A 72,089-nucleotide genomic window follows, 5' to 3' on the forward strand; every position below is an offset into this window, starting at 1 on the left:
TTTCTTTCTTTTTTTAGGAAACACTTTCAAAAAAAAAAATCCCCAAAAATCAGAATCATCAATAAAAAACAACATGAACCTTCTAATAATACATCAACACCAGAGCGTAATAAAAGAGCAAGCGAACAACCAAGTACCTCATGTAAGAAAGTTTTAATTTAAGAGAATCAAAATCTCAAATATTTGGTGTGCAGAAACTTGAATGACATCCAAAAGAAGAGTGGCGCTTAAAACAGTGCCAAATTCACTCCAAACATCCCAAATCCACTGCACAACACTGCCTCCAACAGTCCAAAAATGCAACAATCCAGAAGCCCCCAAGTCAAGAGATGTAATTCACAGACAACCATCTGCTTCAACTCAAGGTGCTACAACAGGGCAACCTTATTAATGTGTATCCAACAAAAGTAAACCAAACAATAATCTTTATTCAAAAAAAAGAAAACAAGGTTGAATAATGCATCTGGACTTTTCATACAAGCTATAGGTTGAATAGCTTTCTCGATGGGTAGAACAACTCAATGAAAGATTACTAAACACTAAAATAGAAAATAAACAATAATTATTGTGCTTAAGCATAGATAATCAATGATCAATCTAAGTATGAAAGAACCATCTGATATAATTCTACAACGACTTCTCTTCTAACTTGATATCAATAATTGACAGATATATTAACATGTATTTTCTTTCTCTAGTTTTGAAGAATCCTTGACGAGCATCTATTGTGAACAGAATCAAACAACTATGAACTTAGGCAAAGAATTCAAATTTTAAACAGAGTATGAGTAATCTGAAGTACCTGACTTATGAGATCTTTGGAAAGTGCTGAGATTATAGGCTTTGGAGGGAATTTAAATTCCACCTGGTTATTCCTGCAGATTAACATAGCCAAAACGTAACACTAAGGACAGGACAAATTGCACACATCATTTAAATCTTATATAAAAAACAACCTATAATGTACTTTTCAGCAAGGTTACCTTTTATAGGTATCTGAATTTTTTTTTCTCTTCGAAAGGGGGCATACCATACAAAAATTTGTAGCAAAGGACACCAAGTCAAAGGATTTGAAATTCTGATGATGGACAAAGGATTTATGAACATTGGAAGGTGAAGATGTGAGATGCGCGAGAGAGAATGAGAGAAGGGGATCAGGTTTTTTTTCCTCGAGTCTAAAATGAATGTATATCATTGCCTCCAGCCTTCTACCAATATAAAAATTGAAAATAGATCTCAGTCACAACTCACAAGCACAAGTTCGGAAAATTCTAAAAACCGAGGTGAGATCCTCGTGTTTTGTAATTGAAATACACATATGACGACTATAATTTAAGATTGTATACATATTGCATATACACGGTAACTAGCACATGGACGAATGTCACCTGCCATAAAAGATTAATACTTTATATAAAACTCATTAAATTATTTTTAGCAATTAACACACGGTTACTTCAAGAATCTAACGATCATTATTACTTTGAGATTTATGGCAGCAATAAGAGGCAAGCTTGATTAATGCAGTAAAAAAAAGCTTACAGCAGACACGAGATGAATTTAATTTTCTTATTCTTCCCTTATTTTCACCAATGGAATTCAAAAGCTAGTAGGGCCTAATAAGCATATCTCACCATTCTCGGAACTTTTTGCTGCAATCAACTCATACACGTTCAACTAACGAATATAAGTGTAAGACCTCGATTCTAATCATCTAATCAAGAATTAATCCTTTCGAAAATCATAAAAAGGTCCAAGAGATAAAGCAAAAATTTTTTTTTCGTGAATAGTGTTCCGCTCCATTGGTAAGATCTTACCGATCGATCGGGCAAGTTTTCAGAAAAATAGAAACTTGGCTAAAACTCACTCGCTCGATCGGTCACATCTTACCGATCGATCGGTGACAGTTCTCAACTAAAAATACAGCAGAAAACTTGTCCAAACTCAATCCAAATCATGCATAAACGAATACATAATTCATCCAAACATCATACAAGCTTCAATACAAGATAGTTCTAGGGTTATACAATCTCAAACTAGTAGAACATGCTTCAGTCTAGCTTATTCAATACAAAGCATAACGAGTACGAATCCAATCTAAGTTCGATTACATAGTCGACTTCTAAAACACCAAGGCCTCACTCTATCAACTCGACCATCTAGCCATGTGATCTCTGACTCGGTCCTGCCCCACCTGTTGCCAAGCACACATACAAAAACAAGACAACAGCCGGATAAATCCGGTGAGGATACAATTCCCAGTAAAAAAGACAAAACATGCATATCAATTAATATATTAAAACATGATATATATATATATATATATATATATATACAAGACAAGCAATTCCAAAAGCATGTCTAAACTCAATTCAAATGCATAAAATGCAATGCAAGTCTTTAAAATCTGGGATTATCAAGTCTGGATAATCACAAGGTAAAAGTTCTCTGCTCTTTTCCTCTATTGGGATCCCGAGGATTAAATATCACACAAATCACACCGACTCTCCCCTCGAGGTGGATAGTACATATTTCAATCCTCTAGACTCTGAAGCAACTATATAGAGTTAAGTCGGTCATTGCAGTAAATCGCCTGCCAATGCCCCCTACTATAGTTCTCAGAATGTCTAACTCAAAATGAAATAAAATCCATTGGCTCAATATGAATGCAATGCAAATCATAACTCATTCAATAAATTCAAGTAAATCAATTAACATGTAAGTATGTGATTTTTTCGGAACACTCGAATCAAGTCGGATTCGAGTCATTCGTTCCATTCCAGTCTAAGTCTTCTTATACCTCTTCTTTGATTCAACGTAGCTTCCAATCTCGATCAAGCTCTAACAATACTTCGACGATTCGAATCCTGCCAATTCTGAACTCCACGATCTTCAGTCAAATCTGTACGGAGAGATAAACGAGTACAATAACAACCAATCAATTCAAAACAAATTCGAAATCCCTATCAAAATCTTAATTCCAACTCCTAAATCCAAAATCTCAAACCGGCGGCATAACGGCTATAAATCGACTAACCGAAAATCACAGACAGTAAAAAGTCAATCCAATGCAACTCCTAACATTCATAATTTATCCAAAACAACTCAAAATCCAACAAACACTTAAACCCCATTTTCGAATTACACTCCAAAAATCATAACAATTGCGAACGACGCTCTTTTTCAATTCCGTCTGAGAATAAATGATCTATCTTAGCTCAAGAACAACATATCCAAATTTCATCCGATTCTAACAACATCCAAGAATTTAAGTATACTGGATCAAAGAAAAACTTATGGCAGAACAGAGCTCTCGCAGCCGTGATCGCGAATATGTCTTCAGAATAAAATTCTATCGGACGGATCGACCGGAAACTGAAATCACAAAGCTTGAAAAATGGTTTGGGCGCCTTCAATGGAGGAGACGGCTAAAGGGGAAGAGGATGGAGTGAAGGAGAATCCAAAAAAAGCTATAAATATCTATTAAAGTCTAAAATTGCATTTTAGTCCCTGAAATTTTTGAAAATTGCAAAGTAGTCCCTGATCAAATACAAGTCGATACTCAAATTCTATAATCTCTGATTATCTCAAATAAAGTCAATTAAGATAATTTCGGGGCGTTACAATTCTCCTCCTCAAAGAATAGATTTCGTCCTCGAAATCAAATGCTACTCAATCTCAAAAGCTAAGGGATAAAACCCAAAATTGCAAGAGAATTCATCTCTCAGAATAAGTCCCGAAAAACGGTGTCTCAACTCGGACTCTGTTTCACAAATCTCTTCTTCAAAACCATAACAGTTCAATTGCACTTACACAACTGAATCGCTTTGTTTTAGAACTGCTTCTAATTCAGGTCAAAACTCTGAATCAGTCGTCTCAAGAAATTCGTCATCTCTACAAATCCGGTCTCAACATTTAAAGAACACAAGAAACTCTGGTCTAGTCATTCCGCAACAAAGATCTGGTGATAATCCGCATCAAAAAAAGGAAAAGCACCTTGTGAACAACCAGAAGGAGACCGAACTAAACCAGTCTGTAGGCAAGATCTCCTATCATTTCCAGACTCTATTGAGAACATTCAATCTTAGAGACGGCTTCTCTCTTTCTCAAGTCTGACATGTTCTCTGAAAGTCAAAATCTTCAGAAAACACCAGTCTTACTGATCAAAATACGAAAGTCTGCATCTAAACATTCGTACTACGACGGTCTAATCCAAGTCGTTTTCATTCTCGACATAAAATCTTCATCTGTCATCCAACCTCGAAACAAAAATGATCACAAATCAGGTGACTCAGAAAATTTATCTCAATTATCTATTCAGATACTGGGCTGGCCCAGTACTACAGCTCGACCAAGCCTCTAAATCCCAAATTGTCTGTTCTAGCTGTTCGTCGTTCTGAGGATATCAACTGTACTCATATGTATTGGAATAACAAAAACCTCTTCGGAGACTAATCCAGAAGAAAAGGTATAACAAAGATCTCTGTATGAAATGACCAAATTTGGCAGTCAAAACAATCTGACAAAATTCTGACAGAATATCCATCATTTGATCATGTCTGAGAACCAATCTGTAGGGAATACAATAGCAGATTTATTAATCGTCAATAATACATGGATAGCAACTAAACTCAAACAGATCACAGAAGTCTCGCGACGTATCCCTCGAACGCAATCTCTATCTCATTTTGATTCGGCTCAAAAGCAAAATTCCTAATAGACCCCCTATCTGTTTCAAACTCTAATCAGAAGGGTAAAAATCATCGATCAAAGAAAATACCGATAGTAGATAAAATAAGAACAGATCTTTCGGCTCAGAGCATCAGCTGTTGCATTCAATTTCTTCAGATAGAATCAGGCTCCAAATCAGAAGTTCTTCAGTACTTCTAATCCTCTTCTCTTTCTCATACTCAGTCTGTACGGCGAAACTAGTACCACAACTTCCGATATCAGAGAATATTACAGAATCTCCTCATAAGAAAAGAAACAATGCCAGATCTTCCAATCAATAAGATCACTGCGAGCTCAAAGTCTAGACTCAGACATCGAGTCTCGCGCGTCTTCAGCTGTCTCGGTACTCAAGCTAAAAAAAATGATTCTTCTGAACAATAATATACCCTAACCTCAATAAGAAGAAGTGTAAAGCACTTGTAAGGTCATCAATACAGAAGAAATAAGGGATAAAGAAACGCTGATAAATCTCTTCTTCAACAATAAGAACTGGTCTCATAAGATGAAGTCCAGACAGAAGAACATAATATGCAGAGTCATCGGCTTCACAAACGATAAGAATTCCTCAAAAATTCTGCGATAGAACTCATAAATCTTCAAATTTCAGGTAAGGACGTCGATAGAATAACATATAACTGCTCGACATGCAATTCTGCAAACAACTTTCCAAGAATCTGAAAGATTCGGCTCCTAAAATTCCTAAATGCTGCAGGAGCGTCTGTCTATCAAATGGCATGAAAAAATCAACGCGGTCGTACCTCTACAAGAGTGCGGTCTAAGGAACACTTCCTCTCAATTCTCTACTGCGATGTCCTGATATCCAGTCAGAGCTCTCTCGATCTGACAATCAGAGGTAATCTGAGAATCTCATCCGAATCAACTTCGATCCACTCTATAACAACTGGTAATCAACCATTTTGGGTTACAATTCAGGACATCGACTGCAACATTGAGAATTCCTCCGCACAATTCTGTAATAAACCCTCTACAGAATAATATCAAAGAATCCTTGAATAAAAAATTCTTACCAGAGAGTTTCCACTCGTCTAACGATTCAGATCTGAATTTGGCAACCTTATGAAAATAATCCTCGGTTGTCCTGTACTTGGTTAACAGCTCCACGGATAATAAACTCAAAATCCGATAACCAATATTTAACATCTGATCAGTCGCAGTGTCACTCTATCCAGTCTAGATTCTATGCAGTTCGATTCCTGTTCAATAAACAACAAGAACATATATTCCATGCTCAAGAGAGTTAGGACACAATTTCCTCGGTCTTCAAACATTCGGTGTCCAAAAACTCTTTCTCAAATAATTCAACCATCTCGAGAAATTTCGAATTCGATCCAGGAATCCAATCAATTGATATCTCAAGTAAATCATGATTTAGAAATTTAAATCACATAATCATGTAATTCAAATAATTCTCAATTAATAAAGCATGCTCGCATGGTACTTAATACATCAATTAATTAACTCAATCACATGCGAGAGTTCAATTCATGCGGACTCGATCTACCCCGCTCACTCTAATTCAACCAAAAACTTACGCTCTGATACCACTTAATGTGAGACCTCGATTCTAATCATCTAATAAAGAATTAATCCTATCGAAAATCATAAAAAGGTCCAAGAGATAAAGCAAATTTTTTTTTTCGTGAATAGTCCTCCGCTCGATCGGTAAGATCTTACCGATCGATCGGGCAAGTTTTCAGAAAAACAAAAACTTGGCTAAAACTCACTCGCTCGATCGGTCACATCTTACCGATCGATCGGTGATAGTTCTGAACTAAAAATACAGCAGAAAAATTGTCCAAACTCAATCCAAATCATGCATAAACCAATACATAATTCATCCAAACATCATACAAGCTTCAATACAAGATAGTTCTAGGGTTATACAATCTCAAACTAGTAGAACATGCTTCAGTCTAGCTTATTCAATACAAAGCATAACGAGTATGAATCCAATCTAAGTTCGATTACATAGTCGACTTCAAAAACACCAAGGCCTCACTCTATCAACTCGACCATCTAGCCATGCGATCTCTGACTCGGTCCTGCCCCACCTGTTTCCATGCACACATACAAAGACAAGACAACAACCGGATAAATCCAGTGAGAATAAAATTTCCAGTAAAAGAGACAAAACATGCATATCAATTAATATATCAAAACATGATATATATATATATATATATATATATATATATATATATATATATATATATATATATATACAAGACAAGCAATTCCAAAAGCATGTCTAAACTCAATTCAAATGCATAAAATGCAATGCATGTCTTTAAAATCTGGGATTATCAAGTCTGGATAATCACAAGGTAAATGTTCTCTGCTCTTTTCCTCTATTGGGATCCCGAGGATGAAATATCACACAAATCACACCGACTCTCCCCTCGAGGTGGTAGTGCATATTTCAATCCTCTAGACTCTGAAGCAACTATATAGAGTTAAGTCGGTCATTGCACTAAATCGTCTGCCAATGCCCCCTACTATAGTTATCAGAACGTCTAACTCAAAATGAAATAAAATCCATTGGCTCAATATGAATGCAATGCAAATCATAAATCATTCAATAAATTCAAGTAAATCAATTAACATGCAAGTATGTGATTTTTCCGGAACACTCGAATCAATTCGGATTCGAGTCACTCGTTCCATTCCAGTCTAAGTCGTCTTATACATCTTCTTTGATTCAACGTAGCTTCCAATCTCGATCAAGCTCTAACAATACTTCGACGATTTGAATCCTGCCAATTCTGAACTCCACGATCTTCAGTCAAATTTGTAAGTAGAGATAAACGAGTACAATAACAACCAATCAATTCAAAACAAATCCGAAATCCCTATCAAAATCTTAATTCCAACTCCTAAATCCAAAATCTCAAACCAGCGGCATAACGGCTATAAATCGATTAACCGAAAACCACAGAAATCAAAAAAATAATCCAATGCAACTCCTAACATTCATAATTTATCCAAAACAACTCAAAATTCAACAAACACTGAAACCCCATTTTCGAATTACACTCCAAAAATCATAACAAATCCGAACGACGCTCTTTTTCAGTTTCGTCTGAGAATAAACGTTATATCTTAGCTCAAGAACAACATATCCAAATTTCATCCGATTCTAACAACATCCAAGAATTGAAGTATACTGGATCGAAGAAAAACTTACGGCATAACAGAGCTCTCGCAGCCGTGATCGCGAATATGTCTTCAGAATGAAATTCTATCGGACGGATCGACCGGAAACTGAAATCACAAAGCTTGGAAAATGGTTTGGGCGCCTTCAATGGAGGAGACGGCTAAAGGGGAAGAGGATGGAGTGAAGGAGAAGGCAAAACAAGCTATAAATATCTATTAAAGTCAAAAATTGTGTTTCAATCCCTGAAATTTCTTAAAATTGCAAAGTAGTCCCTGATCAAATACAAGTCGATCCTCAAATTCTATAATATCTGATTATCTCAAATAAGGTCAATTAAGATAATTTCGGGGCGTTAAAATAAGAAAAATGAAATGACGATTTTTTAAAAATAAAACTCTGATAAGATACACGATTCAAGTTACAATCTCTAACTTTCCACAAAAATCGTATAGATCAAACAAAACAAGGAAAAAAACATTTTAAAGTGCCTTTTTAAAATTAAAAATATTTTTAGACAATAATGTCGGTAAAAAGTAAGGGTTTCTTGCATTTTTGTTCTTGCTGGCTTCTGCCATGAACCGACATTTCACATTACCTTTTTGGCCTTAGTTATTTATTGCTTCCATTAAGACCCATAATCAAAGTACAATCTATTCAGACAAAGAAATAATATTATGATTTAGTTTTCACTTTCTTGAAACAAAATAAAGTCCTGTACTCCAAGTATGCAATATCAAGTTGATCCAAACGTACTCTACTCTAATTTTTCTTGTGAAAATCTTGCTTTAGGAATGAAGAGTACACACCATACTCTAAAAGAATGTTGCTTCAGGCTTCTCAATTGACCAAAGAACTGGATCACCACTCAGCGAGAAGATGATAGAGAATCACACCATGAATGCTAGTATAAACAAGACGAATGGACATGTTGAGACTAAGAGATAAAAGAAGAAATATAGGTATTGTTGCTTCCATTCCATTTCTGGGAACTAAAGAGCGAAGCAACTCCTTCCAAACCCATCATAGGAAGAGTTATACAACTGCAAAAGGGAGAAATAAGGAAAATTCATTGCTCAAATAACAGTAAGCAGATGCAAAAAGGGAAACTTATTAATACAATATTTCTATAGCTTACCGGTAAATCAGATCAACATCGTTGGGGCTTGCGTTGAGCAATTCTGTAAATCACAAGAGGAATGCCAGGAAAAGAGCAAAACAACTTCGTGCCATCATATTTCCATGTTAACAGTTAAAAAAGTTTCAAAAAATATTTCACTAGAAATCAAGCAACAAAATGAGTGTATGAGAGGACACGAGTCTGTATATTCAAAATATCACAAAATTCAAAAAAACCAGAAACAAATCACTAAAAGTGTTCACTAATATATGAACTTACTCTGTATTTGCCGCAACTATCAAAGCAATCACACCTGAAGAACGAATAACAACAACTCGCACAAGTATGGTCTAACAGGGGCGACAACTTCGAAGCTTCAGGTCACGATTTCTTGCTAGATTGGAATCAAAACGAAGCTTAGTATGAGCTCTAACCGAATTCTAGCTCCAATAAATGGTTTTCGATGCCCATGGCAGCGAATCGACGACAAGAAATGGGTGGCTAGGGTTGGGTCTTGGTGGAATCGTCATGAGAGCACGAGAGAGAATGATTTTTCTAATCTTAAGATGGGATTCTTGGAGCTCACTTGAAAATTCGTCTGATGAATCGAGCAAGACCAGACATGGGAAAGCAGATTTTGATTTGAAAGAGAGAAAAATGAGAAAGGGATCGGAGAAGGTGATCGAGAAAGGGTTTGGGAATTTTGGGTATATTTTCTCAAGTTAAGAAAAAGTGTAATAATATTTATTTTAAGTTTTATTTTATTATTTTTAAAATAATAATTCTTGTACAACACTTTTTAAAAAGTGTTGTCATACATAGGAAAAACAATGCTCATAGACAACACTTTTAAAAGCGTTGTCTTTGATCTAAAAAAAACGCTAATAGACAACGCTTTTTTAAAAAAGCGTTGTCTTTGATGGATGAAAAATATATAACGACAACGCTTTTCACTAAAAGCGTTGTCTTTTAAAAAAAGACAACACTTTTCACTAAAAGCTTTGTCTTTTAAGTGTTGTGTTTGTGCATTTTTGTTGTAGTGCTTAGTTAAGGCTTTTAAAGCTTAAATAATGACGCATGGGTATTTTCATTGCAGACGCCATAGTGTAGACTAATAGGCGTGAGATCTAGACCAGTGGTGCTAGGATTTGACCGCAATGTTAGAGGTACGTAAGTACTGATCGAGGTAACCGGCATGATATATATACTTATATGTTGCATGATTATGTGCTATATGTTTTTACCATGTTTTACCACTTTAGCACATGCATGTTTACACTGGACTGCATCTGGTATGATGCAAGTCATGACAGTTTCCATCGGTGATGAATTACTCCTTATGGATTCGTGTCTGGGGAGACTCAGCCCCTGGTTTTGCTATCACTAAGAGTGACCACGACGGTGGAGTAGACGCTATAGTGGATAGGAGAATATACGAGTACCCCGCGGAGTCTCTCTCTTAGCATGGTACTGTATATTCGTGATGCCCTGAGTAGACTATTTTGCCCATTAGTTTAAAGTCATTTGATTGCTGAATATTAGTTTATATATTATTGCTTTCGTATTGAGCATTGTCGCTCACGCCCCTGCGTTTGGTATTTTTGGGTACCTTGTGGCAGGGCAGGTTTGAGGCTGGACGGTCCAGGTGACTCGCAGCAGGGTTGAGTTCTTTAACTGTTGCAGCGAGAGTTTAGCGGTAGGACATGTAACCCTATAGACTTTTGATTTGGTTGTATAAGAGTATTTATACACTTTTGTTGTCTTCGGTTCTATTCTGCCGATTGAAATTGATGTATTTTTAATTATCCGCTCTTTACGTTTTTATTATTAGTACATGTGTTTTATTAACTCTGATTAGGTAGTGGATCCGGGTAGGGTCGCTACATCTTTAACCACATATCTCGTACCGAAAGACCCTTCATCAATGGATTCAACGTCACAATACATCTTTCCTATCAATTCTTGTTGAAATTATTTAAATTTTACAATTGTATAAGCACTTTGAAATTGCCTCTCCACATCAAATCGAGTAACGCAAGGGACCATCTGGGATTAGGATTTAAAATCGGCTTGGAACTCTTTCTCAACTTTAATCCTTAGAGCTTGCTCATATTGCTCCATAAACTGTTTTAAAGATGTTTTTGAATGCACATACCCATCAAAAAATGCATTCCTACCCTCAATCCATTGAGTTGTTGACATTCCGGCCCAAAATAAAGTTCTGAGAAAACAAGGAACCCAATGAATTCTTTCCCAAAAAAGCCCGATCAACCAATCATTATTTTTCAATTCATACATATCAAGCATAGAAAACAAACCCTGTTCGAACTCATCTGCACTTTGTGATTCATACACCAGTTCGTGTATAGACGAGAATATGGAAGCCTTTTGAGAATGATATCCAAATTTTTCAGATAATTTTTGAAGTGTATGCCATAAACACCATCTATGTTTTTTGTTAGGAAATACTACTTCTATGGCATTCTGCATTGCCCTGTCCTGATCTGTGATTATCCCCTGAGGTGTCTGAAATTTCATGCACTCTAGCCATATCTTCAACAACCATACAAATGTCTTTGTATCCTCATTAGAAAGTATACTGCACCCAAGAAGTGTCGGTTGTCCATGATGGTTTACACCGACGAAAGGAGCAAATGGCATGCCGTACTTATTAGTTAAGTACGTTGTATCAAAAGTCACTACATTCCCAAATTTCTTATATGCTTGCCTACTTCTATTATCTGCCCAAAATACATTTTTTAATCGACCCTCATCATCCAAATCCAAGCTAAAGAAAAAACCAGGACAAAGTGACTGCATTTTGGAGAAATAAGCTTGAAAAGCAGCCGCATCTCCCTCTCCAAGTCTTAATTTCCTGACCTTATCAATATAATTTCGACAATCTTTTTCAATAAAAGTAATATTCTCATATCCACCTTTTTCAACAACAACTGAGTTATAACTTTTATGAAGAGGAATACCTGCTATATCATTCACCTCTAGTTGTCGTTTCACGTGAGCATTCAACTGACGATAGCATCGAAATACTCTGGATTTGGATGGACTAATTAGCTGATTGTGCTCGAGATAGACACCGGTATTTCTCCATACTCCAGTAGCATCTGAACAAGCTGACAACCTAACTTTACAACCTATTTGACTGTTTGGTTGGGGTTTCAATGTAGTGCTTGTATTACTACCTCTACAACCTTCTCGACTACATGTGAATGCAATAAACGTAACAACCCCTTTGTTATTCTTTTGTGAAGTTCTTTTTCTAACTGAAAAACCAACATGATAGACATATCTCTTGTAGAATTCAAATACTTCATTCTCATTTTTAAATTTCATCCCAACCTTGGGCTCAATCTCACTATCTTCTACAAATAAAGGTGCATCATTCATTAAACCACCATCTACTGGCTCAATCTCACTATCTAAAGGTGCATCATTCATTAAACCACCATGTACTGAATTTAAAACACCTAAAAAAAACAAATATTTTGGGAATTTTACAATTACATTATCCCGAAATTTTTATGTTTAGTGTGTGTATATATATATATATATAAACTAATAATTTGGTATTAAATATATCCTTAGCGTAACTGGTAAACTTTCCTTTTGGAAGAAAAAGAGCAGGGTTCCGACGATACTCATTTTGTTTTTTGAATTTTTACTACTTGGGCAGTTGGGCTAAGTGGCCCATAACAATTTATTTATTTATTTTCATTTACGTTTTTGCATTTTTTTTAAAAAAAATTTGTTTGTTAGGCTAAGTAACCCTTTAATAAATGTTTTGATTATACAAATTTTAATCTCTATTATTAACGAGACTTTGTTTTTATAAGCTTAGTACATTAATAAGCTCATCTAATTTTTTATTTTTATTGGACAAATTCCATTTCTATTATTGAACTCAAATTTGTTCATCATCGAGAGTTGACTAAACTTTTTTTTATATTTATTTATGTATTATCACACTATGCATGAGCATCTCTCATAAATCCAAACTTAAATTTTATTTTTACTCATTTTTTCATATTGAAAAAGATCTATAAAATTAGTAAAAAATATTTTCTGAAATTTAAATTAAAATTTAAAAGTAAAGCGCAAAATGACACAAAAAAAATTAATGTTTTTATTAAGTTAATATTTGATTTCGCTAGTGGTAAGTGGTAACGGATCGTTGTAGCCCTCAAAATTTTTTAAAAATTTATTATTTTATAAAAATATTTATATGTATCACCCAAATAAAAATTTTAGGGAAATTAACGCACATATCACAAATTAGCTCCATCATCGCATATTATCGTCACCTAGTATCTGACCCTTCTAAAGTTAAAATCCTGGATCCGCCTCTGTACATTATATTATATCAAATCCAAACCGCTAAAAATGCAATCTCCGGTCATATCATATTTATTTTAGGATTTTTAAGAAACTATTAAATCCAAATCTCCTTTTGTTATTATCTTCAATTTAAATCTATAAAAATGTCTTAGAAATGAGATGAGTGAGATGACAGATATGAAATTACCTGGTTCAGACATGAGCGAGCTTGCCGACGACAAAGAGATGACACTCGTCCAATTATTCTTGGGTGATTAGTTGAGCAACCCAAATACCAAAATGTCTAAAAAAACAAGATTTCACAAGGCATAAACATAAATAAACAACTTAATCCTATATAATGTAATCATTAGTATTACATAATAAATGATCGTTGACGTCTGCGTAAATTTAGAGTAGTATATATTGTGCACATGCATTTAATTATTCAATCAGATATGTATAATCTTATAGACCAGAAATATATGATGGTAATTAGTGGAATCTGGATTAATGTCCAGAAATTGTAAAAACACATTAGTTGAAAAACAAATAAAACGATCCAAACCCTTTGAAAAGTTAACATTTTTCGTTGGTTCTTCTACAGTCACACAACATTAATTCTCCTAGTCCTAACTTGTACCGTATTTCGTTAAGTGGCCATCCAATTCACGGTTTTTGTCTTTCTTGAATTAATATGCAGGCGGTGACTATTTAAGCATAAAAAATTAGAGCGAAAAATCTATATCATCAACGAGAAATAGATATGCAAATCGTTGTTACGGCATTCGAACCGATGAAAAGTTAATACGCTTATAAATTCTGCAGTGTGGCCGAAAACTTCAGAGGGAAATTCCCCTTATTTGAACAGAATACAGAAGCCAAGAATCCTAAAAGCATCCATGCACAAATTATTCACAAAAATTAACTAAACTAAATAAAAACAAATCCAAATCAAGAGTATTCAACAAAAATATAGTGAATTATATTCACCAAAACTACGATAGTGATCTATCTCAATCTTCACGAAAAAAGGTGTATATGTGTGTATGTATAGATGTATGTATGTATATGTAGGTGTGTGAGTGGAGAAAATTAAAAGTGCTACTACACTTATGAAAGTGTTACTTCCCTCTTTACAACTTTAACTCTACATGTTTTGCACCTATTTTGATTTTTAAGTTTAAAAATCCCAACATTTAAATATAATAATTGAATTTTTACTAGTCCGGGTTTGAAAAGGCTGATTTTTTAGAAATATTAAAAATAAGCTCAAAAATGCACTAAAAGCGATTTTTTTGGCACCCGAAAATTTTAAAAGCAAAAATTTCATTTATTTTTCTCAACTCCCATAAATTTAACTCTAGAAATAAAATTTAAGGATTTACCGCCAAATCCACCATCACCGTGTGCCGGATCCGGAAGTCACTGAACTCAAGAATCTCAAGATTAATTAACTTAATATTGAAACAAATAAACATCTAAAGAAATTTAAACACTAACTTAGAAATTAAAACCAACACTTTAAATATTTTGATGTCACAACAATAAATAAATTTTTTTAATAATAAAAAGAGAGATTTAAATAATTTAAAAACTAGACGAACGTTTAAAAACATTTAAATAAATAAGCTAGAAATTTTAAATAATTTAAAATAACTAACCACTAAAATTATGTTATTTAAAATAATAAGTTGAACAATTAAAAGTATTTAAATAAATAAGATAAACAATTAAAATCATTTAAATAACTATCAAATAAACTTAAATCATTTTAAATAGATAAGCGAGACAGTTAAGATCATTTAAATGAATAAACTAAACAATTAAAATCATTTAATTATGCAATCTTAAACATTTAAAATCATTAAAATTATTAATTTGCACAATAAAATAATTTAAATAAATAAACATAAACAATTAAAAACATTAATTAAATAGTTAGTAGAATAAAATTATTTTAATAAATAATTAATATTTTGTTAGCACATAATTCAAATTAAATAATTTAAATCAATTAAGCTTAATTCAAATAAATAATTTATATTAATTAAACTTAAAAATAATAGTCAAAATATTTATTTAATTTAATGTATTCAATTTAATAGATTGGATTTTAGGTGCTACAATCTGGATTTTTTGGCTATCAACAAAGTCAAAATACTTGATACTCCCTCCAATATATTCCTTGGATGTAGTCATCACATTCATTGTTCCATTATAATACATTTTCAACTAATAAATGTGGGTTCACCAAGATGTCCTGCACGTAAAAGCAAACACGACAAATTTTTAGTGCAATTCAGCAAATAATTAAACAACATATAATGTAAATTCTCATATGAAACAGAATACTTGTAGTGACCCACCCCGTGATCATTTATTAATCAAAAGTTTAGGCATCCAATTAATCAATAAATAAACATATTCAGAGTTACTCAGCGGAAACTAAATCAAATTAAAATACCCCGACAGAATACAACCAGTAATCAAATCCCAATAATAATACAATTGAATCTTACAACGGAAAAATACACTACTGGACCCCACAGTCTGCCCTGGTCACCTGACTAACTCCCAAGACTCCTGGTGAACCACCTTTAACTGCAACGTCGAATGGGGTGTCCAATAAACAGTACGAAGACGTGAGCATAAAACGCTTAACATAAGAGTATGAGTATAAAAATAATATATATATATATATGCATGAATGAAAGTGTATGGGTACCAAGACTCGGAATCAAGAATCTATGGTCAAGAACAGACTCGGGCCCTAGATATGTAGCACGTTATGCCGTCGCTTCAGGAGGTGACCTACATACCCGACAGTAGATTTACCGGTGACTGACACAAGTCTACGTGTCCAACCAATATTGGTGATCTGACACGAGTCCATGCGTCCAACCATACACTAACAAGATAGGGTAAAAACCAAATACAGGATATCACAAGGATATAAGATCAATATGATCATACATGCAGCATATTATCGTGACATAATATATGCAGATAAAATCATGACATATAATCAATGCAACACATAATAAATGCATACCCAGTCTGGATATATCAAACAGTACTTTCATACCTCAATAAAAGTCCTAGATATCCCCGCATCTACAGTCCAGTACTCCAATCATTGTAATCATGCATCATTGATATATATAGCTCTAAAAGCCTATAATCACATGATTACTATATCATTAAACAACATCTAACATGCTCTAAAAGTTTTAATTAAATTATAGCATACTCCCTATTTTTTATAAGGATCTAGAGCTATACCTTCGTCCGTCGTCAGCCCGCTGATGTCAAATGTCCTAGAGCTTGGGCACAGCTCCACTAAGACTGCAGGACACCTCACCAAAGCTCCCCTTCTTGGCCACTATTTTGGACATTTTTAGCTATAAAAATACTATTACCTACTCCAACTCTTTATTAAAGAGTCCCAAAAGCCATTAAAATCGAGCCAATATGGGAGAGGAGAGGTTGGAAATGGTGTGAGAAATGAGCTCCTCGGACCCTATATTTATAGGCGGAGATCGGATCGTCCGAACAAGGGTTCGGATCGTCCGATCCTGCATGTTCTACCACGTGTCTGAGTGGCCAGATCGGATCGTCCAAACTGTACTTTGGACCGTCCGATCTCACACATGCAGCACCACGTGTCAAGATCTACACCATCTATCCCGCATGTGCTTCGGACCGTCCGATCAAGGACTTCGGATCGTCCGATCATGCCCAATGTTGTCAGCCATGATGTCATCCTATTGACCCGATTTGGAAATCTGTCCCAATTGAGTTCGGACCGTCCGATCTCCTGATCCGGTCGTCCGATATCACTCACCTTCCGAACTGCTTCGTTGGTTCCTAACCCTTCGGACCATCCGATCCCACCATAGTTATGTAGTTCGGACCATCTGAACTACTTGATCTCAAATTTGCACTTTACCATTTTTGGATGCTCTGGATCCGATTTCATGGTCCATTTGATCATATTAAAATCTCTTAATCATTCTTCATTTAATCTAATCATGTTTAGTCAACTAATATTATAAAATGGAATCGGACTACTACTATTGTAACGCCTAAAATCCAATCTACTAAATCGCATGCATTAATTTATTAAATATTAGGATTTTTATTTTAAGTTTATCTGATTTAAATTCCTTATTTGAATTGTGTGCTAATAGAATATTTGATTATTTATTCAAATGATTTTATTGTGCAATTTATTTGATTTAAATATGTTAAAGGTTTAAACTTGCATATTTAAAATATTTTTATTTTTTAGCTTATTTGTTTAAATATTTTGAGTGTCCAACTTATTTTTAAATAGTCTAAGTTAGAGGTTAGTTATTTTAAATTATTTTAAAATGTCTAGCTTATTTATTTAAATCCTTTTTAATTGTCCAAATCATTTTAAAAAATTTTATTTTCGCTTGTGTATTTATTTAGATTGCTTTTAAAAGTTTGCCTAATTTGTTTAAATTATTTTAAATCGCTCTGCTTGATATTTAAATATATTTACTCGTTGCCGTGACATCGAAATATTTAAAGTGTTTAAATTCTTGAATTTTCAAGATTGTGTTTTATTTAATGCAATTTAATTTATAATCCTAGTTGCCTATTGGTGTAGCACTTTTTCTCCAATCACTCACACACTCACAATTATATACATACACCTATACTTACACACTCAACCTTATCCTTAAACTTAATTCAAACCCTAGCCCAACTAACACACACATTCCACCTAAACACACACACTCACTCATGCAATACACACACTCAAGGGATCGCTCGTTTCTCCCCTTCTCTTCATGGAGTCCATCGTCTTCATCCTTCTTCTTCATTGAGCTCCCCCATCATCATTTTCTTCTCCGGTGAATCTCTTCAAGAAAGCTGGACGAACTGGTCTTCCCTTTGAGCTCGATTTTTCAGCTCCTTCCTAGCTCCTTCGATCGGCCATTGTTGTGAAAGCTTCATTTTTGGTTTCTTCGAATTTCTTAGCTAGGCAAGAAATGGTTCTTTCTTGCCCATTGTAGATTAGACTTTGTGTGCCTTGCATTTTCTTGGAAAAATGTTCAAAGTATACAGGCATATACGAACTGCCCTGTTCGAGCGCCCCTTTTCTGTTTTTTTTTATTGCAACCGAGATTATAATGCTTTTCTTCAAGTAATTGTATTGTGGATGGGTTATGTCATATATATATGAATTTGAAATGCAAATCTGTGGAGTTATGTGAAATGTGATTATTCCAGAAATTTGGCTATGCTTTGGAGGTTTCGAAATTTTTCTTTGCTAGCATGGTTGGTTCAAAAATTGGGTTGTTCTTTTTATTGCGTGTTGTGTTGATTTGGATGGTGATCAAGGAGCTACCACGGGTGATATGTAGTTCATGTGGTGGCTTTTAGGAAGGCTTGGAGTTGTGCTTGGATTTGGTTTTGAGGAGGCATTCGAAGTTGAGAGGTAAGGGCTGCCATTGAGTCGGGTTTGGATGTGGTTAGGGGCTGCCCTTTGGAGTCACACTAGGCTTTGGGAAAGCTGTTCTAAGGGTTTAAAAGGAGTGTATGGGAGGTCATGTGGTTTGGTTATGGGCTGGAAATTTGGAAGTTCAAGGGTTGAAGGTCTTGAAAGAAAGCTAAGCTAAGGTTTAGTTGTGCAGAAATTTTTCTAGTGTAGGAGCTGTCCGGAAATGGGCGGTTAAGACAGGGGTAGAGACGAGTTATGGCTAAGGGATTGAGACTGGAAGTAGCCTAGGATGTTATAAATATATCGGTTCAAGCAGGAATGAATTAGGTTAAGTTTTGGTCGAGTTCTAGATTTTTGATTTAACTAGGTGCAGAATTTTTGAAGCATAAGGGCTGCTGCCCGAGTTTTGAATTTTTTAAAATGATAGCTTATGAATAAACCTATTAGGTTGAATTTCCTACTTAGTTTTAAGTGTCTTGGAGCCGTGGTTTCAAGCGGAATGCTTTTTGGATAAGAATCAAACAAGTTATAAATTTTACGGGTAAACTGCTCTAATTTGTCGTAAGTGCAATTTATGGGTTAAATTTTCCATCCTTAGGTTTAGTTCCTAAATCACCATCCCGATCATCCATGTGTGAGTCATATGCATGATTATTTATTAACATTTACATGTACGTCATATTTACATATGCATGCTAAGTCTCATATTCAATAAAGGAAAGAAATATTTTTGAACGAAGTGAGATAGTTGTGACTACATATTCATGTGTTCGTGTGGGGCTGAAAGATGTTTTGGCCTCCCTTACCAATTCATAATGGGTTTCCTTACCTTAGCATGTGTTCGTGTGGGGCCGGATCTATTCTGGTCTCCCTTACCAATAGGGCAAGTACGGGTAGGGTTTCATCTCAACCTCCTTGCGGCATTGTGCACTATGCATGCTAAGTCTCATATTCAATAAAGGAAAGAAATATTTTTGAACGAAGTGAGATAGTTGTGACTACATATTCATGTGTTCGTGTGGGGCTGAAAGACGTTTTGGCCTCCCTTACCAATTCATAATGGGTTTCCTTACCTTATCATGTGTTCGTGTGGGGCCGGAGCTATTCTGGTCTCCCTTACCAATAGGGCAAGTACGGGTAGGGTTTCATCTCAACCTCCTTGCGGCATTGTGCACTATAGCCATGATCATGATCGCAATCACAGAGTCACAATCAAGGATCTAAGTTCACAGTCACAGTTACAGTTACAGATTCAGATTCAGTTTATGCAGTTTCATTGATTATACGTGACTTAGCCATGCATATGTTTCATTCATGTTCTCTCATTCATTTTGAAGTTTATTTACTTGTTTAAAGTAAGGGCACAAAACAAAGGTATTTTTAGTATCAGCTATTTTTAATCTGTGTGCTTGTATTTACGTAGTACTCGTTATTCCCCCCCCCCCCCCCCAATTTTCTTGCTGAGTCTTTTAGGCTCACTACACTTATTGTTTTCAGGTGGGGTGTATTTTATTAAGCTCGAGAGGCACGATTATCGAGTGAACTGCGATGCGGGCATGACACATCCCTCCGACCTATGCTCGTCTTCCGCATAGTTATTAGAATTTCTATGTTATGGATCATTTATTTTGCTCAGTTGTCAAATTCATATGTATTGTTTCGATATCATTGTTTATGAGCATGTAAATATTAGATTTCTAATCTTGTGGATATTTGATATATCGAACCTCTCTCTTGGGCCTCGTTCTTGTCTCGGCCTAGTTTCTGGTATCGTCAGTAGTCTATTTCTTTTGTTTTTATTTTGGTTGCTGTCTGAGACAGGTGGGTTGTAATATAAACAGAGAGGTCATTCCGAAATTTTAATAAAAAATTTTAATATTTTGAAAAATCCGTATTTTATTTAATTATTATTTAAAGTTGAGTTAGGGTCGTTTCAGTTGGTATCAGAGCATGGTTCTGGTTTGGGTTGTGCCTACTGCCGATTGCAAAAAACTCGAGAAGTCTCGCCTCAAAGTCTATAAGTTTTTAAAGAATTTTATATGTTAGTCATACTTGAATGAATACTTTAAATGTTTTGATGTCATCCTTTTTAGAATATTTTTAAAACTAGATGTTTAATTTGTTTAAGTGCGTATTTTAGTGCTTATTTTCGTTTAAAAATTTATTTTAATAGTTTAAAGTGTACCATTCAAATGTTTATTTTTATAGCATGCGGTTTCAAGTTAAACGGAGTTGGTGTACTAACATTCCTTTCAGTTTTGGATAGAACGTGGATGTTGTTTGAGTTATTAGGTGGTGATAACAATGTTTGGTGAGATTGTAGAAATTTGTCGGAAATATTAAACTTGCTTATTAGGTGGTATTATTTGATCTGTCCTTGTGGTAATTTATTCTCTTATGGATGGATATGATAGAACTAAGTGAATAGTTAGCTTAGAAATTAATAAGTGCATGTTTTGTCAGTTAAGTTTATGAATCGACCTCGTGCGAAGACTTGGGATTTGAACTTGGTTTTATATTATTATGGATATTTTGAGTCCTTCTTTTGTTATTTGGGCAAATATGATTTTTGGAAATAGTGAGTCGGTTACTATGAGTCTTTCAAATATGTGAACTACTATTCCGATCGTTATTTCCTTTTCCCTTCTTTTGTGCTCAAACCCATTGTAACATATACTTTTGAGTATTCAAAATTTCTTTGCACTTCCTTTGAACATTTATGGATTCATATGACATCAATCAGCGTTGAATTCTGCCACCTTGGCATTATTTGAACTTCTTAATAAACTCTTGTTCATGTTTATTACTTCTTGAAATTTTTCTTCGGTTCTAGAGTCGCATGTTGGTGTGAGTAAGATTCACCTTGCCTTCCTTTTGGTAATCTACTTACGTTGTGTGACTGACATCTGATTTTACTTTGAGACCGTTGTTTTTCCCCTGATAACTTGTGTGAACTTCTCTCGACTGAAGTCACACTGATTGCCTTGATTGTGATTTAATTGTTTGAGCATGGTTTCATTACCCATGGGTGAATGATCCCGAGATTTGTATCTTGTTGGCTCATATTTATTATTCACAGAGCCTCCATTATTATTTACTCATCCCTAGAATTGAATTATGGGTGAGTTGTTTTCACTTATCTAGATATTTTTTTATTTCAGCTCGTTTGTTTGTAATACTTGCATTATTTTATTTCATATTAAGAAGCATTACATGTATGTCTATTTCCCTTCATGATCCACCAAGACAGGGACTTGGGTGGATTATAGTTTCAACTATAATTTCGATTTTTTGTGCAGAAATCTGGCTCGTAACCGTATAGAAATCGTTTAAACTGTTGGAATTTAGTATTAGTAATAGATAAAATCCTATGTTATTATTGTGATGCGAGGAATGTCGACTACTAGTTATATCTAGTTCTAGCGAGTAGATTGATAGGTAGTAAATTAATTAAATGGGTTGCTTCAATTTTTAATAGGATTGTTAAGAGAACGGATGACTTTGATAAGCTGAATGGGTGATCAGTCACGAGATAAGGAAATAGAGTTTCCCCTAGAAACTTTTGAGTACTTTCTATTAGCGTTCTTAGATTTTGTGAATATCAACCAGTAAGACTAATGCACCAACTATGGGCATAGAATGATGAAAAGAATATTTAGGAAGATTTCTTGATAAGCTATAGACTTACTTACCGGTGAAATACTAAGTGTTAGAACCTAATTTGGGGGGGGGGGGATTTAGGTTCTATTGGCAACTTTAGCAATTTAAAGCGATTATGCAAGTACGCAAGCGGAAGACTTAAGCAATCAAATAATAAGTGCGGTAAATAAATGCGTAATGTAAATAAAGCAGTAAAAGGGATAAGAGATGTTTATGGAAGTTCGACGATAAATCGTCTACGTCTCCCCTTCTTGGTTAAGTCGATTAACCAAGGATCCACTAGCACTTCGAACATCTTGGCCTTGATGGCTCCAAGGATAGCCTTACAACTTGACACAATCACCGCGCCGATACAACTCAACACTCTTGGCCTTAAGGGCTCCAAGGATAGCCTCAACACTCGTAAAATACACTTGGCTTCACACACAAGTGTTTACAAAACCGAGCAACCCACTCGCAAACAAACAACCCTCGATTTTACAACCCCATATACAACTCGATATGTGAATATATTTTGAACACTCAAAAGGGGCTACAAATTCCTCAACAAATGGTTTGAATAATGCTTGAGAGGATTGAGAGACTTGAAGATGTTGGGATGTGTTGAATGGCCTCGGAATGCCTCCTTTTATAGCTGAAAATTCGGCATCGATCGGAACTTCCGATCCCTGCATCGGAGCTTCCGAAATTTGAATTCTGAGACACGCGGGTGTACTGGATCGGAACGTCCGATCCACTTCGGAGCTTCCGATCGGCGCAATAAATGTGTTGTCGAGCAAAAGTCTTCCGGACAAGATTATCAGGCGGCCGTTCAAGATCGGAACGTCCGATTACGTTCGGTGCTTCCGATCTGCTTCACTTCGTTGCCTCCGATCTGCTTCCGAACAATATAATATTCTTAGAAAATGATCGGACCTTCCGATCATAGATCGGAGCTTCCGAACTTGTTCTTCGTAGCTTCCGTTCTTCATTTCGAACAATATAAAACTCCCTGAAATAGATCGGAGCTTCCGAACCCTGATCGGAGCTTCCGATCTACCCTTAGCTTCCGAAGACGCTTCTGATCATGATCGGAGGTTCCGATATCCAATCGGAGCTTCCGATCCCGTAGCATTATACTTCTTCGAATTTTGTTTCTGATCTTGAGTATGAATTTAGTCTTAATTCATCTTGAAAATTTTAACTCTGTAATAAGCTCAATGTAAATATTAGTAACATTTTAACCTAGTTTTGTTAATCATCAAAACATAGAAAAATAAGACTTGTTAGTGCATTAAAAATATTAATCTCATAATTCGAGATTTATATGCGTTTAAGACGTAACAATCTCCCCATTTTTTATGATCACAAAACTTGGTTAAAAACAGGAGATAAAATATACGATAATCATAAACAATTTTTATAAGCAACAGAGTTTAACGGATAAACAAATTTTATCAGATAAACAAATTTTATCCCAATTAATATTTTAACCATTAATTCTTCCCCTTTGTGATAAGCAAAAAGTAATGAAACATAGAATTAAAAAAATACGCAACAATTTCATTACAATAATAATTTTTTTAATACAAAGCAAGAAAAAAAATACAAATAAAAATAAAATAAAAATCTAAGAGTCGTCATCATGCTGCGGAGGAGGATAGCGAGCGGCGAAGTCATTAAATCGAGTCTCCAGAGAGGCAACTCTAGCAGTCAACTCGGTAAAATGAGTGTGCATACTCGTCTCAATGCGATGAAGAGTCTCGAAGAGTCGGTCGCTAGGAAATTGGTTTATTGGTGTAGGAGGAACCTCAGGAGCTTGGTAAGGAAGATCACCAATGGTAGATGCAAAGGCCTCAAAACTGGAAGATGATGGAATATCAGTGTTGGGCGGACCAGTCGGAAAACCTTTGGTTTGGATAGAGTGAGGAAGAGAGGAAAAGTCTCGATGAAAATCAAAAATAGGAGAAAATCTAGAAAAAGCTCGACTAGGATCATCAATCCATCGAGAATACACAGGATTCCAAGATAAATCCATCCTGATAATAGACTGATGGTTGATGATATGACTCGACTGGATTTCAAGAGAAGGGATCCCCTCAAAATCAATATCAAAACGACTCAAAATCCGATTAATAAACCGGTCAAAAGGAAAGGAAACCTTTTTAGCCGTCGTTGCCGTGTGATGCATAGTCTGCATAACAAGGCGCGGAAGGTTAAAAGGTCGAGAGAAAATGATATGAAAAAGGATATACAAATCTAGATATTTGCAAGTGGAGAGGTCTCCACTGCGGGGAACTATGGATGTGGTAATGAGTTTTTGAATGATTTGGAAATCAGGACAAAGACTCTTGAGATGGATTCGATCGTCAGCACCAGTGGCTTGTCGACCGAGAATAGTACTAAGAAAGAGATTACGATCAAAATTTGGATCATTTTGTGGCCAAGTTTGGGAAAAGTATTCACCGGGTCCATTCCTGGGAAGATCAAACCAGGAGGACAGATCAGCAGAAGAAAAGATGATATGCCTTCCTTGAACGATCGTGGCAATGGTGATATCACCATGCCCTAATTCGAGTTCAAGGTTTGCATAGAACTCGTGAATCAGTGGAGGAAAGATTCGGTCGGGGACAGATGACTGAAAAAAGGATTCCCAATGTTGAGCATTGATTAAGTTCAACAGAAGGAGATGGGATTGGGCCAAGTAGGTAGTATCTAATATACGACCCGGATGAATAGGACGATGCAAATAATCATCATGAATGGGCCTGGAAACAGCTGGTTGGGTAGGATCACGGATAATAATAGGGCGACTAGAACTCGCTTGATCGCGACGACGTTTGACAGGCATTTTTATAGGTTGGAATCGGATGAAATAGAGAAAAGAGAAGAAATTTAGGTGCAAAAAATCGGACTGAGCGATCTGATATTTATAGGGGTTGGACCGATCGGAAGCTCCAATCCGGATCGGTCGTTCCGATCGTGCGGTCCACTGAGGTAAGGCCACGTGTCGATCGGAAGCTCCGAACAGGCTTCAGACGTTCCGATCCTGAGGCGGTAACTAAAGATAAGGCGGTGAAAAGTAATTTGAAAAGACGGATCAGATGGGGATCGAACTTTCCGATTGTGATCGGTGGTTCCGATCCTCATCTTGGAGGGAAAATTTACCGCGCAAGTTGAAAAGTGGCGGGATACAGATCAGAAGTTCCGATCTGGATCGGTGGTTCCAATCTGCCTTAGGAAGAAAGCATGATTCGACTCTTTAAAATTTATTTTATTTAACATTTAAGCAAATAATTCACATAAAAATGTGAGCTTCTTAATTTTGAATAAATACAATTGATTTGTATTATCCAAAATTAATTTGCTCGAATTTTAATATTAAGCTCCCCCTTAATATGACATTAAATTTAATTTATGCCTACAAGTGATTACAACTCAATCATGCGAAGTTCACCACGCAAACGAATAAAAGTATTTTCATCTAGTGGTTTTGTAAAAATATCGGCAATTTGATTTGACGTGTCAACATATTGAAGTTCAACTTCATTTCGTTCGATGTGGTCACGAATAAAATGATGACGAATGTCAATATGTTTGGTGCGCGAATGTTGAATCGGATTCTTTGTAAGACATATGGCGCTAGTGTTGTCACAGAAAATAGGGATTTTTGAAAAATATACACCATAGTCGAGCAATTGATGCTTCATCCAAAAAATTTGCGCACAACAACTACCGGCAGCCATATATTTGGCTTCGGTCGTTGATAACGCAACACAGTTTTGCTTTTTGGAAAACCAAGAAACTAAATAGTTTCCTAAAAAGAAACAAGTTTCACTAGTGCGTTTTCGGTCCACCTTATATCCACCAAAGTCGGCATCGCAATAAGCTTTTAAATCAAAGAAAGAATTTTTCGAATACTGATAAGTGCATTTTGTGTGCATTATTTTATGTGTATTTGTCATGCATTCATTTGGTTTCTTGTGTATTTTTATATGTTTTATTTGTAATTAATCTCATGCATGAGCATTTCACTCTCCGGGTTAATTTTGTAGGAAATGGGTTTTTGAAGAATGAATTACGGAGCAGTCTTGGTAAAAAATTCAAATTTAATTTTAGGAAGCTCCAAATCAAATCTCCACCGTCCAGATTGTATTTAAGATGTTTTAAAGCTACTGTCAAAATTTCAGCTCAATCCGACGGCTAAAACTCAAGTTATGAATTTTACAAAATTGTTGCGCGCTGGAAAAAACAGTGGGCGCGCGGGCTGCTATTTATTACCGCGCGGGCGCATGCCTGTTTGAGAAAAAAGTTCAGAACAGAAGCCCCAGCGCGCGAGCTGCACTTTTCTACCGCTCGGGCGCCCGTGCGTAAGTTGAAAAAAAGATATTTCTGGGTGTTTTACATGGAAAGAACTCTTGGGCACTATAAATAGATAAAAATCTGACGTTTTAAGGGTTCCACACATCAGAAACGTAGGAGAAAGGTGGCCATCCAAGGAGAAGAACGAAAAGAGGGAGAAGAACGTGAAAAACTCAAGAACCACAAACTAGTTTTCTCTTTTCCTTTTCTTTTATTTGTTGGGATTTAGGGGATCCTACCCCCAAAACTTATGTTTTGATTTCTTCTTGAAGATTGAAATTAGTTTTTAAGGATTCTTGATTATATTATTGTGTTTATTGCAATTTTGGAGATTGATCAACTTCTTATTGATTTTATGTGTTATAATTGATACCGAGAGGAGATTTTATGACATGATAGGGTAATATAATCCATGGATCTACAACTTACATAGAGATATGAGGTTGGATACATGTTGATAGTCATAGTCCACCAGGGTGAAAGCTAGAGGATTCCAAAAATCGTTAATGCAATTGCAGTTGTTAAATAACACAAGGAGACTTGGTTATTACAATTCGTTAATTAGATTAATATAGCTCGAGAGAGTATATTGATAGATTAGGGAATTCCGTCAAAAGCATGACCTGAGAATTAAAATTCAATCATTAGAGGAGAAAAGGGGTAGGTGAACCGAGATCCTAACAATCGTTTATTTATTTTCTGAACTTATTTTTTTATTCCCTTTTGTTTTATTCTTTTATTTCAGTTTTTTTATTTATTCTCCATCTCTCGTTTTAATTAATTAAAGAATCATACTTGAGGTAATCTTGTCATAAATCAATCTCTGTGGGACGATACTCGTACCTTGTACACTATATTATTACTTGACTCGTGCACTTGCGATTTATTCGAGCTTAATTGATAGATATATTTACGTTGATTTTTTGTGGTAGTATTTGCTCGATCAAATACCACAAGCCGAGATTTGGAGTATTTGAAAGATATTTGAAAATGCATTTTAAGGCGAACAAATGTGATTCCTTTGGACATGATTGAAATCGTGCACACAAGCAAACACTAAACATAATGTCCGGTCTACTAGCAGTAGCATATAATAAGGAGCCAATCATACTACGAAAGGAAGATTGATCTACAGTTTTACCATTTTCATCCTTGTCGAGTCTGATTGATGTGCTCATCGGTGTGGATGATGATTTTGTGTTCTCCATTCCAAACTTCTTTAGAATCTCCTTGATGTATTTGCTTTGGTTCACAAAGAACCCATCTTTACACTGTTTGATTTGCAATCCGAGGAAATAGTTAAGTTCTCCCATCATGCTCATCTCAAAGTGTTCCTGCATAAGCTTGGAGAAATCTTGACAAAGAGTTTCGTCAGTAGAACCAAAAATTATATCATCAACATAAATTTGCACAATCAAAAGATCATTTTTGACATTCTTGGTAAATAAGGTAATGTCGATCTTTCCTCTTGAAAAACCATTTGAAAGCAAGAAAGTAGACAGTTTATCATACCAAGCTCGAGGAGCTTGTTTCAAACCATACAATGCTTTGTTTAGTCTAAACACATGATCAGGCAAAGAAAGATCAACAAAACCATCAGGTTGCTCAATATAAACCTCTTCTTTCAATTCACCATTAAGAAAGGCACTTTTGACATTCATTTGAAATAACTTAAAATTTCTAGAGCAAGCAAAAGCAAGTAGCATGCGAATAGATTCTAGTCTAGCAACAGGCGCATAAGTTTCATCATAATCTATGCCTTCTTCTTGACTATATCCTTTAGCAACAAGCCTAGCTTTATTTCTAGTGATAGTGCCATGCTCGTCAAGTTTATTCCCAAACACGCATTTAGTACCAATGATAGATCTATCATGCGGCCTAGGAACAAGAAACCAAACATCATTGCGTTTAAACTCATTCAACTCATCTTGCATCGCAATTATCCATGCATCATCTAATAAAGCATCATCTATGCATTTAGGTTCAACATGCGAAACAAAGGCAAGATGATTACAAATATTATTAAGAGAATAACGAGTGGCTACTCCCTTCGAAGGACTTCCGATGATAAGATCCATTGGGTGATCTTTGATAAGCGTCCAATCCTTCGGAAGTTATGTTTCCTCAACGGAAACATCTATATCATTTAGGCTTGAGGAAGCCAACTCTTCTTCGAGTAATTCTACATCATCAATGTTAGTGCGAACAATAGTAGACATAGATTCATCAAAAATAACATGCATAGATTCTTCAACAAGTAAAGTGCGTTTATTAAAAACTCTAAATGCCTTACTTGAGGTAGAATATCCGAGAAAGATACCTTTGTCAGATTTGGCATCAAATTTGCCAAGGTTGTCCTTACCATTGTTATGTATGTAGCATTTGGAACCGAAAGCTCAAAAGTAAGAAATGTTAGGCTTTCTCCCTCTCCATAATTCATATGGAGTTTTCTTGAGAATTGGCCTTATTGATACACGATTAATGATGTAACAAGCAGTGTTCATTGCTTCAGCCCAAAAATATTTTGATAGAGAATGCTCACATATCATGGTCCTCGCAATCTCCACAAGTGTCCTATTTTTCCTCTCAACGACCCCGTTTTGTTGAGGAGTCCTAGGACAAGAAAAATTATGACCGATGCCTTTCTCTTCACAAAATTTTGAAAAACTCTCATTTTGAAATTCAGTTCCGTGGTCACTACGGATCTGCTTTATTGAAAGATTTTTCTCATTCTCAACACGTTTCACAAAAGTTTTAAAATAATCAAAGGCATCATTTTTGTGGGCTAAAAACAATGTCCACGTGAATCGTAAGAAATCATCCACAATGACAAATGCATAAAGCTTCCCTCCTAGGCTAGCGTTCCTCGAGGGACCACATAGATCTAGGTGAAGAAGTTCAAGGGGCATAGAAGTTGATATAAATTTTTTGCTTTTAAAAGATTCCCTTGTATGTTTGCCAAGTTGACATGCATCACAAATAGAATCTAATTTTAAATTGAGTTTTGGCATACCAACAACTAAATCAAGTTTAAAAAGTTTTTCTATGGTACTAGGACCAACATGACCTAGTCGTCTATGCCAAAGAATGTTGTCATCAACATTCAAGGATACAAGGCTTTTAATATTTGATAAAGATAAATTGTTTAAAGAAACCTTGTAAACATTTTCACTTCTATATCCTTTGAAATTTATGGATTTTTCAGTCGTGAGTGATATAGTGCAGTGTTGGGGAGTGAATTTGACTTCATAACCTCTACCGCACAATTGACTTATGCTTAGTAGATTATTCTTAAGTCCTTTCACTAGGAGTACATCATCAATCAAGCAAGATTCAGATATACCTATTGAGCCGATTCCTTCAATGATTCCTTTGTTGTTGTTTCCAAAGGTTACAGTTCCCTTCTCCTTTGGTTTGACTGATTGAAGTAGCTCCTTGTTCCCTGTCATATGTCTAGAACATCCACTATCTAGATACCATATGCTAGGGAGAATGATTTTCCTATTTCCCTACAAGAAGAGATTTTGGTACCCTTTAGTTCTTTTGGGTCCACGGTGTTAGAAAAGAAAAATAAAAAACAGATTTCCAAGAGTTCAGTCTCTCATAGCGACATCATCGCCACTTTCTAAGAGTGCTCCCAGTAGTAGGTAGGGCTATGCCTCTTTAAAAACCTATTTTCTTGGACAGAGCAGCGTTCATCAGGAAGACCAGTCGCATCAAGGCAATTTAAACTGGTCTATGATGAACTCCCTTAGATCATGATCTCATAATGCCAACTGATGAGTTGTTAAGTACTATTAGGCCTCCATTTCATATAGCTCTTTTGATTATATTGAAATCTTAAAGATCTACATTTATGTCTAACATGTCCTATTTTACAACAGTAAGAACATGCAGGGGGTGATCTCATTTTTGCTTTAGCAATTAGACTAGTGAAATCTATAGATTTCTTACCATACCCTATTCCACCCTTATCAAAACTACATTTTTGCATGCTTAGTAAATTATTCAAGTTATTACTACTTACATTGAATTTATCAAAAGATTTCTCTAAGTGAGCTATGTCATCCTTTAATCTTAGGTTTTCATGCTCCTTAGTTTCTAATTCATGTTTGAGCTTTCTATTTTCTTTTCTAAGAGATTTAGCCATATCAAACATGTTTTTATATGCATGTAGTAGTTCGTCATAGGAAGGTACCTCATCATCGTCGTCGGAGACGATGTCATCACTTTTAGCCATGAGGCAGATGTTGGCTTCCTCCTTGTCATCGTCGCTATCGCTCCAAGTGGCTAGAAGTGCTTTCTTCTTTCCCTTGTCAAATTTCTTCTTAAGAGGACACTCATTTGCATAGTGGCCTTGTTGTTGACAGTTGTAGCAAGTAACTTCCTTATCCGGCTTCTTTTGGAATTTGTTTCCTCGCATGAATCGTTTGAACTTTCTTGCGAAGAGCGCCATATCATCACCATCATCATCTTCTTTGGATTGGCTAGATAGAGCAATCCCCTTTGCCTTGGTATCTTCTTTCTTTAATTCCTTCCTTGTTGATAATTCCAGCTCATGGGTTTTTAGAGTCCCATGTAGTTGATCAAGATCGTAGGATGCGGTGTCGCCTTTGTTTGACTCGATGATGGCCATCCTCTTGGCATCCCACTCCTTGGGTAAGGCGCGTAGAGCTGTCCTCCACACTTGTTTGGTTGGATATTGTTCCCCGAGTTGGGCTAGCTCATTGATAATTTGAGTAAGCCTTCGGAACATAGTATCTACATCTTCGTTTGATTCCATCTCGAATGTTTCATATTTGAGTTGGAGTAGATCGATCTTCGTCTCTTTGACTTGATTAGTCCCTTCATGGCATATCTTCAACTTGTCCCATATCTCTTTAGCTGATGAGCACATTGAGATCTGGTTGTACTCATTCATATCTAAGGAACAATGAAGAATATTCATGGCTTTAGCATTTTGAGAAATTAATCGCATGTCCTCCTTGGAAAAGTCATCCATTCCCTTGGGAATTTTGACACCCTCAACCTCTTTAGTAGGTATGTAGGGAGCTTTCACAGTAACTTTCCAAAGATCATAATCTACGGATTGGATATATAGGTACATTCGGTTTTTCCAATATCCGTAGTTTATGCCATTGAAAAGAGGAGGAAGATTTGTTGATTGCCCTTGAGCATAGTCGCTCGCTAGATTTTTCATAGAGCCTTTTTGAAAATATTTTGTAAAAAGGTGGCTCTGATACCACTTGTTAGAACCTAATAGGGGGGGGGGGAGATTTAGGTTCTATTGGCAACTTTAGCAATTTAAAGCGATTATGCAAGTACGCAAGAGGAAGACTTAAGCAATCAAATAATAAGTGCGGTAAATAAATGCGTAATGTAAATAAAGCAGTAAAAGGGATAAGAGATGTTTATGGAAGTTTGACGATAAATCGTCTACGTCTCCCCTTCTTGGTTAAGTCGATTAACCAAGGATCCACTAGCACTTCGAACGTCTTGGCCTTGATGGCTCCAAGGATAGTCTTACAACTTGACACGATCACCGCGCCAATACAACTCAACACTCTTGGCCTTAAGGGCTCCAAGGATAGCCTCAACACTCGTAAAATACACTTGGCTTCATACACAAGTGTTTACAAAACCGAGCAACCCACTCACAAACAAACAACCCTCGATTTTACAACCCCGTATACAACTCGATATGTGAATATATTTTGAACACTCAAAAGGGGCTACAAATTGCTCAACAAATGGTTTGAATAATGCTTGAGAGGATTGAGAGACTTGAAGATATTGGGATGTTTTGAATGGCCTCGGAATGCCTCCTTTTATAGCTGAAAATTCGGCATCGATCGGAACTTCCGATCCCGGCATCGGAGCTTCCGAAATTTGAATTCTGAGACACGCGGGTGTACTGGATCGGAACGTCCGATCCACTTCGGAGCTTCCGATCGGCGCAATAAATGTGTTGTCGAGCAAAAGTCTTCCGGACAAGATTATCAGGCGGCCGTTCAAGATCGGAACGTCCGATCACGTTCGGTGCTTCCGATCTGCTTCACTTCGTTGCCTCCGATCTGCTTCCGAACAATATAATATTCTTAGAAAATGATCGGACCTTCCGATCATAGATCGGAGCTTCCGAACTTGTTCTTCGTAGCTTCCGTTATTCATTCCGAACAATATAAAACTCCCTGAAATAAATCGGAGCTTCCGAACCCTGATCGGAGCTTCCGATCTACCCTTAGCTTCCGAAGACGCTTCTGATCATGATCGGAGGTTCCGATATCCAATCGAAGCTTCCGATCCCGTAGCATTATACTTCTTCGAATTTTGTTTCTGATCTTGAGTATGAATTTAGTCTTAATTCATCTTGAAAATTTTAACTCTGTAATAAGTTCAATGTAAATATTAGTAACATTTTAACCTAGTTTTGTTAATCATCAAAACATAGAGAAATCAGACTTGTTAATGCATTAAAAACATTAATCTCATAATTCAAGATTTATATGTGTTTAAGGCGTAACACTAAGGTACTAGAAGATCAACTATAAAGCCTTTACGATCGGGCTACAAACTCTTCGAGGTCCAAATGTATTCTAAGTCCTTGGAATATGAATTCAGGTTGTACATGTAATAGTTTGTGAATTTTTGGTTTTTCAAACTTATGGTTAAGTTGAACTAGAAATTTGGGATATGCCATCAGACGATATGTAAGAATCGTTTGGTGCTTGGAGATGATTTAAGCCAATAAGTGGATAATAGCTCGTAGTATATTTTGACTTAAAGTGTAAATAAGGATTTCTTAGTCGTTGTATCTGGGATAGAAAAGTGGATAAATCTGTTGGAAAATTTTAATTAAGAATTTAACTTTCGGTAGAATTAAAGATGCTAGATATGAACGTATAAATTGGTGAATGGATATTTGGGATCTGTCTAGTCACCTATTCGGATTCTATATGTCATCGGATAATATCTTGGAACTGAACATTCTATGAGTATATTTTCTTATCAAGGATTGGATTAGATTTATTTATGGAAATAGGTTGATCAATCCTAAGCTGAGGAAAGTCGTTGGTTCCACTTGAAGGTTAACCGAACTAGAGTCGTTGCTTAAGGAATTTTTATTTATCATTAGAGGCGTTGTGAGATGCATTAATTAATAAGGGATTTGGGCATAGTCCAGGATCCTTAAGCGTAGCATTGCTAATAAGTGTCGTAGACCTTTAAAGTCTCGGAGTTGTTATTAAGTTGTTTTTGAAGGAATCATTGTTCCGTAATATTAACGATTTGGGAATATAAGAAAATTAACTTGTTTTGTCGGCCCTTATGTGACTGTCAAGGTAGAATTATATAGTCCCTTAGCTATCCTATTTAGGAAAGTTTAGTGATAGTTGCTAAGTATTTTGTGAATTTTGTGTATTTCTTACGAGCTCGAGTTATATATTATATGAGTTAAGTTTAATTAGTAATTAGGCATTAAGCCTAGATTCGATGTTAGAAAGTTTTTAAGTTATGGTCGAGGTCGACGTAAATTATTTATTGATTGTAGTTGCGGTCTAAGATTTTAGGTTATCAACTAAAGAAGATATCAGATATTTTAGGAGTTTAGGTGGCGAATTGAAAACTCTTACAGTCACATGGGAACAGTGATTAGAAATTTTTCTTAGGCTACAAACAGTTGGGGATAAATAGGAGTTTGCAAATTTATTTTGCAGTAAGAGTTAGTCTGGTTCTTGATGATATAGATATCAGTAAGCATCAGAGTGCGCAGCGAAAGCTGACTTGGACCAACTCAGGTAGGTGCTAAGTTGGAAAACTTAGTGTTGATCTGGTCTAAGGTATTCGAACATAGCTAATTAGTAAGTCCTGAATTTCGAGGACGAAATTCCATTTAAGTGGGGAAGGAATTGTAACGCCTAAAATCCAATCTACTAAATCGCATGCATTAATTTATTAAATATTAGGATTTTTATTTTAATTTTATCTGATTTAAATTCCTTATTTGAATTGTGTGCTAATAGAATATTTGATTATTTATTCAAATGATTTAATTGTGCAATTTATTTGGTTTAAATATTTTAAAGGTTTAAACTTGCATGTTTAAAAGATTTTAATTGTTTAGCATATTTGTTTAAATATTTTGAGTGCCCAACTTATTTTTAAATAGTCTAAGTTAGAGGTTAGTTATTTTAAATTATTTTAAAATGTCTAGCTTATTTAAATCCTTTTTAATTGTCCAAATCATTTTAAAAAATTTTATTTTTGCTTGTGTATTTATTTAGATTGCTTTTAAAAGTTTGCCTAATTTGTTTAAATTATTTTAAATCGCTCTGCTTGATATTTAAATATTTTTACTCTTTGCCGTGACATCGAAATATTTAAAGTGTTTAAATTCTTGGATTTTCAAGATTGTGTTTTATTTAGTGCAATTTAATTTATAGTCCTAGTTGCCTATTGGTGTAACACTTTTTCTCCTATCACTCACACACTCACAATTATATACATACACCTATACTTACACACTCAACCTTATCCTTAAACTTAATTCAAACCCTAGCCCAACTAACACACACATTCCACCTAAACACACATACTCACTCATGCAATACACACACTCACACACACTCAAGGGATCGCTCGTTTCTCCCCTGCTCTTCATGGAGTCCATCGGCTTCATCCTTCTTCTTCATTGAGCTCCACCATCATCATTTTCTTCTCCGGTGAATCGCTTCAAGAAAGCTGGACGAACTGGTCTTCCCTTTGAGCTTGATTTTTCAGCTCCTTCCTAGCTCCTTCGATCGGCCATTGTTGTGAAAGCTTCATTTTTGGTTTCTTTGAATTTCTTAGCTAGGAAAGAAATGGTTCTTTCTTGCCCATTGTAGATTAGACCTTGTGTGCCTTGCATTTTCTTGGAAAAATTTTCAAAGTATACAGGCATATACGAACTGCCCTGTTCGAGCGCCCCTTTTCTGTTTTTTTTTATTGCAACCGAGATTCTAATGCTTTTCTTCAAGTAATTGTATTGTGGATAAGTAATGTCATATATATATATATGAATTTAAAATGCAAATCTATGGAGTTATGTGAACTGTGATTATTCCAGAAATTTGGCTATGCTTTGGAGGTTTCGAAATTTTTCTTTGCCAGCATGGTTGGTTCGAAAATTGGGCTGTTCTTTTTATTGTGTGTTTGTTGATTTGGATGGTGATCAAGGAGCTACCACGGGTGATATGTAGTTCATGTGGTGGCTTTTAGGAAGGCTTGGATTTGTGCTTGGCTTTGGTTTTGAGGAGGCATTCGAAGTTGAGAGGTAAGGGCTGTCATTGAGTCGGGTTTGGATGTGGTTAGGGGCTGCCCTTTGGTACTCCACAAAATTTTTCGAACCAACTACCGGAGCATCAAGAAGAGTGTGTATGGTATTTTGAGGATCATGTGGCTCAATTGGAGAATTTTGTGAAAAGACAGGAAGAGACAAACCAGTTCTTCGAAAGCCGCATCAAATTTTTGAGTCTTTTAGATGAACAGATTGCGCTTCATAGAGAACCAGTTTCTGAGATCTGCCAAGAGCATGAAGTAACTGAGCCAGCGCATGAAGAAATAATTTTTGAGGAATTTTCTTGTGAAGATGAATCAAAAGTGACAATGGAGGAGGAAGAAACATACAAGGCTACATATTTTACCTCGTCAATGGTCGTTCCATGTACACCGTTAGAAGATTTTTTCTTGCCATTGACGCCACCTCCAGTATATTCCATCCTCTATGAGCTTCAGCCTAGATTTGGAGTCTCCTTCCGAAAGAAAAATTTCAGACCAAGTGTTGTTGGACCGACGAGCTTACAAAGTCTATATCATGCCAAGCTTGAGGGCGAAGGAAATCAAGACCCATACGTAGAGTCGTATGATTCTTACTATAGGAGGCAGCCGCTCTTTAATGGTTGCTTCTGCATAGTCGGGCTGTAGACTATAAACTTAGCGCTGACTGGGAGGCAACCCAGTGTTCTTTTCCTTGCTCTTTATTTTAATATTTGTTTATGTTTCTTTTTATTTGAATTTTTGTTTCTTTCCTATTCCAGTTTGCCGAGCCTGCCGATATACACAGTCTGATGTTGCTGTCCCAGCTGATACTGTCAAGAAAGAAGAGGTGGAATCGAAAACCAGAGGAGTGTTATTTTTGTTCTCATGTGTTTTTGTTCGTCTTTCCATTTGTGTGTTTGTATGCATTCTGTTCATTGTTCTGAAGCATTAAAGGCAATGCTTTGGATAAGTATGGGGGGGTAGACTACTTTATTGCATTGGTTATTATCTTTTGTGTTCATTCTGTTTGCATTCATTTGGTTTAGTTTTTGTGTTTGGTTCGTAATCATGCATATCATTTTGTTGTTGTTTGTGTTGTCTTGCATGAGTAGGATGAGTCATGGTAGCCTATGATGATGAAGTTTATTTGAAAAAAAAATGGATTTTTGAAAAAATTTACTCTTGACTGGACACGAGAAACTGTAGGTTGAACTGTGAATATTTATAAGCACTTATGTTAGACCAGTGGAGTGTAACGAAAGATTTGATGAAGTTTTTGTCTGTTTGACCATTGCACGGCAATAGGTGGTTTGTGGATCTTGATTGTGTTTTATGAATTTTGATGAGTCTCTAGTTTACACTTATGATCTTGGGCGCACCTAGAGAAAAAAAAAATTTACAACTCCATCCGGGCATGGACAATGATTGAAATTCTAATCATTGCTCCTTAACTAAGTATGCGGGTAACATGGGGTTGATGCTTCATCCGGGCTATAGACGAGGGGATTAGAAGAAAGAAAAAAAAGAAGAGAAATTTTTTTGAATCATATCTTAGTTATAGCTAAGTTAGCGGGTAATTATTGGGGCTAAAACAATGTCGGGTGCAAAATCCGGAGGTGTGTAATTCATTATCTCAAGGGAGGTGGGTTTAGTCTAGAAGTCATTGGAAGGAATGGACACTTGAAGAGTGAAACTTGCACTAATTTGTCATAGGTCGCTAAGCAGTTTTGAGATGAATTCGGTCTAAGTTGCATGAAACTGGAATGACATTTCACACACACGTTCACGTAAAACCAAAAGTGTATTATGAAAAGTTGAGAGCATGTCATTTGCATATTGTTTTTGCATGTCTTGCTCGAGGGCGAGCAAGAGTTAAGTATGGGGGTGTTGATAAGTGCATTTTGTATGCATTATTTCGTGATAGTTTTGTCTATTTTGTGTGCATTTATATTATTTTTAAGTGTTTTCATGTGTTTTAGTGCATGTGTGTGTATTTCACTCATCGGGTTGATTTTGTAGGAAAATGTATTTTTGAAGTGTGAATTGCGGAGCAGCTTTGTTCGAAAAACCAAATTTAATTTTACAGAGATCCAAATCTGATCTCCATCGTTCAGATTAAAGTTCAAGATTTTTAAAGCTGCTGTCCAAATTTCAGCTCGATCCGACGTCTAGATCTCAAGATATGAATTTTTGAAAATCATCGCTCGCAGCAGAATTTTTGTACTGCGCGCGCGCGCGAGTCAGAGTTCCAGACCTCTGTTTTTATGTGCTGCGCGCGCGCGAGACCTATTCCGCACACGCGCACGTGTTCCGGAGTCATATGTGTTTCGAAAATCCTTGTTTTGAAAGAAAAATAATTGGTATGGGTTCCAGACACTATAAATAGAAGATACAACATATTTTTGGGGGTTCCGAAGTTCCAGAAGGCAGAGAGATTGCACAAGGGAGAAGGCGGCTGCTGTAGGCTTGGGAGAGAAGATTTTTTTTCTTTCTTTTGTTCTTTTTTCTTAATTTTTGTTTAATTATTGTTTTTAATTATTGAGTTGTTTATTTCAACCAAGACGGCTTGATTGGGCCAAACAAATTTATGTAAAAAACTTGGATGTTTGTTTGCGATTTTTCAGAGTTGATTTTATTTTATTGATTGTCAGATTTATATTTGTCTTGTGAATAGTCTGATCAACTATTTGCTTGAATGTTAATCGATTCCAAGTCGACAGAGGAGGTATTGATTTCGATCACTCTGATAATTAACACATGGTAAAACCGACTAGAAATAGAATTCGGTTTCAGTGTGCGGTTTGGGTGTAAACTGAATTTTCACAAATATTTAATGCATTCAAATTTGATTAGAATTACGAAAGATTAATCCGTCAATATTTGAATAGGTTTGATTGTTCTAGAAATAGACCTTTGAACAAGATAGGAGAATTCCCGTGATCTAAGATTAAATCTGAGTCCTGAATCAACTACATGTTACATGATTTGTTCGGTACCTACGTGGTCTTGGTTGTCTCGTTTAATTATTTTTATCTTCAGTTATTTTAATTCTTATTTCTTCAGAAGTTTTTATTTTAAATTCTTATTTTATTTAAATCAAATTGATTTTTATGATTTTGTCTAGATTAAGCTAAATAATTAATTCTTGAGAATTGACTGTAGTCCCTGTGAGATCGATACTTGGACTCTCTGTCCATTTTACTATTACTTGACCTGGTACGCTTGCCAGTAGATTTATATCACACCGATTTAGCCGGTCAAGGTTGCACCAATCTTCAATCCAAAATTTAATTCTCTCTGAATTTTCTTTCATCCATATTTTCTTCTTCCGGCATCCAACCTCTGGTGATATTTGATGATGAGAGTCAACCTCCAAAAAAAAAACAATACTATCTTGTTTGTTGATGAACTCGTAGCCGATTGTTATGCAAAGTCATGGCCGTGGTTGATAAACTCACTTTATACTTCTGTGATCCATCGAGACTTCTTTTGAAAAGACTTTCAAAGTTTGGGCTGCATCTTCCACAATCACAAGAGCATGTTCTATTATTATCGTTGGAGCGACGGATCATTGAAGAGAAGGCAAGATGAGACAGTACACTTCAATTAATTGGCGAATTTCATTACATCAAATGATATTGAAAGTGAACTGAAAGCATTCTTTGCCGGGGTGGTCATAGGTTTCAAGCGGTGCAAATATACGAGACCCCGTTTACTCTTCATTATTCACATTCGATTGACATTCCAATATTATGAAGGAATTTTGCGAGGCATGGTGTCCACTCAAAAATAAACTATTAAATTTTACATTGTGAACCATTTACATATTTGTATGATTTGCATTCTTTGTTGGGCCTTTCCATCGCCGGACATATATATGATAAAATCGTTCATAGTGCCAAAGAACTCACCAGCATTGATGAAGCGGACATTTGAATTTTTTTTCTCAATCTTGCGATTGCACATCACATATATCGAGATATTTTGAAATGTGGATCAATTCCAATAAACTCAAGATGGTGGAAGGGCATAATTTGAAGGGCTTGGTGATTTGACGAAGTGAAAAAAATCTCATCCACTTTCTTGAAGAGATAATGAGGAATATTTTTCAGTGCTCAACCACTTCATAAGATTGAGAAAAAATGCACCATGATTGAAAATATTTCTCCTTTCGATGATGACATTATCAGGAATTTTAACATGTCAATGATCCATCTTGAAGTTGCCTTAAAAGACTTGAAGATTTGTTTTTTGTGATATTTTGATTGTGTTAAACTTTCACTGAAAATATAAGGCATATTAATATTTCTCGTGAAAAGAAAACAACAAATTCATGACTGTACTCAGAATATATCTAATTTGCCTACGTAACCAATACAGGGATCAAGTCATTACATGTTTCAATGAAATGAGCCACATATTGCTTTGCATTTCCTTTGCCATCAAATTGTTGAAACTTTGGAGGTTGATAGTCATTCGGCATTCTTAAGTTATCAATCCTTTGTGAATATGGCTTGGCATAGGTGAGAGATGACTATGAGCATCCATCGAGTTTTTTTTTTATAGTACCTATGATGAAGTCTTTTAACTGGTCCATGGAAACTGACCCATCAGATGAAAAATGTAAGTCTTTAGTTTGTTCATTTTGTTTTTTCTTCAATGATGACTCAGTTCCATCATTAGTTTCATCTTCTTTGTCCATGTAACTTGTATCAGTATGATTTATCTTGTCCATCAACTTCATAAGTTGGGAATCCTGTTCTTGAACATGTCTCGAGAGTCCCTCAATGGCCTTTGTCAAATTTGCTATTTGATCTTCTAAAGTTGTGGCATTTGTCACCATCACGCTTTCTATGTGAGAGTTCTGATGGGTCTCAAGAAAATGGGTTTGCTCAGAAGATTCTTTTAATTTCTTAGACATGCTTCTTGTGACGACTCCAAGACTTCCAGTTGACTTTGTAGTAGAAATCTTCATGTTAGTGATCTTTTCATTGGTAGACATGATGACTTAGAAATTTTGATGAAGAGAAAAGATGAAGGGTAGAGATAGTCCCACTGGGCATGCCAAAATTTGTAGCTCAAATTCTTTATTTCTTAAAATTAAGAAATAGAAAATTGATACAAAGATAATTTGAGAAATTAAATAAAGATTAGTGGATGCAATCTCTAAATAATCCCTTCATTTTCCTCTTCAATGACAATTTCTTGATTAATTTGAATTTATTGAGTATTTGATCTTCTAGAAGAAGATTTGATGTCTTGAGATTTGATTTGATATCTTGATAAAATTAATTCGATGGGTTAACACCTTGATATCGAATTAAACTTCAAAATTTGTGAAGAACGCGATGAACTCCTTGAATCGCGCCTTGAAATTTGTTATCTTAAATTTGATGAAGAACACGATCTTCTTGAATTTGATGAAGAATCCGATCTTCTTGAATTTGATTTATTTGTTGAAGAACATGAACTTCTTGAATTTGATGAAGAACATAATCTTCTTGAATTTGATTTATTTAATGAAGAATGCGAGATTTTTGAATTTGATGAAGAGCACAATCTTCTTGAATTTGAATGAATTTAAGTATATTTGAAGAAGAACGTAATTAATCCCTTGAATCACGCCTTGATCTTCTCGAATTTGATGATTTTGAAGAAGAACTCTTTGAATTGCGCCTTGAACTTCTTGAATGTGACTTGAGAGAAAAATCTTGAATTCTTCTACTTCTTTGGTTCAGTCTTGTTTGTTGTGTTTTTTGTTGCTCATCTGCCCCCTATTTATAGCTGAAGGATGCAGATTCATACCATTTTGATTTGATGAGGTGCCGCAATTTGATTGGCTCCTCCTGATTTATTTGGTGATTATATTTCATTAATCACAAGATTTGATTTTAAACACTAAAAATATTAGTATTTTCTTCTATTTGATGCAAGATTTGATCTCAAATACTAAAAATATTAGTATTTTTTTTAATTTGTGCAAGATGCAATCATGATTTAAAAATCTTGATTTAAAAATCTTAATTTGATCACAAAATATATTAAAATATCAATTAATTAACTATTTATTTTTTAGAAATTTGATATTCCCAAAAATAGCTAATTGTTTTATTGATATTTAATTATTTCGTACTTGTCATATTTGAAGGTTGACAAATTTAATTGTCTACATGTGCAATTTTTTGTTTTATATTATATTATATTACCGTAGATAATTAACTTATTGCTTTTTGCTTACTAAATTTGATATTCTAAAAATTAGGTTAATGTCATGAAATAAAACCCAAAAAAAAATTATGTACTCTATCCGAATAACTTGCGATTTGGGACTACCCCTATAAGATAAATGGAAAGTAAGATAACAACTATCGATATGAATCTCGTTATAACTTAAGAGTTAAGATGTTAAATAGTTGTATTTGTCTATTAAAAACTGTTTCGTTAAAGTTAAGACAAAAAAAATTACTTGAGTACTTTACAAATTTAATTTTATTCTTTGGTTTTACGTCATATATAGGACATATGCTTGATCAATACTGCAACTCGTTTTGTCTTAACAAATCATTGCCATACAATTTTAAGTGACAGAGAACATTACTTGAAAAGATTTTCACGATGAAAATCTATCCGGCAACTTAAATTTGGATTATTCTATGTTACATCTGGAATACTTCTCCTCCATAATGTGGTCAAATATCAACAATTAATTAGATAATCAATATAGGGGTGGGTTTTCGATATACAGTATCCAAAATATTGGTATGAAAAAAATTCATATCGATATCGAAATTTCAAAATTTTGGTATGAAAAAAATCCATATTTATACCGTATAGATATCGAAAAATTTTTTGATATACCAAAAAAATGTTTATATATCAAAAACATTTCGATACGGTATCCCGAAAAGTCGGTATTTTGGTTCTATATCCCAGAACTACATCAATGTACATGTCAATTTTTATAAAAATATAAAGATCTCGCATGATCTAATGATATTGAAATAAAGAGAAAAACACTGCGGGTGTAGAATAGACTAACCCATCATATTCATTGTCAAGAGGAAAATAGAAGATATATACGAATCTATGACCAACCTGTTGACGATCATATTACATAATACTCTTGAAATTGTCCGCGGTTTCACCGATCATTGTACTAGTTAAGTCTAATATAGGAAAAAGGGGCATTATTTCAATATTCCATGTGTGTAATTAATTAATTAATTAATTATTTAATCATGTAATATGAATTACAGAATACTATTTAATGCATTGTTTCTCTCTTCACAACAGATGATCTAGATCCCTAATATAATTGTAGAACAACAAAAATTTTATGATATAGCGTAGATTATACTAAACATAGTAAATTATCTTAAATTTATTAATGAAATATATAAGGATGACAAGGAATTCAATCTAATCCATTTACAGCGGAAAACATTTCATAAATCAAGAAACATTCACATTTCACATAAATATAAACCAATGAAAAATTTAAATATAATATTAAAAATTCTAGAAAAACTAATCTCTTGTAATTTTCCATCTTGTGTTTTCGCGAATAGAAAACACATCTTCCAGCACCATCCTTCCAATCAACTGGAAGTGAGTGGGAACCCGAAACACAATTTTCTGTAGAGGCACTTATATCTCACAGATTTATCTGGCTAATTTTTCTTAGGTTTAAGAATGTATCATCCTCAGTATATAAAATTGAGATGAAAAAATATTGATCGGTTTAAGATTCTCGAAATTCAAAATTCAAAAAAAAAAAAGAAAAGATATCAAAATATATTTAGGAAAACAAATCATCCGATTGCTTCAGATTTACTTTTCTTTTCCTTTATTTAATTTAAAAAAATTAAAAGAAAGAATCATTTAAAAAAAATAAAATCGAAAATTTGAGAAAATTTTCCTTTTCACTTCAACGCCAGTCGCCTCTTATCTTTTAAAATATAGCCGGAATTCTTAAATCCTAAACTATCTCGATAATTTATTCGAATTTGAATCCAATAATATATAATATATATTCGCAATATATAAAATATATTATTGATGCTAGCGATGGAAGCACACGCAGTTGTGTGTGTCAGTCATATAATATATAATATTTTATGAGTTTTTATGGTAATTGAAAATTAATTATTGAAAAGATAATATAAATTTAATATGCTAATATAATCAATTTGATATATACATGTGAAATTAATTATAAAACAAACCTGATACAATTTGGCTGAGAAAAAAGTGGAAAAGGAGTGAGAAAAAGATGGATAAAAAAGAGTAAAATTAGAAGATGGTTTTTGGCGTGTTAGGACACACCAAAAGTTAGTTAAAGGTACTCAACTTTTATATAATAGTATAAATTGATTTGGATCTTACGATAACAATCTAAATATCTAATTATTCATAATTATAATTTAAATCAAATAAATATCTCATATTCAATTATATATTAGCCACGATGCATACACGTTGTGTGTATATTCTACTATTTGAATATGATTTCATGATCTTAATAAGTATTATTAGCATGATTTTTTATAATAATAAATCTTATAATAAATAATTTAAATAATCAACACGGTGTTTGTAAAAATTGGAGATAGGAGGTTATAATTTGGGGAGAGTGACCTTCATAAGTTTGAAAAAGTGGGGATATGAGGTTATAATTAGGGTAATCAATTTTACATTATTATCCTCGCCGTTGAATTCAACAATGAATAAATTTGAGGGCTAATTTAGGATTTTTACATTTAAAAAGCAAATCAGTTTTTATAAGGGGTTCATCTATTATTAAATAGTAAAGATATATATATATATATATATAAATAAGTTCTAAAATATATGGGACAATTTTCCATATTTACACTTGATTTTTAAATTGCGTTCTAGCCCGTCTTTTATTAAGCTGTACTAGGGACCATGAACCCATAATTAGAAGCTCCAATAAATCGAATAAATAATTAAACTCTTTAATCAATGTATCCAAATTATTCATTACGTTATCATGACTTCACTAAAAATACGGAATTTCACTCTTCTTAATTGAATATTTCACTTTACTAAGAGAGCAGTTCATTGATATAATCATTACATATGGATTAATCCTCCATAGATAATTCATAATTTGGAGCTAGGATTTTTCTGTTACCTCTCTAATTATTTTATCTCCGTTTATCATTAATTCACTAGTGAGTGGTTCAATTTATAACATATTTATAAATTATTTGGGCCCAACACTCAGTGCTAGAATTAACAAATTAGAGAATTATTTTTCTACTTTCCCACATGACGGAATGGATTCCATATTAGTGAAATAATATTTTCACCTGCTCATTTCAATGTAAATCTAAAGTGCGAGTATGTGGAATGCGTAAATGCAAACTTTAAATAAGAAAATTAAGAATTACATTGAAAGAAACACAAGTCTATATATAATCACCTCAAAATTAAGATTTGTCCATATATGAATGATTTCATTAGAATTTTGTTTTAATAACGAAATTTATTATGAAATAAATAATTAAATAGGTCAAAGTCCTACATAATCTCATTTTTTCTAAAGTGTCCCATCAAGATGTCTCCACATCAACGGTCTGAATAAGACGATCACATCCATAATGTTAATGGACCGTATAAGTGATGTTTTAATTAAAGATCACATACTCTAATTAATTTCATCACGGACTTTATTTAAGTTTATTATCCATAATTCTAATCCTCTTGTATATATTTAAATATTATATATATATATATATATATATATATATATATATATATATATATACACACACTAAAATCCTGCATGGTTCCATTAAATAAACTAGAGATTTTGCTATTATATTCAAGGCAATAATTATAAGCATAACTGTTCAATAATAAATATCATTTTTATCAATAAAAACATATACAATTACAATGCTTTAAGGACATTATCCCAACACAACGCACCTCCTTCAAACTGGGTACATGTCTCTACCTAAATTTTTTGCATCCTTAAATATTTCTTTAATGAATATGAAATTATTGACTATTGCTTTTATCATCTATAATATATTGTGAAATATTTTTTTGTTCCACTGTTATATTAGTCTTATCTAAATAAGTGGGTTGATTGAAATGGGGACATGTCTTGGTGTCTTAGTTTGTATCTCACATCGGTAGGCTAAATAACCTAGGAATCTTTTATATTGACAAGGGCAAACCTCCCCTCTTGAGCTAGATTTTGAGGTTAGTTAGGTCCAAGTCAATTTTTAACATGGTATCAGAGACCGGGTTACACCGTTATGTGTTGGACGGCCCACAGTTGGCCTCACCCGTTGTTGAAGTATGCTTCTATCAGATTGAATGGGAATAGAGAAGAGATCCGATCGAATAGTACAGATCAGATGAGCTTGGTGATCAGATGAGTTCATGGCCAGATCGAATATTGGGATCAGATCAATGTGATGGTCAGATGAGTCTTCGGATAAGTTCATGCAGATAGATTGCTCGAGTATTGTGACTTGGTTAAAAGTCAGATGGAGTTTCCGTAAAGCTAGAAGCTTGCAGGTAGATCGATGCAGATCGAAGTACAAGAGCAGATCAGACTGATGAATGTAGGCTTATCGGGTTGGACCATGTTGACTTTATAATTGGGCCGTAAGTTTCTGTTGACCTAAAGCCCAAGAAGAAAGCCGGTGTAATTCTCTATATAAGCAGATGGAAGATGGTCGCAACGAACATAACAGAAAATCAAATTCTTCAGAATATATTGAGAGAGAAGAAGGAGATATTTCGGAGGAGAAAACTAATCATATATTGTGACGGGGAAATTGAAGGCTTTAAACTTGAATTGTGTCTGTATCTAGCTTGATAGTTTGTCTGAGTCCATCTCTATAATAAGCTCTGTTGATTGAGCTTGGTTTGTTCTGTTGGTGATTAATAAAGTGATTATGTTGCTCTCCCGTGGACGTAGGCAAATTCCTTGCCGAACCACGTAAATACTTGTGTTCTTTAATCGCTTTCGCGTGAGTTGTGTTTGATCTGTGTGCGTTGGTTTTATCTGTTCTGGGATTGTGTTATTGTTCTTGTGTGTTCGTTTGCGTGGTGAATTCTCGAATATTAAATTTCGGATTGATTCCTAAAAAGTGGAGCCGTCCGTGGGAAACCAAGCAAAGATGGTGGATCAATGAATTTTGATATTGAGAAGTTCACGGGCAAGAACGATTTCTTGCTCTGGAGAATTAAAATGCGAGCAATCCTGATACAACAAGGATTGATGGAAGCTCTTAAGAAAAAGGAGGAGATGTCTGATGAGATAAAGAACAAGGATGAATTGCTCGAGAAAGCACACAGTGCGATTATTCTCTGTCTGGGAGATAGACCTCTTCGGGAGGTGGCCAGAGAAGAATCTGCAGCGGCTGTGTGGCTTAAACTTGAGAATCTATACATGATGAAATCTCTGGCTAACCGTTTGTACATGAAACAGAGGTTGTATTCCTTTGTGATCAAGGATGAAAAGAACCTTGAAGACCAGATCGAATAATTCACCAAGATACTGGATGACTTGGAGAATATTGAAGTAAAACTTGAGGATAAAGATCGGGCTTTGATACTTCTGAATGCTCTTCCAAATGCATATGAAAATTTCAGAGATGCTTTGATATATGGAAGAGAACAGACGATAACCTTGGAAGAAGTTATGTCTGATATTCAATCCAAGGAATTTCAGAGAAAGTCAAACACAAATACTGAATCACATGGACAAGGTCTTACGGCGAGAGGCAGAAGTGATAAGAGGACATCCAGTGGAAAATACAGGCTAAAGTCCAGATCGAAGAGTCAAGGAAGATATCAGAACAGAAACTTGGGTAATATGAAGTGTTATGCTTGTCATAAGGTTGGACGTCTACGAAGAGATTGTTCGAAAAGGAAAGGAAAGCAGCAGAAAAAACCCAAAGAATATGGTACTCTGGCCGTAGCTACAGATGGATATGACTTAGCAGAAGTATTGGTGGTTTCTAAAGGTGATCAGAACCACGAATGGATATTGGATTCAGGATGCTCCTTTCACATATGTCCTATAAGATCTTGGTTTGAAAAGATGGAAGAAGCTGATCAGGGCATGGTACTGTTGGAAAATAATTAGTCATGCAGAATAAAGGGCTCTGGAAATATCAGAATAAGGATGCATGATGGGATCGACAGAGTACTCACCAAGGTGAGGTATGTGCCCGAGTTGAAGAAAAACTTGATATCATTGGGAACACTTGATGCTCAGGGATATTCATTCAAATCAGAAGCAGGCAGTATCTCAGTGTCAAAAGGATTTCTGGTTGTTATGAAGGCTGTCAAGAGGAACCTCCTGTATGTACTACAAGGTGACACGATTATTGGAAGTACAGCAAGTATTTAGGAACAGCAGGACAGAACCAAGCTATGACATCTGAGGCTTGGACATGTAAGTGAAAAGGGATTACATGAGCTTTCTAAACAGGGTCTGTTAGGTGGAGATAAGATAGAATCACTGGAGTTGTGTGATAGCTGTGCTCTTGGGAAATCAAAAAGAGTATCGTTTGTTTAAGGAAGTCACCCAACTGAGCAACCATTGGCCTACATTCATTTAGATCTATGGGGTCCTTCTCGGACACAAAGTCATGGTGGAGGCAGATACTTCATGTCTTTGATAGATGATTACTCAAGAAGAGTATGGATATTCATCTTAAAGACCAAGGATGAAGCATATGACAAGTTCAGAGAATGGCTGCTGGCAGTTGAGAACAAGAGTGATAAAATATTTAAACACCTGAGAACAGATAATGGGCTGGAATACTTATCAGATAAGTTTGTGAAGTTATGTAAGGAGAAAAGCATTACCAGACACAGAACAGTGGCAGGAACACCACAACAGAATGGCCTGGCAGAGAGAATGAACAGAACTCTTTTGGAAAGGGTTAGATGTATGTTAATCAATGAATCTCTTCCTAAGTCCTTCTAGGGAGAAGCATTATCTACTGCATGCTATTTGGTCAATAGGTGTCCATCCAGTGCGATTGGTTTCAAGACACCAATGGAGAAGTGGAGTAGAACACCTGCAGACTATTCAAACTTGAGGGTATTCGGATGTCTTGCATATGCTTATCTGAAACAGGACAAGTTTGAAGCAAGGGCAGTCAGATGTATATTCATTGGGTATCCGAATGGTGTGAAGGGTTATAAAGTTTGGAACCTAGAGTCAAGAGGTCCAAAGTGCTTAAACACCAGGGATGTAAAGTTTGATGAATCCAAACTGGGATATAAAATGAATACAGATGGAAAGGACAGTCAGATCAGTGTGAATGATAAACTACCGATTGAGGTGGAGTCTTCTGTGCCAGATGAAGGGTCAGATGAGATGCAAGATGATGATATGACAGCGAGTGATCCAAAAGAGGACTTGAGTATCTATAATCTTGCAAGGTATAGAACCAGAAGGGAGATCCGAGCTCCTAAGAGGTTTGGTGAAGCTGATCTGGCTTGGTATGCACTTACAGTAGCTGAGGAGGTGGAGTATTCAGAGCCGAATACATATGATGAAGCTATGGCGAGTAAACAAAAAAACAAGTGGATTGAAGCTATGAATGAAGAGATGAACTCACTTGAGAAGAATCAAACCTGGACATTAGTAGGCAGACCGAAGCATCAAAAGACAATGGGATGCAAGTGGATCTATAAACAGAAGAAAGGAACTCCTGGTACAGATCAGATCAAGTATAAAGCAAGATTGGTTGCAAAGGGTTTTGGTCAAGTAGAAGGAATAGATTTTAACGAGGTCTATTCTCCAGTGGTCAAACATTGTTCCATCCGGATTATGTTAGCACTGGTGAACCAACTCGACTTGGAACTTAAGCAGATGGATGTGAAAACTGCGTTTCTACACGGTGACCTGGAAGAAACCATTTATATAGAACAACCAAAGGGCTTCATACATCAGAAAACCCAGAACAAAGTCTGCTTACTGAAAAAATCATTGTATGGGTTGAAGCAGAGTCCGAGACAGTGGAACAAAAGGTTTGATGAGTTCATTATTGGTATTGGTTTTGTGAGAAGCCAATATGACAGATGTGTCTATCTGAAGAAGGATGATGAGCAGGTTATCTTGTACCTACTGATTTACATTGATGATATTTTGATCGCAAGTAAAAGTAGGACAGAGATATCATTCTTGAAACAACAGCTCAACTCAGAGTTTGAGATGAAAGATCTGGGTGAAGTGAAGAGAATTCTGGGCATGGACATAGTGAGAAACAGAAAAAGATAGGAGATTCATCTGATTCAGAAGAACTATTTGAAGAAGGTTGTTTTGAGGTATAACATGAATCAAGCAAAATCTGTCTTGACCTCTCTGGGACAACATTTGAAGCTATCTGCGAGTTAATCACCTGAAAGTGAGAAAGACAAGATGAAGATGGCTGGTATTCCATATGCTAGTGGAGTGGGGAGTCTCATATATGGAATGGTGTGTAGTAGGCCTGATCTGGCATACGCAATAAGTGTTGTGTCAAGATTTATGGCCAATCTGGGTACATATCATTGGAAAGCTCTGAAGTGGATTCTCCGATATCTCATAAACACAACTGGGTTGGGGTTGAAGTTTGAAAAACTGCAAGATGGGATTGATCCGGTAGTTGGATATGTGGATTCAGATTTTGCTGGAAACTTAGACACGAGAAAGTCGTTGACTGGTTATGTGTTCACTTTTTATGACACAACGATCACCTGGAAGTCAAATCTACAGTCAGTGGTTGCCCTTTCTACCACTGAGGCAGAATTCATAGCTGTCACCGAGGCCATAAAGGAAGGATTGTGGTTAAAAGGGATGATAGTGGAGTTGGGTGTAAAACAAGATCAAGTTGTAGTATATTGTGACAACCAAAGTGCAATACACTTGACGAAACACCAAGTCTATCATGAACGATCGAAACACATAGATGTGAAGATTCATTTCGTCAGAGATGTAATTGAAAAAGGAGATGTGATCCTTGTGAAGATAGCATCAGAAGAAAATCCTGCAGATGCTATGAAGAAGTCACTGCTGTATGCTAAGTTCAAGAAATGTTTGGACTTAGTTAATGCGGTGATTGGAAATTAGCCAAGGCGACTAGGATGGAGAGCAGCATTCAACCTGAAAGAATCAAGGTGGAGATTGTTGAAGTATGCTTCTATCAGATTGAATGGGAATAGAGAAGAGATCCGATCGAATAGTACAGATCAGATGAGCTCGGTGATCAGATGAGTTCATGGCCAGATCGAATATTGGGATCAGATCGATGTGATAGTCAGATGAGTCTTTGGATGAGTTCATGCATATAGATTGCTCGAGTATTGTGACTTGGTTAGAAGTCAGATGGAGTTTCCGTAAAGCTAGAAGCTTGCAGGCAGATCGATGCAGATAGAAGTACAAGAGCATATCAGACTGATGAATGTAGGCTTACCGGGTTGGACAATATTGACTTTATAATTGGGCCGTAAGTTTTTGTTGACCTAATGCCCAAGATGAAAGTCGGTCTAATTTTCTATATAAGCAGATGGAAGATGACCGTAACGAACATAACAAAAAATCAAATTCTTCAAAATATATTGAGAGAGAAGAAGGAGAGATTTCGGAGGAGAAAACTAAGCATAGATTGTGACGGGGAAATTGAAGGCTTTAAACTTGAATTGTGTCTGTATCTAGCTTGATAGTTTGTCTGAGTCCATCTCTGTAATAAGCTCTGTTGATTGAGCTTGGTTTGTCCTGTTGGTGATTAATTAAGTGATTTTGTTGCTCTCCCGTGGACGTAGGCAAATTCCTTGCCAAACCACGTAAATACTTGTGTTCTTTAATCGATTTTGCGTGAATTAGGTTTGATCTGTGTGCGTTAGTTTTATCTGTTCTGGGATTGTATTATTGTTCTTGTGTGTTCATTTGCGTGATGAATTCTCGAATATTAAAATTCGGATTGATTCCTAACACCCGTCCCATAGTTGGCCACCCGTTAATATCTTCAGGCTCCAGTCGTTTTATTCCTGGGCGTGAGAAGGGTATGCTGGTGTTTTACCACATCGGTTGGCTAAATAATTTGGGAGCTCTTTATATAGACAAGGGCAAACCTCACCTCTTGAGCTAGCTTTTGAGGTGAGTTAGGTCCAAGTCAATTTCTAACATGGTATCAGAGTCCGGGTTCTACAGTTATGTGTTGGACGGCCCATAATTGGTCCCACTCATCTCACAATTGGCCACCCGTTCATATATCCATGCTTCAGTCGTTTCATTCCTGGCATGAGAGGGTTGTGTTGGTGTCTTAGTTTGTGTCTCACATCGGTTGGCTAAATAACTTGGGTGTGTTGGTGTCTTAGTTTGTATCACTGGGAGCTCTTTATATAGACAAAGGAAAACATCCCCTCTTGAGCTAGCTTTTGAGGTGACTTAGGTCTAAGTCAATTTCTAACATTGTAACAAAGTCCGGGTTCCATCGTTATGTGTTGGACAACCCATAGTTAACCTCGTTATAATTAAGATTGTTGTAAGTACGGACAAGGTCCGACAAAATTTTTAGAAACATCAAACTTATTAGATACAACATTCTCCATTATTAACGGTAAAACAAAAAATGGACAAAAAATCAAATACCCAAAAAAGAAAAGTTTTATAAAGAAGGACTGCACAAAACATCATGTTTAGACTTCAAATTTTTTCTAACAAATATATTTTCATGCGTGTGAGTATATATTTATATATATGTGTATGTATATGTATATATATATATAAATATATTACTATCTTATTATAGTATATATCCTTTAATTAATCAACTTTCAATTAATTGTGAATTTTGAGATAAAATTACGATTATATCTTAACTTCATTCCCTACAAAGCAAAAATTATTAGAGAAATAGTCATTTATACGATCTCCTAATTTTTTTAAATCATTATAAACAATCTTATTTTCCAAAATGATACTAGCTATAGTTGTTTGTATTTTTTAATTTTTAGATTAGATTTTTTTTTTTCAATTAATTGATGAAATTTAATTTGAAATAAAACTACAATTATATCTTAACTTAATTCCTAACAAAACCCAAATCATTGGGAAACATTAAACTAAAATTTAAAAATGGAATAAACAAGATATCGATCGGGCTTACATGAAATCCTCAATATCGTCAAACACAATTAATTTAAGTAGCAGTAAGGATTTAGTTCTCTTTTTTCATGTTATATAACTATAAATTTTACGTTGTTTAGTAAATTAAGGTAAAACTTAAAAAGTATGAGTTTGGCTAAACTTATTAAAAATGACTTATATGTTATAGAAGCTTATAAGCTATTTTAAGAGCTTATAAACTATGATGTATTATTTTAAAAATAATTTGTTAAAGTGTTCGGATGAAATTATTTAAAAAACATATAATTAAAATATGAAAATAAGATATTTTTTCTAAAAAAGCAAGGGTGTCTCTAATTTTTTTAAAAAAGTCTAATAAGCTGTTAAAACAGCTGATTATGACGATTTATAAGTTGTTTGAAAAAAAAATTCCAAACAAAATTAAAAAAGTTTATAAGCTCTGAAACATCTTATAAGTTCTACGAAAAAACCTCTAATACAATTTATAAAGTTGAATTTAAATCAAGTTGTTTCATGCATGCATGAAGATAATACTAATTAGATATTTATTCAATTCCTTTTAATTTAAAAATAAAAAATATTAAAATGGATTATCTTTAAACATATACCGTGTTTCTTTGGATTTTCTATTAACTTCCCCGGCCATACTTCATATATTTGACATTAAATCTTTCATATTTCATATTTTGGCACTTACATTTCCTATCAATTAATATGTTAACCTTTTCCTTCCAAAATTATGAAAATGACCTAAATGTCATCTTTCAATTTTTTAAAAATAAAATTTTACAATTTTCATCCCTTAATTGTATATACTACATTGAAATTACAAAAAGTTTCATAAAGATTTTCAAATGTCATCAACAATAATTGTTACACACACATATTCTAAACTTTTAATTGTTTCTTGAGAAGACTAAACTTTGATTATTTTTTTATAGATGATAAATTGAAAAAAAATATTAAATATGTAAATATGCAATAACATATAATTTAGGGAAAACTACATTTTTACTCCTATAATTTTGTCATGTGCGTTTTGGTCCTCTATGTCTTTAAATTTCCGTTTTAGTCTCGCATCTACTAATTTTTGACAAATTTAATCATTTTTTTCATCAAAAATGTTGATACGACATTCTACATATCAGCCCTGCATTGATGCCACGTCGGTGGATAGACTAAAATTGTCAACAAAAAAATAAAAAACAAAGATATATAGTGTACTAAATCTGAAATTTGATTACATAAAGGATCGAAATCGTAAGGAGACAAACATACTTGACCAAAATAATAATTTTTTCTATAATTTATTAAATTACAATTATACGTATATAATTTTTTTACGAGTTTATCGTGTGTAAAAAATTAAAATTGTTTTGGTATGTCATGGACACACCAAATATTTCTCTCCATTCTACCCCATGTCATTTTTTTTATTGATTTGGTTAACGTCCCACTTCTATCCTCCCACTTTCTCCTCAACTTCTCCCACATTTTATTCAATTACTTTCATAGTCACTTTAAACTTATGGTTTAAAATCCCTATTTCTCTTCCCTTCAACTTTGTGCTCACCATTCCAAATCTTTGCACTCTACATAACTACCAAAAAAAAACATAAAATTGTACCTTATGTCTAATAGACGTTTTAAAATAATAAAAGTTAACATATATTGCACATGCGCCAGCTAGTATGTATATATATATATATATATATATATATAACATTATTAAAACATTCTTATAAAAAAAAGACATTATTAAAACATTAATTTTTATGAAACATTTTTTACTTTAGATTTTAGAACGTGACAATGGGTGAAAATGTAAAATTTTATTTTCATTGAATTAACCGAGGGAATTTAGGTCATTTTTTACATTTTTGGATGGTAAAAATTAATAAAATAATAGACAGAAGGGGTGTAATTACCAAATTAAAATATAAATAATGAGGGATGTTCATACCAAATAGATGAATTATTTGCCGAGATGTCAATGCAAAAATCCCTTGTTGATTATGATCCTCGAAAAAATAACAAGACTAAAATTGAATATGCATGAGTAGTTACACGACTAATTTTGAGACCAAACATAAAAAGGCAAGATAATTTGATTAATGATAAAGAGTTCAAAAGACTAATTTGGCATTCTAATAGGTACAGAACTAAAATCACAATTCCCAATTACGGGGCGTTTGAGTTTATGGAGTTGGTGTACACATAGCTAAATAATAACGAACTCGATTCTCCTACCAACACATTTTCTGGATCGGTCGAACATTATTTCGCACAAATTTTATGCCTAGTATAGTTTACCATCAAGGTTTGGAGAATTCCGAGGTTTTATTTATGCACTAGCTAGAGATGTAACATCCGTAGGTTCCCTTGCCCCATGTGGAGGGAACAAATTTGCACACCCCTAAAAAATTATATATAATTGCCCTAAAAAATTTTAATCCCCTTTTGCTATCTCTGGTTCGAACCCAAGAATTAATCCCAATTGCTCAACCAAATCAGGTTCACCCTCCTCAATCCCAAGTGTCCCAATTTCATAAATTCCCTCATTTATCAAATCTTCCCAAAACCCTTCATCCATTGGCTTACAATCCCCTTTTTCGCAAGATTTTCCTTCCATCACCACTTGGTTTTTTTGCATACTAATTGCCAATTTCTCAAGCTCCAAATCACCAAATCTTGGAATATCATTGTGCTTTTGAGGCTCTAGCTCAACACAAAAGTTCCCATCTCCATATTGCCCCATTCCAACACCATATTCGTATGCATTTTCTGTACTCCCTTGGCCTACTAGCGAAAACCCAATATTGTTTTCCCCTTGATGGAACGGTACTAATTCTTCATCCCCAACATTTTTGGAGGAGGCATGGTTTACTATTCTTCTTCTCCTTTTGTTGCTTAAATCTTCTTCAAGCTCTTTCTTCCTTATTTTTAGCCTCAATATTATTTGTTGCAATAAAGTGGGGTCTTGTATAGCTTTTGTCAAGAAACCTGTGATTTGTTTTTGCTTCATTTCAGCCCCTCTAAGCCTTTGTTCCATTGTTCTAAGACATGACAAAGCGGTCTGTTGTTGCTGCCTAAGTTTCACTAATTCCATCGCTACATCGACTAGCTCGTTGTTTCTCACACGATCAATTTCTGCATCTAATCCAATATTTTCTACAGACACGCACGAATCTAGACTTTTATGCGACGATTGAGAACTCGAAGAATATTGTGTCTTTCTTCTTACTATGTTCTTCAGAAGATGCCTTTGTCCCCTTAAAAAACCTTTATTTGCAAACTCCCACCTGTCTGGATCAACCTTCCTGAAGCCCTGCAAAATCAAATTTCTTGATTTGCAATCAGTGTCAACTAACTACATACTGGTTCTGAAAATTACAATACTTTGGACACCTAAATAAATGGAAAAAAATTTTTTTTGTCCGGTATGTTTGTCACTTTGCGATTTTGGTCCTCTGTATTTTCATATTCAAGTTTTAGTTCGCTTTCTTTATTTATTTGGCAATTTTAGTCTTTTTTCTGATGTGGCACCAATGCAGTGCTGATGTAGAGCTGACGTGTATAGTGTCACGTAAGCATTTTCGAATAAAAAAGACTGAAATTGCCAAAAATCGGAACATGCAGGACTAAAACTGAAATTTGAAAACATAAAGGACCGAAATCGCAAAGTGACAAACATCAATGACCAAAATTGCATTTTTCCAGTAAAAAAAATTACATAAACTACATTGACACAATCTACTCTTCAAATTTTGAAGTACTCATCTTATAATACTAACTATAAAACGATGAACAAATATAAATATCCCATTTAATATACCTGACTAGATCTGGTGAAAGAATTTGATTTGAATGAAGGGATTTGGAAACGTTAAATTGAATCTTAAAAAAGTAAAATAAAATAAATAAAACCGTTTAAATTGATATGCCATAATGGATTTAAAATTCAATTTGTTTTAACTTTGACTAAAAATTTAAAAATCGTAGATCTGAAATTCATCCTTCCAAATCCAAATCTAAATCCATCTATGCAAATGCAATAGAAGATTCTTCCTTAACCTTAAAAAAGAAAAAAAAAAATTACCAAACAAATTTCGGGAAGAAGAAAAAACTCAGAATATTAATTATATATAACTCACATAAGTATTAAGCTGCCTGACAAAACTTGAGAAATTCTTGTGCTTGAAGAAGTTTGGAAGAAGATTGGTGGCAAATTTCTGAGTATCCCAAACAATGAAACTGTTGTTTCCTTTACTCCACGAAACGATATCATCTGTATTCGGATCATCGACAAAATCGTAAGTCTTGCTGAGAAATGGAGGAGGGGCAGTCTCTAGTAAAGCCTCCAACGGCCGAGGAATCAGCTCCGGATCAGTATCCCAATTATATTGTAATGAACCTGATATTCCAACAAACCCCTTCTTTGCAAAATCTATAGAGTAATTCATAATTTTTCTTGGGATCTTTTTGATCCGTAATCAAATATTTTTCGAGTAAAAAAAAGCTATATATATATCCATTCTTTTCTGATTTCTTCCCTACGTGATGAACTTGAAGCAACATACTCCTACTTCACAAAATCTACAGAGTAACTCATATATAAATCTTTCTGGGATTTTCTTGATATAACAAGATAAAGAAATATAGCCCTTTCTTTTTTGGAATCTTGAGGATAAATAGGGTTTTGACAGAATTATGAAGAATATTACGAGAAGATCAGATGGGACAGTAGCAGGATATATGAAGCATTAATCTTTCTTTCATCTATTGGCTTCATTTCAAGAAAATGGAAAGTATTGAATTTTCTGTGACTTTAAAACAAATTGGTTTAAAGAGAACAATTAGCAGCTGATGGGAAATGGGGAATGGGGGAACCTAGCTAGGTTTTAGCCTTTAGGGAAGCTGGAGAAAAGTTTTTTACATAGAAAAGAGCGTGCGATTATTTAATGGCAACATGCATCAAATCTGGTTTTATTTTTACTTATTTATTTTTAGCAGTGGTTGAATGCATTGAATAAATATAAACTTAAGCAGTTAAATAATTATGATACACTAAAAAAACAATGCAATTTACGACGGTTTTGTCAAAACCGTTTCGAAATTTGCAACGGTTTAATTTTAACCGTCACAATGACGACGATTTTTAAACACCATCGTACATTGCGATGGTTTATAGTAAACCGTCGCAATAATTTGCAACGGTTTACTAACCATTGGAAAGTGCAACGGTTTCACAATTAATCGTTGCAAAATTGTGCAACATTTATTGTAAACCATCGCAAAAATGCGACGGTTAACACAATCATAGCAATTGCGAAGCTTTAAAATTAACCGTTGCAAAATATTGCGACGATTTCAAAATTAAGCGTCACTATCGTGACGGTTAAAGTAAAACCCTCACAATTTTTTTTACACGTTTAATACGCGTCTCAATAATTGTACGCGTGACTGAGTAATATCTTTATATTGCAACGGTTTTAAAAATTTGGTTATATATATATCCACATTCACAATGCTTTATCACGTAAAAATATTACATAATATTTATAATCATTATACCGTCGAATTTTTTTTTTTTTGCTGCCTCAAATTCTGAAAACTAAAAAAAGAGGTAATTATTTTTAATACAAAAATTATAATTTTTTACATTTTTAGTTTTTTTATTGTGTATATATTTAATATATAATATCATGTTATTATAAAAAAAAGCGTACTTGACACCTTATTATAATATCGTGATGTGATTATATTATTTTACATTTTTTGTTTTTTTATTGTGTATATATTTAATATATAATATCATGTTATTATATAAAAAAGTTTCTAACACTTCATTATAATAACGTGATCGTGTGATTATATTATTTTAATATTTAGTTATTTTTATTGTGTATATATTTAATATATAATATCATGTTATTATATAAAACGACTATCTAACACCTCATTATAATTACGTGATTGATTATATTATTTTTCTATTTAGTTATTTTTATTGTGTATATATTAATATATAATATCATGTTATTATATAAAAAGAGTCTCTGACACCTCATTATAATAACGTGAAGTGAATATATTATTTTATTATTTAGTTATTTTTATTTTATACATATTTAATATATAATATCATGTTATTATATAAAAAGAGTCTCTGACATCTCGTTATAATTACGTGATGTGATTATATTATTTTTTACTATTTTTTTTTATTGTGTACATATTTAATATACAATATCATGTTATTATATAAAAAGAGTCTCTGACACCTCATTATAACAACGTGATGTTATTATATAATTTTACTATTTATTTGTTTTTATTGTGTACATATTTACTATATAATATCATGTTATTATATAAAAGGGGTATCTGACACCTCATTATAATAACGTGATGTGATTATATTATTTTACTATTTAGTTATTTTTATTGTGTATATATTTAATATATAATATAATGTTATTATATAAAAGAAGTTTATGACATCTCATTATAGTACGAACATTCTAGTATTATATTTAATTTACTGTAGGACCGAATGGCTTATGATCGGAGTTGGATGGATCTGCGAATTGTTAATGGATTATTGACTGATGAAATCATTAATGGGGTGGAGGTATTTGTTGCTTTTGCAAAGAATAATCCGAAATATTTACCTGACGGAACTATATGGTGTCCATGAAATCGGAAGAATTATGTCAGAATCTAACTTATATACTTAGACGAGATCACGGTGAAGGTACACTCGTGCAGATATGGGTTTGTTCCTAACTATTACAATTGGTTCTTTCATGGGGATCAAGATTACATCCGTCCATCGTTTCTAGGAGTTAATATGGATGCACCACCTTCGTATCGAAGAAGTCGGCATAAGACCACGGACGATTTGCCACCTAACTTCGCAACATCAATGGATCCAAACTGATAAGAATCTTGGATGTCATGAAAGGCAAACACGATTATAGAAAATCGCACCCTCAATTCAATAACAAAAAAACTCATTAATGTTGTCCCGATCTTTTGACACAAGTAAGTTTCGGATATCCAATAGTTTACAACAAAACTAGCAACATATAATCACGAGATAAACAATCGATCTCAACGGAACCTTCAGAAAACTTGTTTCTGACAATCCACGAAGAAGGAAAATCGACAAACGCCACAAAGTGGTTAAATTTTGATACGTCTGATTTGATAAACAATTAAAAGCTATGACATAATTCTAGAAAGAATTATAATTGATAAAATCAATTTTCATAATTTTTATTCTCTTGTATCTTCAATAATGAATGTATATGTTATATTTATAATAAAACTACAAAATAAAAAAAAGATAAAAGATATATTTTAGATATGCGAAGATAATTGCTATATATTCAAAAGATATCTTCCTAATTGAAACGATCAAAACCCTCTAAAATAAAATAAAATAATAAATAAAGTATTTGCGGAATTAACAAAAAATTTGTCATGACTCGCTTTAAAATATTGTAAGCTCAACTGATACAGTCAGCAATTCAAATCAAAATAAAATAAACACAAGTTAAAAATCCAAATACGATAATCATAGAATCTAAAAATGGGAGTTAATCCCACACAGTTGCGGAATAATAAACTGTTAAGTTTACATGCCAAAAATTCTAAAGTAGGGAAAACACATCCTGCAAATGACTGACAGTGTATGAAAATATTTCAACTCATAAAAAAAAAGGGCAACATCAGAGTTTGCGTAACAACTGAAAGCACGTCGGTCAAGGGCCTGCACCACCGGTGACCTCGCCTTGGGGATCCTGCCCCTCAGCCTCAAAATAATAGTCATCACCTGAAAACAATAAGTGTAGTGAGTCTAAAGGACTCAGCAAGAATATGGGGGGAGATAACGAGTATTATGTAAATACAAACACAGACAGATTAAAAATAACTTATAATAAAATAATTTATGCCCTTAAATTTAAAAAATGTTTTCTGAATAAATGACATGAATATGAATGTAGCATATGCATGGCTAAGTCAAACATTGAAAATGAAACTGAATATACTGAACTGAACATGTATATAAATGACTTTTACTGAAACTGTGAACTTAGATCCATGAATTGTGACTCTATGGGTTTCGATCATGATCATGGCTGCAGTGCACTATGCCGCAAGGAAGTCAGGATAACACCCAACCCGTCTTTTCCTATGGTTGGTATGGGAAGCCAAGATTTCTCCTAGTCCGTCCATACACATGAATTTCGGTAAGGAAAGCTAAGACGTCTCCCAGACCGTCCAAACTCATGAATGTTACTGTAGTCACAATCATCTAACTTCGTTCGTAAAATACTTTCATTCATTCATAAATATGAGACTTAGCATGCATATGTAAATATGATGTACATGTAAATGTTGATCGATAATCATGCATATGACTCACACAAGAATGACCGGGATGGTGATTTAGGAACTAAACCAAAGGATGGAAGATTTAACCCATAATTTGCACTTACGACTAATTTCACAGGTTTTCGCTGCGTATCAAGGTGTTTTTGGAGGTATTGCCAACAATTTGTGACAACACCTAAATTTATTTATATACAACTGCTCTTCCCTTACAGTTTGTTTTATATAAATATATATATAGTATTTTGCAATTAAATAATTTTTGCCCATCTCTCTCTCCAAGCATCTGCCAGTATATAATTTGGCCAACTCTAGTGTAAATATTTCAGTCTCGAAATAAATTAAACTTCCGTCTTATTACGTAGAGAAGTGAGCTACTCGTCCTTTCTGAATTATAATAAAGATTTTTTTATTTAAATCATAAATATTTAATGGGTAATGCTACATGTATACATTGAATCACACATTGGGTTACACATTATACATGAAATTACAAATTTATTCTTTCACTTGATTTGAAAAAAATATTTCCAAAATGCATCAAGGATATATATGTAATTTCAATTGAAATGTGTAACCCAACGTGTAATCCTCCGTGTACATGTAGCATCACCCATATTTAATACCGTCCATATCAGATTAATAACACGGGTCCCGTTTTCATTGGTTAGATTTCTCTGTCTTTTTAGTCATAATATGTTGGTTCATTTGTTCTTTTAGTGATGGATGACACATTTCTCCAAACATCGATGGTCTCCAAAAGAGGAACGAGTTAGAGCATCCATCGCATTCTTTTGCCATTTAATACGCAAAATGGCACATTCAAATGGTACCCCTATTTCGCGCTAATTTGGTGCGTAGCTGCCCTATCCCCCCCACCCCTTTTTTTTCATTGTGTTTCTTTTCTTTTATTTTTAAAAATAATTGTTTCTCTATTTTTTTCCAATAAAGTTTATTATAATTTTTTTTATTATTTCATTAAAATAATTAAATTTAATGAATTATTTATTTTATAATAACCATATATATTTTTAATAAATTAAATATATTTACTTTGTAAAAAAATTAAACATAAGATTAATATATTGAATTTATATTCTTTTGTGGAATTAAATATTTTGGATATAATAAAAAAAAGTAGAGAATCTTATGAAAATATTCTATTTAGAGTAATGTTTGAAGTCGATGGATTGAAAATAAATTTTGTGTTTGGTACAAACTTATACTATTTTGATGTAAAATGTACACTAAAATTAGGGATTTAAACGATCTGAACTGTTCGCGAGCTATTCGGAGCTCGGCTCGTGAAAAGGCTCGTTTGGGCTCGTTAAGCTTATCAAGCCGAGCCCGAGATTAATTTTGAGCTCGAAAATATTCACGAGCCGAGCTTGAGCTTAAGGATGTTCGGCTCGTTAGCTCGCGAACATGTTCGTTAATAAGCTGAAAAGCTCTAGCTCGACTCGTTTAGGTGGCTCGTTTAGTGTGTTAGCTTCGGATTTATGCTTTAATATTATGTTCAGTCTACATGTAGTTTATTAATCGAGTTGAATGAGTTTGATTCATGCAGAATTTTAGTGTGCACTACAAACAAACTTGTTGTGTTTTGTCTTGTTTTCCATTTGGCGTTGGAATAACTTAATTTGATGAACATATAGATTATATATGATTTTTCTGCTGAAACATGTCAAAACTATATCCTGTATTTAAGTTCGCGAAGAAGCTTATTGTTTTTAGAAATTTTGGGCGAGTTAATCTAGGAACTTGAAAATGTGATTAACATTAATGACAATTTGTTTATTTGAATTTTGGAATAAATCGGTTTAAAATCTCGGTTTGGTGTTCAAATGGAAGTCATAGAACTTTTTTTAACACCAAAAAGTCACTTTTTGGAGACGTTTTTTTTAAATTATTATTTTTATTTTATTTAAGAAAAATTTAATTTTAGTTCATAATTAATTTATAGAGATGTATTGTATAATTTGTATTGTATTTAGGCTTCACGAGTTCGAAAACGAGCTCAATTAACGAGTCAGAATACGAAACTGCTAAACGAGCCTAAAAACCAGCTCGTTTAACGAGCCAAACTCGAGTCATACTCGTTTAATACGATAAATGAGCCGAGCCCGAATATATGTAGTAAACGAGCTCAGCCGAGCTTTATGATAAAAGCTCGATTTGGGCTCGGGTACTAAACGAGCCGAGCCCGAGCCTAATACTGTTCGGTTCGACTCGGCTCGTTTACATCCCTACCCGAGCCGAGCCCGAGCCTGAGTTTCGACATATATTTAACGAGCCGAGCCCGAGCCTAATATTATTCGACTCGACTCGACTCATTTACATCTCTAACTAAAATAGTGCAATATTAGAGATGGCCAAATAAAGAGAATGAAATTATGTCGTAGCTGCTTCATCCCATTTTAATTCCCACTTGTCTGAATATCTTTAGCAGTTCCCACTTGTCTATCTGTACATATCCAAACAAAAATCTGAATGTTGCAATGCACACAGTAAAATTCTATTAAATATATATTATGACTCACAATCTCCGTTAGACACTTGTCCTTTTGAGTATGAGTTTTGACCAGAGTCTATGGTCATTATTTCCCAACCATTGCAAAAGAGAGAGAAAGAAATTCGGATTTATTAATTTCCGACTAATTTGTTTGTCTCTTTCTGCAAATAAAAAAGTATAAAGAAGTCAAGTTAAAAAAATCCAGAATTATAATTCCGTTCAATATGTTTCTCTCTTTAATTACAAGTTACAAATTACAAACACGATAAAATAGTAAGTTGGAAAATGATTAAAAATTATGAAAAAAATAAAAACAATGGATTTTGGTCTGAAATTTGACGACACATGGGACACAAAATTTAAAAGTATGAATGTTTACATAACCAAAATTGTAAATTTCAATATATATTGGAATGGTGAAAAACGGTGACAAACATAAATTGAAAATTTAGAAAATTATATACGCTCACAAACATAAATGAAGAAAGAAGAATTCGGGAATTTTTTTTATTTATTTCGTAATATATCTTTTCTCATAAATCTATCTTCATCTCATGTTTACATTCCTCTACATATAATTATATAAATCTTCTTTCTAAATGTTATATTTCTCAAAAAGGAAAATAGTTGATTTAGTCATTTAAGTTGTCATGATTGCTTTCTCGGTCCTCTAACTTATCAAAATTGTGTTTTAGTATGTAATTATGTGTTTTGTTTATTTGTAATTTTGTTTATCATAATGTTGATGTGACATCAAAAAATAATGAAATAATTAAAACTAAAAAATTATTGATATGCTCGAGCCGCTCAGCATCATGTCACCACACTAGTGACATGACTAAAAAACAATTTTGAAAAGTTATATAATTGAAAAAAGCAACCATGACAATTTAGAGGACTAATTATTATTTTTCCTAATAAAAATTCTATGCCTATTTAGTATTCTCATACAGTATTCTAGGAAAAATTAATTTTGGTATATTTTTTATTACGATCTGGTCCTTCGAATAATTTATTTTAGTTACACAATCTTTACTTTTTTTTTTTCCCAATAATTTTGTTCTGCTTTTACGTGATCACAAACTTATTTTTAATCAGCCAGCACGTAGTAATAAAATGTTAAACAAAATTGAAAGATACAAAATTAAAAAACCAAGAGAGACAAGCTTATATCACGAATGATGTAATTTTCCCAAAAATTATGTAATCAGATAATCACGTACACATACGAAAAGAATGTTTGACATAATTTGAAAATTAAATTTTAAGTATTAATCATATCTATCTGTTTTTCTTGGGAGAAATATAAAAAATATTTGATTAAAAAAATATAAAAAATTACAGCATACATGGCATATATTTACTCTTTGGCGGGTCCCTGAAAATTGACAAATGATGCAGTACAAGCGCATTCATGATAGCAAGGTGCCGCGTGTCTAAATATTAGTTGGCACTAATTTGTATTTATTGCAGAATTTAATAATGCAGATTGTCGCATGCTTTTGCACTTGTCTTTTTTGGGCAACCAAAAAGACAAAGATATCGGTATTTAAAAAAAGAAAAGTAGAAAGAGATATTTATGCGAAAAATAAGAATATATAATCAAATATATATGAAAAAAAAATTAACATCTTTTTCCTTTCAATAAAAAATATTTATTCGATTGATTCGTGCTCAAAAGACTGCGACATAAAATAATAAAACTTGTAGAGAGGAAGGAATTTGATTTAGGGAAGTAATAGTTTTTCTAAAAAATGTGACATAAATTTAAAGCTTCTATATCTAATGACAATATAACATATTTTTATGAGTAATAATATATAATATATGTGGGAATGAGAAAATTAGTTAACAAGATCTGTTGAGTAACATACATGATCAGCCGATTGTAAATAAGCAGTTGAGTATTAAGGAAACTGAATAATTAATGGGAAGAAAACTGGTCGATTGAACTAAAGAAAAATTGGTCACTTGAACTAAAGAGAATTGGATCAGTCGAGGAAACTGGATTAGTTAGGAAACATGATCAGTCGAGGAAACTAGATCGGTTGAATAAACTGGATCAGTTGAGTAAATTCAATTTGGGTCACCAGATCAGTCGAGCTCAATGTTTTGAAGTCCAGTCCAGTCAACGACAGTCAGTCGAGTGAAGTTCAGTGGACCAATCCAATTGATTAGTTAATTGATTTGAGCATCTAGTTGTCATTCCATATTAGCCGGCAACTGATCGTCTGAAATTTTGTAACAGAAGAATTAACTCAGAATCAATGAAAGTAAAATGACGTTAAATGGGAGTGTAATTAGCAATCAGCTTACTCCCTATAAATAGCACTAAGAATTCTGAGTGAGTGTATTTTTGTTTAGTTTGTTTTTAATTAAGCATTGTAAAAACAGTTTGTTGTCGGTCTGTTAATTAAAGACAATGTAGTTTAGTTTTATGAATACAATATACTGGGTTTTTCGAGTTTCTGAAATCTGAGGCTTGTTGTTTTGAATTAATAGTTGAGAACAACGTCAATGTCAACCAACCCCAACTTTGGGGTGTGACAATATATGTACTCTATTTTCAAAAGTGAGTAATTTGGAATAGAGTACAATAATATTCAATGTTTTGCAGAATTATTATTTAATAAATATATGAACTCCAAATTTATAAAATACCAAATATCTTTCAAAGCACCCACATGTATAACATTATATAATAAAGTTTGCATTTATTCTTCTTAATAAAAAAAAAAAAAGTTAGCATTTATTCAACAATTCAATCTTTGCCTTAAAATAATGCATGTTGGGATTAAATAATTGAACACAGTATTCTATTTAAATAATTTTCTCCATCTTCATGACTAAAACCTAGCTTAGCGGTTAGCACCCTTCATTTCCCATCTTTCATCAGCTGTGAATTGTTCTCTTTAAACCTATTTAGCCTGCAATCTTTTCTTAAATCTACAAGTGTTGGGGTGCTTGAATTTTCTTGAAAAGAAAACCAAAGAAAAAAGAGCTTAATTAATTGTTTCATGCATCTTGTAGTTTGATTTAGTATTATTCTTCTTAATGATAATCTTCTGTTTGAATCCTCATGTTTGACAAGAAAAAGGGGGAAAGAAATCAGAAAAAGAATGGATATATATATATATATATATATATATATCTCGAAAAATATTTGATTACGGATCGAAAAGATCCCTAGAAAAATTATTATGAATTGCTCTATATATAGATTTTGCAAAGAAGGGGTTTGTTGAGGATCAGGTTCATTACAATATTGGATACTGATCCGGAGCTGATTCCTCGGCCGCCATTTCTCAGCAAAACCTATGATTTTGTGAAAGATCCGAATACACATGCAGTTTCATTGTTTGGTATATATATATATATATATATATATATATATATATATATATATATTCCTAAAAATTAATTAAAATATTAGTTCCACTAATTGTTGAACTTCTTAATATTGATGTTGTGAAGTATGGACGACTTTGAAGAAAAATAGTGAATTTCCAGACAGGTGGGAGTTTGTGAATGAAGGTTTAATTATATTTTTAAGGGAACAAAGGCATCTAATTCTGAAGAACGTAACATATATAGTAAGAAGAAATACACATTAATATTCTTCGAGTTCTCAATCTAGTGTGAATTAAAGCCAACAAGCTAGTCGATGGAATTAGTGAAACTTAGAGGCAGCAACAACACATCTCACTTTTTGTCACGTCTTAGAACAAAGGCTTAATTAAAGGGTCCGAATGGAGCAAGCAAAAACAAATTTAAGTGCGAGTTTCTTGGCCAAAGTTATATATGCGAAACCCCGCTTAATTTCCTGCAACAGATCATAAATATATATTGCGGCTAAGAAAGAGCTTGAAGAAGCAACAGAAAGAGAAGAAGAATATCAATGCATGTCTCAAAGATATATATATATATATATATATATATATATATATATATATGTTGGGGCTGAAGAATTACTAGCTAGTGTTCCGGGAAGGGGAAAATTCAAGTCCGGGCACGATTGGGAATACTGGCTTTCGGGAATTAGGCCGAGAAAGTGAAGAAAACGAATACAAAAATGATGTTGGAATCCGGAAATTTGGGGATGTATGGCGGGTTTTATGTTAAACTAGAGCCTCAAGAGTATGGTGAAATTACAAGATTTGGGGATTTGGAGCTTGAGAAATTAATTGGCATGCATATATTATGCAAAGTCCTCAAGTGATGATGGAGGTGAAAATCTTTGGAAAAGGGGGAATATTACAAGTCAATTGATGAAATCCATTGGGAAGATTTGATAAGGGATAGGTGAAATTGGGACACTTGGTTTTGAGAATGGTGGACATGAATTTGGATTCTTGGGGTTCAAATCTAATATAGAAAAAGAAGCTGCATGCATGCTTATTTAAACTTTTTAGGGCTTATATAATGAACTTTGGGAGAAAAAGATTGTTTATTGAATGGATTGGGCTAGCTTAACTAAAACAGAATAATATGTGAATATCAAAATTAGTTTCCGAATCTTCGGCTCGTTAGATATATATATGATATGATCAATGCTAAAAGTTATATGTAGTAACTAGTAGAGTGATAACAAAATAAAAATTGATCAATTCGGTGTGGATTAATTTTGTATTGGTCATTATAGTTAAATATCATGAAAAAGTAAAAATTGAATCCTTTTAGTTTTAATAAAATAAATGTGTTAATCCGTATTGCTATAAATATATTGTTATTATAGATTATTATCTATAAATATATTGTTATTATAGATTATTATCTTTATTTATGTAGATTTAGAAGATTTGTGATCAAGATATTATATGTGTAAAAATTTGTATTCTATTATTTTCTCGTATAAGTAGAGGTGATTGGGTTCAATAAAAATTGCACTGATCATATCTCTATTTTCTCATGATTTATAACACGTTATCAACATGTATTGTAACCAATTAAGAATCAAAATAAATTAATAATTCTCGTTTTAGATGGTATTGGAATAGTAAAATGTATTGTCAATACTCAATTTTATGAGAGATGAAAATAATTGATATATTGGTGCCCATAAAATATCATGAATATGTTGATGACTATAAAGTAGAAAAACATGATTTTACATTCAAAATTTGAAGAAATTCATGATGTTGATATAAGAGAGATCAACTGATCAAAAGTTGAACACAAAACACAAACAAAGTAAGAGTTGTCTAAGACAGAATTGAGAAACCAACTTAGTTGCCAATTGACTTTGGTACATTCAAGAAAACAGATGAACTAAATATACATGATGAAGAAACAAGTATTACTCAATCAACGGAGCAGTCGAGCAGAGTTCAACTGAAAGTATTAAGACAACTCGATTCAATTTAACAGAGATAAAGTGAATCAGTTAGGGCTTACTAAAAGCTAAACCGATCAAAGAATCTGTGTAAGCCAAATCAAACGGAACTCTAGTATGGATAGGTTTTCTCGTACCAGACAAAAGCGCTGAAAGCAGAAACACATCAGTGTACGATGGTGTCAGAGAATATAGCAGAAAAGACAATTAACGGCCAATGATTTGAATTCAAATAGAGTCGTTCTGTTGGAATATATATACCCGTCTTCGAGACACTACATACCATCCTACATCTTGATAAAATACTCGCATGTATAATCCTACTGTCAAGAGGTAATCCTGCTGTCAAGAGGTAAATTGAACACATTTAGTTTACCCATCAACAATCAGTTGAGGAAACAAAATCTTACTGAAGATCAAATTCAAGCAAACTGAAGAACACAAGGAATCACATATGTGTATTGAAGATCTATTAGTGTTAAGTGTTATAACAAGTGTTATATTAGTGCGATTAGTTGAGGTGCTGCAAATCTCGTTGTAATAAAAAACAGTCGTAAACTGTGTTTAATTAAGTTTTTAGGTGTTTTGGGATAGGCAGTGTGTGTAAGTTATCGTCTTGGAGTGGGCTGTTGCAAGTCGATTGTAATAGTTAAAGTTTTCTACAGTGAATCCTTCCGAGGAGGAAGAAGGAATGACGTAGTAGTCTTTGAAATCTTCAAACATCCATAAACAAATACTAGGCACTATTACCTTCAGTCTATCACAATCACACACAAGCAATTAAATATATCAAGTTCAATCTGTTAGTGACATCATTCTGCACAACGTAGTTGTTTGTCAATTAACATCGACACGTACACGAGAAAGACAGAGATCACTTGACCAACTTCAACTGAACTCAACTTGAAAGATTTCGGGGTCAACTGCTACACTGATTTAGGGCAAATCAGTTTACCAGCAATAGCGCAACTGATCCTAACATATATGATTCGTATATCGATAAAATAGAGAAATCATGATTGATATCTGATATATTTTTTCACTTTATTTTACTAATATTATTTGTGATTTAATTAAATATACTACTATCACTGAAGTATTTGAGTGATTTTCGCACTTACTTTTAGTTACTCAATCAACTTCAGAAGTTGAGAATATTAGTTGAAGTGAACTTACATTCACTCAACTATCTGCTTAAGTCAAAAGATTTTTAAGAGTATGTATTCACCCCTTTCTATACACACCCAATCCCCAATACTACTATTTCATCTTATTCGTGGACTTAAATTTAGGGAAAATTGGTTTTTTGGTCCGGTGTGTTTGTCACTTTGCGATTTCGGTCATCTATATTTTCATATTTCACTTTTAGTTCGCTATCTTTATTTTTTTTTGGCAACTTTAGTCTTTTTTCTGATGTGGCGATGATGTGGCACCGATTTTGTGCTGATGTGATGATGACGTGTACAGTGACACTTAAACATTTTCAAAAAAAAGACTGAAATAGCCAAAAATCAAAATATGCAAGACTAAAACTGAAATATAAAAACATAAAGGACCAAAATCGCAAAATGACAAACATACATGACCAAAATTATAGTTTTACCCCTAAATTTATTAAAATAACTCTTCACAAAATGTAATATATTGAATATGCTATTGAGAAAGTTTTTATGTGGGCTCTATATATATGCACTTTGCAATAAATTATATTGATTTGTTTTGAAGATAATGAAAAAAAGTTCAATTATAATTTATATGTATGAGTTCAATTATTTAATTATATTGGTAATAACACTAAACACTCATGTGCACTGCATCACATATTAACTTTGTGAGACTTATATTTCCAACTCGCTTCCATTTATGAATAGTATAATTTAATTTTTATATATCAATAGTAGTTTTCATTGCGAAAGTAGCATTTTATATTAATTATGTTATAAAATTTTTTGTAGTATGTGCTGATTTGAGTTAAAAAAATTGCTATTTTGATATTAAAATATCACTTTACTCTGCAAGTATGAATCGAGTTGAATAATATTTTGGATATAAATTTGTGAAACTGTTGCATGAGAGACCTACTTTGATAATAATTGCATAGAACTATTTATAGCTCGTAAATTACAGGAGTATGCTTAAGAGAAAACTGCAATTTTGTTCTTGTATGTTTGTCACTTTGCGATTTCGATTATATGCGTTTTCATATTTCAGTTTTACTCTTGCATGTTTCCATTTTTGACAATTTCAGTCTTTTTTCTTCAAAAATTCTGACGTGACACTACATACACGTCAGTTCTATATGAGCGTTGCATTTGTTCTACATCAGTGCCACATTGGAAAATGACTAAAATTTTCATAAAAATAAAGACATATATCAGACTAAAACTGAAATGTAAAAATATAAAGACCAAAATTGCAAAGTGACAAACTTACAAAATAATTTTTATTTCATATGCTTTATTCAAAAACTATTTTAAACTTACTAATATAAAAAATGCACAATTATTATATGGGAAAGTTATATGTTTTTCTGGGAAATGACATTTTTTTCATTTTTTCCATGTTACCTTTCAAATTTGTAG

The 72,089-nt window shown here is 33.9% G+C and overlaps 3 protein-coding genes across 9 annotated transcripts in view; all 3 read right to left on the reverse strand.

Moving 5' to 3' along the window:
- Positions 1-1,277, reverse strand: part of LOC140883868 (uncharacterized) — a 4,684-nt gene extending 3,407 nt beyond the window's left edge. For 5 of the 7 annotated variants that reach the window (XM_073290479.1, XM_073290477.1, XM_073290473.1 and 2 more), the window contains exons 1-3: positions 984-1,277; positions 803-875; positions 1-368 (exon numbers count right to left, since the gene is read on the reverse strand). The exon at positions 1-368 is cut by the window's left edge and continues 75 nt beyond it. Coding sequence is in view for 1 of the 7 variants with exons in the window: in XM_073290478.1 (XP_073146579.1) it covers positions 138-142 (5 nt within the window). In the remaining 6 variants the exon portion in view is untranslated. The remainder of the gene's footprint in view (positions 369-802; positions 876-983) is intronic. The other 2 variants (XM_073290474.1, XM_073290478.1) reach the window with 2 other exon arrangements.
- A 9,798-nt stretch (positions 1,278-11,075) lies between these two features.
- Positions 11,076-41,101, reverse strand: LOC140878897 (protein FAR1-RELATED SEQUENCE 5-like). The gene is made up of 2 exons (XM_073282522.1): positions 40,696-41,101; positions 11,076-12,508 (listed from the first exon to the last, which is right to left on the reverse strand). Exons 1-2 carry the CDS (start codon positions 41,099-41,101, stop codon positions 11,076-11,078), a joined length of 1,839 nt encoding a protein of 612 aa, XP_073138623.1.
- A 14,287-nt stretch (positions 41,102-55,388) lies between these two features.
- LOC140883754 (heat stress transcription factor A-7a-like) lies at positions 55,389-58,152 on the reverse strand. Its single transcript, XM_073290340.1, has 2 exons — positions 57,418-58,152; positions 55,389-56,591 (listed from the first exon to the last, which is right to left on the reverse strand). Exons 1-2 carry the CDS (start codon positions 57,724-57,726, stop codon positions 55,713-55,715), a joined length of 1,188 nt encoding a protein of 395 aa, XP_073146441.1. The 5' UTR covers positions 57,727-58,152; the 3' UTR covers positions 55,389-55,712.
- Positions 58,153-72,089: the final 13,937 nt, after the last annotated feature.

Source organism: Henckelia pumila, chromosome 2, assembly GCF_033568475.1.
Source record: "Henckelia pumila isolate YLH828 chromosome 2, ASM3356847v2, whole genome shotgun sequence".
NCBI lineage: Eukaryota > Viridiplantae > Streptophyta > Magnoliopsida > Lamiales > Gesneriaceae > Henckelia > Henckelia pumila.

Excerpts from the sequence above, each read along its gene's own strand:
- LOC140878897 (XM_073282522.1), bottom strand. The coding sequence starts at position 41,101 with ATGAAGATTTCTACTACAAAGTCAACTGGAAGTCTTGGAGTCGTCACA. Across the intron at positions 12,509-40,695 it reads GTTAAAAGACTTCATCATAG|GTGTTTTAAATTCAGTACAT; the intron begins GTACTATAAAAA and ends TGTTTTTTTTAG.
- LOC140883754 (XM_073290340.1), bottom strand. The coding sequence starts at position 57,726 with ATGAATTACTCTATAGATTTTGCAAAGAAGGGGTTTGTTGGAATATCA. Across the intron at positions 56,592-57,417 it reads TCAGGCAGCTTAATACTTAT|GGCTTCAGGAAGGTTGATCC; the intron begins GTGAGTTATATA and ends TTGATTTTGCAG.